The following is a 72089-nucleotide window of genomic DNA, read 5'->3' as shown; positions in this document are numbered from 1 at the left end:
TTTAAGTCATACCACAGATTCTCAATTGGATTGAGGTCTGGGCTTTGACTTGGCCATTCCAAGACATTTAAATGTTTCCCCTTAAACCACTCGAGTGTTGCTTTAGCAGTATGCTTAGGCTCATTGTCCTGCTGGAAGGTGAACCTCCGTCCCAGTCTCAAATCTCTGGAAGACTGAAACAGGTTTCCCTCAAGAATTTCCCTGTATTTAGTGGCATCAATCATTCCTTCAATTCTGACCAGTTTCCCAGTCCCTGCCGATGAAAAACATCCCCACAGCATGATGCTGCCACCACCATGCTTCACTGTGGGGATGGTGTTCTCGGGGTGATGAGAGGTGTTGGATTTGCGCCAGACATAGCATTTTCCTTGATGGCCAAAAAGCTAAATTTTAGTCTCATATGACCAGAGTACCTTCTTCCATATGTTTGGGGAGTCTCCCACATGCCTTTTTGCGAACACCAAACGTGTTTGCTTATTTTCTTCTTTAAGCAATGGCTTTTTTCTGGCCACTCTTCCGTAAAGCCCAGCTCTGTGGCGTGTACGGCTTAAAGTGGTCCTATGGACAGATACTCCAATCTCCGCTGTGGAGCTTTGCAGCTCCTTCAGGGTTATCTTTGGTCTCTTTGTTGCCTCTCTGATTAATGCCCTCCTTGCCTGGTCCATGAGTTTTGGTGGGCGGCCCTCTCTTGGCAGGTTTGTTGGGGTGCCATATTCTTTCAATTTTTTAATAATGGATTTAATTGTGCTCCGTGGGATGTTCAAAGTTTCTGATATTTTTTTATAACCCAACCCTGATCTGTACTTGTCCACAACTTTGTCCCTGACCTGTTTGGAGAACTCCTTGGTCTTCATGGTGCCGCTTGCTTGGTGGTGCCCCTTGCTTAGTGGTGTTGCAGATTCTGGGGCCTTTCAGAACAGGTGTATATATACTGAGATCATGTGACAGATCATGTGACACTTAGATTGCACACAGGTGGACTTTATTTAACTAATTATGTGACTTCTGAAGGTAATTGGTTGCACCAGATCTTATTTAGGAGCTTCTTAGCAAAGAGGGTGAATACATATGCACGCACCACTTTTCCGTTATTAATGTTTGACTTTAGTTTTTAGAATTTTTTTAAACAAGTTATTTTCTTTCATTTCACTTCACCAATTTGTGTATTTCCATTACATTAAATCCATTTAAATCACAGGTTGTAATGCAACAAAATAGGAAAAACGCCAAGGGGGATGAATACTTTTGCAAGGCACTGTATGCAAATTGTTGACATGATAGTGTTTAGTTTCTAGATGATAATGCTAACTAGCTAGGTGGTCAACAGCATTTGCGGCCCAGGACCACCCCCAAAAAATGCATCTAGCTATACATTTGGTACAGTAACATCACACAAACTTATTTCTCAGGGAGATATGGGTGGGGACGGTCGAGAGAAAGAAATGCTGTATGCATTTTCTGTTATTCTTTGTGATTGAATAATTATTTTGTTGGTAATCAACCAAAATAGTTAGCTATGTTTGCCTGTTCTGCATATTGCCTGCCTATATATAGCTTTGATTCCTACCTAGAGTTAACTACCCACCAGAATGACTGAATGAATACCCAGCGTGGTCAGTTAAGTAAACAATGTCACATCTGCATGACATATTGGTGTGCTATGGGCCATCAAGTCACGGAATGGTACATTAGCATGACAAGTTGAACTGGTTACAGCACAACATCAAGGACACTGTTGTGACACTGACTTATTTGGTGGTAATGTCTCCCCCCCCAATAAGATGGTGGTTGAATTCATAAACGGTGCGTACGTTCTCAAAATAATGTACTCATATTCCATCAATATTATGTTATCAAAATCAAAGTTTATTTGGCATATGCACAGAATGCAGTCTGACGTATACAGGAATATGACATTGCATTGTACCGTGTACTGTTGAAGTAACCATTTGTTTAATAGTTTCCCAATGTCAACATATAATGCACAGGATAGGTTAGACCAGTTGGATGGAGGAAGCAACGTCAGCCATAGATGATGACTAACATCCTAACACTTCAGCTACACTACATGCTGCGCCATCAGCAGTGTCCATGTGATGTTCTACCTGCTACACCAGAAACCAACCAAATCAACTTTATTTCTCATTATGTCAATTCATAAGATAGAATGAACTTGCGTGTCAGCCATTGAGAATTGAACCTCTGTGGCAGGGCCGTAAGGATGCATTGCAGTCATACTGGCTCTGATGACCTCCTAGTAGGAGGTGAAAGGTGGGAACCAGGAGTAGCACACAACAGTTTGTGGCCTGGAGGTGTGGGACCTGGTAACAGGGTCATCATTCCAAACTGCTGTGTGTGGTGAGTACTGGCCTCCCATGGTCCACTGCAGCACCATGTAGGCTTTTTCCCTGGGAGCTGGGAGATAGCTGTATATGTCCTGCCTTGTATGTGTGTTTTATTTCAGTTCTACAAGTGTTCAGTTGTCATTGTAATTGTCCCATTTTTTTGTGTGAAAACAGTCACTTTTTTAAATTATGAATTATTTGGATTTTTACATAACTGAGATTTATTTATGTGGTCAGTCTTTTATCATGCAGCAAGCAGTCCAAGTCATCCATGATTATGTTACTCCGGAAGTGTTGATGCTGATGGGAGAAGAAAATATCACATCACTGAAATGTATTGAAATCACTTACTGTATTAGCGCTAGTGTCAATGGTTTTCATAATATTTATTCTAACTCAATGTGATTGTATATTAATGTCTCAAGTTTCATCAGGAAAAGGTAAAATACTCAAATGAGCGTAATGTCTGCCATTCTGTATGAACAAAAGTTCCCTACCAAGCCCTCTGCACAGACGTTCCTGGAGAAACTCTTGCTTGGTTAGTAGTGAGACAGGAGGGGCGAGTCAGTCTGTGGGGGTTGTTGGCACTGTGTGGGAAAACATCAAACAAATAGTTACTTCAATAGTACAAGGTAAAACGCAATGTCATATTCCCATACACACCCCACTGTATCCTGTGCATATGCCAAATAAACTTAGATTTAGATTTGATAACATAATATTAATGGAATTTGAGTAAATTATAGTGAGAACGTACACAGGTTTTATGAATTTAACCATCAATGAATTGATGCTTGGTAACATACTGGCCATGGTCTCACCTGAGAGAGAGCAGGTAGGTAATATATTGGCCATGGTCTCACCTGAGAGAGAGCAGGTAGGTAATATATTGGCCATGGTCTCACCTGAGAGAGAGCAGGTAGGTAATATATTGACCATGGTCTCACCTGAGAGAGAGCAGGTAGGTAATATATTGGCCATGGTCTCACCTGAGAGAGAGAAGGTAGGTAATATATTGGCCATGGTCTCACCTGAGAGAGAGCAGGTAGGTAATATATTGGCCATGGTCTCACCTGAGAGAGAGGATGTAGGTAATATATTGGCCATGGTCTCACCTGAGAGAAGGTAGGTAATATATTGGCCATGGTCTCACCTGAGAGAGAGGATGTAGGTAATATATTGGCCATGGTCTCACCTGAGAGAGAGCAGGTAGGTAATATATTGGCCATGGTCTCACCTGAGAGAGAGCAGGTAGGTAATATATTGGCCATGGTCTCACCTGAGAGAGAGAAGGTAGGTAATATATTGGCCATGGTCTCACCTGAGAGAGAGCAGGTAGGTAATATATTGACCATGGTCTCACCTGAGAGAGAGCAGGTAGGTAATATATTGGCCATGGTCTCACCTGAGAGAGAGCAGGTAGGTAATATATTGGCCATGGTCTCACCTGAGAGAGAGAAGGTAGGTAATATATTGGCCATGGTCTCACCTGAGAGAGCAGGTAGGTAATATATTGGCCATGGTCTCACCTGAGAAAGAGCAGGTAGGTAATATATTGACCATGGTCTCACCTGAGAGAGAGCAGGTAGGTAATATATTGGCCATGGTCTCACCTGAGAGAGAGAAGGTAGGTAATATATTGGCCATGGTCTCACCTGAGAGAGAGCAGGTAGGTAATATATTGACCATGGTCTCACCTGAGAGAGAGCAGGTAGGTAATATATTGGCCATGGTCTCACCTGAGAAAGAGAAGGTAGGTAATATATTGACCATGGTCTCACCTGAGAGAGAGGATGTAGGTAATAATATACTGGCCATGGTCTCACCTGAGAGAAGGTAGGTAATATACTAACTCAATGTAATTGTAAATTAATATAGTCAAAATACTTGTAACGAGCGTAATGTCTGCCATTCTGTATGAACAAAGGTTTCCTACCAAGCCCTCAACGTGATCAAGACAAAGGAGATGATTGTGGACTACAGGGAAAAAAAAGAGGACTGAGCACGCCCCCATTCTCATCGACGGGGCTGTAGTGGAACAGGTTGAGAGCTTCAAGTTCCTTGGTGTCCACATCACCAACAAACTATCATGGTCCAAACACACCAAGACAGTCGGGAAGAGGGCACGACAAAGCCTATTCCCCCTCAGGAGACTGAAAAGATTTGGCATGGGTCCTCAGATCCTCAAAAAGTTCTACAGCTGCACCATCGAGAGCATCCTGAATGGTTGCATCACCGCCTGGTATGGCAACTGCTCGGTCTCCGACCGCAAGGCACTACAGAGGGTAGTTGTTACGGATACAGGTATCCTGTGTGTGTTTTTGTGTTTTTTCTCTCCTTCTGCCCTAATCACAGGTGTCCTTTATGTTCCTGATTGGTGGTCGTTGGGGTGTCCCACCTGTCCGACATCCGTTTGGCTGCTGATTGCTGAGGTGAACCAATCAGTGGACATTCCTCTGTATTGCACCACCTGTTTCTGGTTTTTCACTTACACCTCCCATTGTTTTAAAAGCCAGTCAATTGTGTTTGTAGAGAGATACTATTTTCGTATGTGAGTATGGATACTGTGGTGTCCTGTGTTTTGTGTACTCACTCATTTGCTGGTTACTCTGTTTGGTAACTTTGTTGTGTGTTTCTGGGAAAAGGGGGATTTAAGCAAGTTGCCCTTGGGCATACATTACCCGTAGGAAGAAAATTGTCTAAAAACACTAGTTAGACCTGAGCGGACCACCCACTGTAATTTTTGTATGATTAGCAGTAGCTTAGCGGTTCTTGAGGCAGGCAAGATCAGTTTAGTTTTTTTTTACACTATTGTTTCATTTCTTGGGTCCTGCTCAGCCCTTTTTCCCAAACCTTTACCGTGTGTTCAAAATAAACATTTTATGTTTGACGGTAGCTTATGGTTGTCGGTGTATTTTTTGTTCTCACTGTTTCCATGTCACGATTCTAATTTGCATGAATTATATTACGGGTCTCTTGTCCATCCACCCTAGACGTTTAAAGCCACGGGGTTCGTAACAGTAGTGCGTACGGCCCAGTACATCACTGGGGCCAAGCTTCCTGCCATCCAGGACCTCTATACCAGGCGGTGTCAGAGGAAGGCCCAAAAAATTGTCAAAGACTCCAGCCACCCTAGTCATTGACTGTTCTCTCTGCTACCGCACGGCAAGCGGTACCAGAGCGCCAAGTCTAGGTCCAAAAGACTTCTTAACAGCTTCTACACCCAAGCCATAAGTCTCCTGAACTGCTAATCATGGCTACCTGGACTATTTGCACTATTTATTTGTTTATTATTCATGCATAGTCACTTTAACTCTACCCACATGTACATATTACTTAGACTAACCGGTGCCCCCGCACATTGACTCTGTAACCGGTACCCCCTGTATATAGCCTCCCTACTGTTATTTTATTTTACTGCTGCTCTTTAATTATTTGAATTTTATTTTATTTTATTACTTATCACTTTTTTTCTTTTCTTAAAAAATGCATTGTTGGTTAAGGGCTTGTAAGTAAGCATTTCACTGTAATGTCTACACCTGTTGTATTCAACACGTGGCAAATAAGATTTGATTTGATGCTCCTGGAGATACTCTTGCTTGGTTGGTAGTGGGACGAGTCTGTCTGTGGGGGTAGTTGGAAATGTGGGAAAACATAAAATACATGTTTTATTCAATAGTGCACGGTACAATGCAATGCCATATTCCCGTATACACCCCACTGTGCATATGCCAAATAAACGTTGATTTTGATAACATAATATGGATGGAATAATCAAAGCTGTATATAGGCAGGCAATGTGCTGAACAGGCAAACATAGCTAACTATTTTGGTCAATTACCAGCAAAATAATTATCGAATCACAAAGCATAACAGAAAATGCATACAGCATTTCTTACCTCTCTTTCAGTGTTGGGGTTTGCACAACCACAACTTGTACAGCCTCAGGTTCCCTCAAAATCAGACTGTCTCCACCAGTATCTCCCTGAAAAATACATGTTTGTGTGATGTTACTGTACCGAATGTTATATCTAGATGCATTTTATGGGGTGGTCCTGGGCCGAAAATGCTGTTGACCACCTAGCTAGCTAGCATTATCATCTACAAACTAAACACTATCATGTCAACAATCTACATATCTAGCTTCATCTAGTTAATGTTGGCTAGTTTAAATAAAGGCATTGGGCATCAATCTACTCACAATACCCCATAACGACAAAGCAAAAACTGGTTTTTAATTTTCTTTGCTAATTTGTAAAAAAAAAAAAAAAAAAAACACGGAAATATTACATTTACATAAGTACACAGACCCTTTACTCAGTACTTTGTTGAAGCACCTTTGGCAGCGATTACAGCCTTGAGTCTTCTTGGGTATAATGCTACAAGTTTGGCACACCTGTATTTGGGGAGTTTCTTCCATTCCTCTCTGCAGATCCTCTCAAGCTCTGTCAGGTTGGATGGGGAGCGTTGCTGCACAGCTATTTTCAGCTCTCTCCAGAGATGTTAGATCGGATTAAGTCCAGGCTCTGGCTAGGCCACTCAAGGACATTCAGAGACTTGTCCCAAAGCCACTCCTGCGTTGACCTGTTGGAAGATGAACCTTCATCCCAGTCTGAGGTCCTGAGAGCTCTGGAGCAGGTTTTAATCAAGGATCTCTATGTACTTTGCTCAGTTCATCTTTGCCTCGTTCCTGACTAGTCTCCCAGTCCATGCTGCTGAAGAAAATCCCCACAGCATGATGCTGCCACCACCATGCTTCACCGTAGGGATGGTGCCAGGTTTCCTCCAGACGTGACGCTTGGCATTCAGGCTATGGTCTGAGAGTCTTTAGGTGCCTTTTGGCAAACTCCAAGCGGGCTGTCATGTGCCTTTTACTGAGGAGTGGCTTCCGTCTGGCCACTCTACCATAAAGGCCTGATTGGTGGAGTGCTGCAGAGATGGTTGTCCTTCTGAAAGGTTCTCCCATCTCCGCAGAGGAACTCTAGAGCTCTGTCAGAGTGACCATCGGGTTCTTGGTCACCTCCCTGACCAAGGCCCTTCTCCACCAATTGCTCAGTTTGGCCGGGCGGCCAGCTCTAGGAAGAGTCTTGGTGGTTCCAAACTTCTTCCATTTAATGATGGGGGCCACTGTGTTCTTGGGGACCTTCAATGCTGCAGACATTTTTTGGTACCCTTCCCCAGATCTGTGCCTCGAAACAATCCTGTCTCGGAGCTCTACGGACAATTCCTTTGACCTCATGGCTTGGTTTTTGCTCTGACATGCACTGTCAACTGTGGGACCTTATATAGACAGGTGTGTGCCTTTCCAAATCATGTCCAATCAATTGAATTTACCACAGGTGGACTCCAATCAAGTTTTAGAAACATCTCAAGGATGATCAATGGAAACAGGATGCACCTGAGCTCAATTTCAAGTCTCATGGCGAAGGGTCTGAATACTTATGTAAATAAGGTATTTCTGTTTTTTATTTTTAATAAATGTACAAACATTTCTAAAAGCCTGTTTTCACTTTGTCATTATGGGATATTGTGTGAAGATTGATGAGGTAAAAATTGTATTTAATCCATTTTAGAATAAGGCTGTAACATAACAAAATGTGGAAAAAGGGAAGGGGTCTGAATACTTTCCGAATGCACTGTAAATCAGAGGCTGCTGGGATTGGAAACATGCAGACTGGGGGTTCACTGTAGGGAAGCAGGTAGGGTAGAGGGAACATGGGGCTGAATATGGGACAGTAGGCTTTATTTTTACTATGACAGCCTATGGCTCCAGTTTATCATGAGGCCATGATATGGAGAATAATTTAATCAGGACTAAAGAAGTAAATCTACAGGGAGGTGTCAGGGATATGACAGGTTGACATGCCCTGTCCGCGCTCCGCTAGGGCCCATGATGATCAAATCACCAGACGACAGACATAGAGTCACAGCTGAGAGGGACTCACCGTGCACTGCATCAGATATTCTGGTGACACCAGGCATTGGGATGTAAAATGTTGTTGAATAACGACCTAGATAAAATGTGACAACAATACAAGCAATTGTGTCTTGGTGGAGGGGAAAAGCAGGTGCATGTGTCTGATTTGAGACATGGCAGATATGTCAAAGTCACATCCTTCCAGATGAGGCAGTGTGTCTAAAGGCTAAGTTGTCTTTAAGAGAAAAGATGAACTCTCAAACCACCATGTTGTTCTGTTAGTGGAACTAGAATACAAACACTCTGCGAGTGTGACTACTCTAGTAGTCCGTTTTTTCTATCAGTGTGCACTGTTGTCACAAAGCTGCTTCCCCCACTTGTTCTATTTCGGTCACCATCTGCAAAGGGCAGGAAACAAATGTCACTTAACAGTAGTACTTCTGTGAACTAAACTATTGACTATACCAAGTCAATATATTCTCAGAGTGATTTCTTCTATCTAGTGCATAACTCTCTATCCTTGTATAGCTGGCAGTGGTACCAGGAATTTAGGTAATATTATATAATATTTATGCAATATAGCATACATTGAATTTTGTCTAAAGTATAGAGAAAAGAGGCAGAGGCGTTTTAAGGATTATAGATCCAGCTTGATATTACATTACATCACAATGAGGGAGCCATGTTATTGGCGATGGACTAGTTAAGTGTTCCCCAGATGGTGGCTCGGGACCCAAAGTTCTTTAGATAGATCAGAGCTCAACAAAGTCTGAAAACCACTGTAGCAGTGAGGGCCAATGAATGGGAGTTGAGAGGATAACCAATGGTTAACAGTAAAAGCGTAATTGATTCTAATTTACTTGACAGTGCATGACTGGAAAAGCCGATTCACTGTATTCACAAGCATTTTATTATTCCTATTTTAGTGTACTCACAATGCTCATGAATTACCAGATTAGGTGAAAGGTAATGGATTTTTGGGGATTAGAATGACAGTATTTTATCTTCATGGCTTAGCTAAACCCATAATCACAGGTGAATGGGAAATGAACTGTGACCATAATGATCGGATGATGAATTAGTTGGCGGTCTTTGCATTAGCAAAGGTCAAATTGTCAATTACACTGTGTAGGGTTAAACTAATCCTTAATACTGAACACATGCATAATATATGGGAATGAAAAGGAGATTTATACTGATTCGATTTGAAAGGGTTTGTTATAAAGGAATTCGAATAGGATTTAATGTACAGTTGAAGTCGGAAGTTTACGTACACTTAGGTTGGAGTCATTAAAACTCGTTTTTCAACCACTCCACACATTTCTTGTTAACAAACTATCATTTTGGCAAGTCGGTTAGGACATCTACTTTGTGCATGACACAAGTAATTTTTCCAACAATTGTTTACAGACAGATTATTTCACTTATAATTCACTGTATCACAATTCCAGTGGGTCAGAAGTTTACATACACTAAGTTGACTGTGCCTTTAAACAGCTTTGAAAATTCCAGAAAATTATGTCATGGCTTTAGAAGCTTCTGATAGGCTAATTGACATCATTTGAGTCAATTGGAGGTGTACCTGTGGATGTATTTCAAGGCCTACCTTCAAACTCAGTGCCTCTTTGCTTGACATCATGTGAAAATCAAAAGAAATCAGCCAAGACCTGAGAATAAAAATGGTAGACCTCCACAAGTCTAGTTGATCCTTGGGAGCAATTTCCAAACGCCTGAAGGTACCACGTTCATCTGTACAAACAATAGTACGCAAGTATAAACACCATGGGACCACGCAGCCGTCATACCGCTAAGGAATCTCCTAGAGATTAAGGTACTTTGGTGCGAAAAGTGCAAATCAATCCCATAACAACAGCAAAGGACCTTGTGAAGATGCTGGAGGAAACAGGTACAAAATTATCTATATCCACAGTAAAACGAGTCCTATATCGACATAACCTGAAAGGCCGCTCAGCAAGGAAGAAGCCACTGCTCCAAAACCGCCATAAAAAAGCCAGACTACGGTTTGCAACTGCACATGGGGACAAAGATCGTACTTTTTGGAGAAATGTCCTCTGGTCTGATGAAACAAACATAGAACTGTTTGGCCATGATGACCATCATTATGTTTGGAGGAAAAAGGGGGCAGCTTGCAAGCCGAAGAACACCATCCCAACCGTGAAGCACGGGGGTGGCAGCATCATGCTGTGGGGGTGCTTTGCTGCAGGAGGGACTGGTGCACTTCACAAAATAGATGGCATCATGAGGAAGGAAAATTATGTGGATATATTGAAGCAACATCTCAAGACATCAGTCAGGAAGTTAAAGCTTGGTCGCAAATGGGTCTTCCAAATGGACAACGACCCCAAGCATACTTCCAAAGTTGTGGCAAAATGGCTTAAGGACAACAAAGTCAAGGTATTGGAGTGGCCATCATAAAGCCCTGACCTCAATCCTATAGAAAATGTGTGGGCAGAACTGAAAAAGCAAGTGCGAGCAAGGAGGCCTGCAAACCTGACTCAGTTACACCAGCTCTGTCAGGAGGAATGGGCCAAAATTCACCCAACTTATTGTGGGAAGCTTGTGGAAGGCTACCCGAAACGTTTGACCCAAGTTAAACAGTTTAAAGGCAATGCTACCAAATACTAATTGAGTGTATGTAAACTTCTGACCCACTGAGAATGTGATTAAATAAATAAAAGCTGAAATAAATAATTCTCTCTACTATTATTCTGACATTTCACATTTTAAAATAAAGTGGTGATCCTAACTGACCTAAAACAGGGAATTTGTACTAGGATTAAATGTCAGGAATTGTGAAAAACTGAGTTTAAATGAATTTGGCTAAGGTGAATGTAAACTTTCGTGTTAACCCATTGTTGAGTACATACAAATTATAACGTTTCCTTACTCAAGTCTAAAATGTGATAGGTGTTAAACGTTGGGCTGGTCAGCAGCTGTTTCATTGATGAAAAGCAAGAGAAGAGGTAAAGTTACCAGCAGAGAGCCACGAGGCACCAGCATGCCTATCCAAGGCTTGGAGCATATTGATCAGACTGTGCCCAGGAAGAGAGAGGTGTAAATCTTAGCAGCAGTTTAATGCTCTGAATACGAAATGACCCATTATGTCAGCAGTGACGAGCACAACAACCCACTCCCCCACAACCAGATGTACTTACCAGTATGGTCTTAAGATAATGAGCAGTGCCTGGAATTGGGCATGAGGAGAGTGCAGTCAAAAGTCTGAGCAGATGCTCCTGAACAGATATGATAATAGTAATACTGTAAGTAAGTAAATGTGTCATCTCAGCTGACTTTCAATCACCTTTAGGACAAAGGAATAGCTGAAATGGTGGAAAACAAAAATAATTTCATTTCTCAGGCCAGTCCAGTCAAAACAAAACTTACCTGGCAGCTGTTGTTACAATAACAAATGTGACCCCTTGATCCTTGTTATTTAGTAAAATGTGTTACAGTAGAGACAGTTCTCCCACTGACTACCTAAGAAGCTTCTCTGGTTTGATAAGGAAACAGAAAAGGACCACTGATATTCTAAGGGAACTGCTTTTACCAACTCACCCACTAGAGGGGGATAAGCAATTCCTCATTGTAAACCCATCTGCTCTGAAAGCCAAGCTGAAGATCTTGAAGGATTCTGTTAGGACTGTCTGCCCATAGTTAGATCTGGTATCTGTTTTACTCTGTCATCTCTCTCCCTAACACTTTTAGCTGGATGCCAGTTTTAAAAAGCCATGGCATAATCTTTGCAGTCGCACCAGGGATTTGCTCAGTAGTACGACGGTGCATGGGGAAACGGTCTGAGCCCTTCTAAGTGCCAGACTGGAACAGTGGCAGAAGCTTTGATCTAATCTGGTCTGTGTACCCTCGCGCCAGCCAGCGGTGACTTGGACAGAGCCAAGTGAGAAAGAGAGATCGCTAAACTGAACACGTTCCCACTGGTAGGAGGCTGGGAGCTGGAGCCGTGAAAACTCGAGCTGACGACTAACACATATCAAATCCGTGCGCTGAAAATTGGGGACTTGCAGATTTACAGAGTGGATTACATCTCTAGAGAGCACAGAATTTGACATGGTAGTGCATTCCAAAATCCAACCCCAGATTACAGAGGTCATAGCGTAGAGGACAAATGACCTCTTGTCTGTGTAGATCGGTGAAAATCTCCTTCAGGCGCATCTTCTCCCAACGCCTGCATGTCTCACAGTAATGACTGTTTGCATACTTAGAGGATCATATATATACTGTAATAGAGTATGCTTATGTTATGTTCATGTTCAACATTCAGAGGATAGAATTGTCTGCTGTTTTGGTTTCACAGTGGGGATTTTGTTTGTTTCTACTGACTCAACAGGACACACTCAACAAAACTAAGTTTTCATGACTGCATCATGACGTAAACAGCAACCTGTCTTTTTTACATGGTCCCAAACTGCAGTATTTACCACTCATCTGTTGCAACCAGGCTTAAGCACCAAATAAACAGTGTTCTGAAGAAAATGAAACAGATAATACAGTGTAATGATGTACCTAGTCCTGCATTTTCTATTACAATATCCCTGACTAAAATAAATGTCCACAGTGAGTTTTGATCCCTAACATTGGAATAAAGCCTCCAGCCATTGTACGAGTTTGGGGGTGGATTTAGTTCCATGTAGCACAGCAATTAAATACTCTTTCCTGTGTTTTGGAGACTTTGGGCTGTGACCAAGCTACAGAATGACTGCAATGTTCAACAACTTTAAACAGGTTTCATGACTGTATTGCCCAGCGTTATTGCAAAGGCAGAAGCAGAATCACAGTTGTGTGAGTTCCACTCTTCTTGTCAGCAAGGTCAAATTGGGCTAGATGGTCAAATCAATGTTTCCACTGTGCTGTAATTACCTCCCGATAGCTGTTCTGTGTCTCTGTTTGGAATACACCTTGGTAATAATTGGCATATCGACAAACCTAAGTCATCTGATTAAGTCAATGATGACTCATTGGCTGTTCTGTTTAATTCCACATCCCCATTTTACCACAGCAATCCCCAACGTAGGTGACCTTCAGACATCCGCCTCAGCTGTTTCACTGCCTTGATTAAACATGTGGAAGGTCAAGCTCTTTTAATGACATCCTCCTCAAAGACATTAACCCTAACGTGTTCCATCATACAATGGGCGGATAAGACATGGATAATGTAATTGAGGGAAAGCAATACTGTGTTCTTAACAATTTAAGGGATTATCAATCAGCCTACATGATCAATGACAGAAATATTGCCTATTTGTATGACAGAGGAAACTCAGCAATGATGTCATAAAATGAAAATATGTATGTCAATCAGCACAGCAAATACATAATGTTTTTGATATGGTCAATATCTATCAACTTTCATAATGCCTTTCCATTCTCAGCAGCTATACCATCATTGGTGTTCCAGGCTGCTCCGCTACTAATGACAATCTATAATGGTCCTTTCTCAGCCATGTGCTGCTGATAAGGTCCCTGACCAGCAGTGCGATGCAGAAAGCCCTAAGTTCCTCTGGGAGGCAGCTTTTCAGAGTGGAGACTATATTATCACGTAGTCCAACCAATTACCCCTTGGGGAACGCCACCGACACTTTACTGGTACACTCCATCAACGCTAACACAAGCCCCTCGTCCCATTCCCTCTGTCAGGCAGGGGTTGACGAATGGGGGGAGTGCAGAGGGTCCCCAGCTATCCTACATGTCTTGATAGGGAGATACAATTATGCCATGGGCCATGACACCCACCAAGGAATACTGAGGATTACATTGTATTCACCCCACTGTGATTTACATTTACATTTTTACATTTTAGTCATTTAGCAGACACTCTTATCCAGTGCATACATTTTTCATACTGGCTCCCACGCTTGCTAAATCAGGTCCCCATGACAGGATACCATACACACACGCACACACACACACACACGCACACCACACAGTCAGGCCTGCAGGCGGCAGTGTGACAGATAAGTCACAGAGGATGACTCTGTCTGACAGAGGGACACAGTATCTGACCAGACATTAAATGGACTGGTGAATGTAATGCTCTAGGATCTAACTCCATTCAACTCCATTGTGAAATACATATTTTTTTTATATTTTGTCCTACAGCTATACATATCTGGAAGATCAAAACAAGGCAATTATATGTTTTTGGAAGCTAAACGTATTTTGGCAAAGAGTTTCTGGTCGATTTGATAATTTATTCATTACCTGGAACATGAATGAAGGATTTATGATTTTAATCTAAAAGGGAATCACTTAACAGACTTTGTTACTGTCACTGTGTCACTGTACTTTGGGAAAATTGCATTAAAGTCTATTAGCAATGCAGTGTTATAAACACTGATCTTATCAATTCATTTCAAAGGCTCAACTAAGGGAAAACTGTTATCCAATGTTAAGTTACATTAGGTTTTTTCCATAAACAATGCCTTAGAAATACAGTATGTAGCTGCCGTTAAAAAAAGCCTCCATGGCCAAAACCAGGTCTGCACCTATTCACTGGCTATTCACAGCACATAATACCTGCATTCAGACTTTTTGCAGATTAAGTTGGAATAGCTCTGCAGCACAATTTCAGAGGGAAAAAAAATGTCACGAGAGCGAAATGGTAAATCCTTGTTTTCCATTTGTTTCATTAAACAGTAGGCACCATCTGCTGTATTGGACTGCAGAGTACAACAGTAGTGGGGCCGCAGCTGCCATCCGCAGGCACAGCAACCTGCCCACTGCCTTGTGTTGCACGCCAAACACTCACTCAAAAAATACTACCCTGGGTCTCTCATCATCCACCTGACCCAGCCCACCACTAATGGCCGCTTGCATAGAGACACACCAGCACATGAAGCACATTACTCACAGATGAAGCTAAAATGTCTCTAAACAACAGGCAGTTGGTTTGGTTGGCTAGCCTGGAGAGATTACTAAGCATTATCACAACATTGCACAAATGACACGAAACGGTCCCATGTATCTAATAATCATGTCTTTACCCATCTCTCTCTTCTCTCCTCCTCTCATCCCCACCCTCATCCCCTCTCTCAGGCAGTAGGTGACTGAGATGGGCGTTCGTCTAGGCTGCTTGAGCGACTCCCCATGGTGGTGGCCGCTGCTGCTGCTACTCTGCACTGCCCCCCGGTGCCAAGGCCGGCCGTTCGCAACGCCCTTGCCAGCAGTCAACGTGGCAGTGGTGTTCAGCGGCTCGGCCTACCAGCAGGAGATCAAGGGGCGTCTCAGCAGGGAGAACTTCATGGACCTGCCCTTGGAGGTGAACCCCATCACAGTGCTGGTAAACAACACCAACCCTCGGACCCTGCTCACACGCATCTGTGACACACTGGCGGCCAACCGCGTCCATGGCGTGGTGTTTGAGGACAATATTGGCTCGGAAGCCGTGGCACAGATCCTGGACTTCATTGCACTGCAGACGGCCGTGCCCATCGTGGGCATCAGCGGGGGCTCCGCCATGGTCCTGCCACATAAGGTCAGTGACCAGGGTTAGGCTGGGCTGGGGACACTTGGCTGCTAGTGTCTAGGCTGCCTGAGGAACATGCTTAATTTGCATCTTATTTTGATTTTGATATAACCTGAAAGGCCATATTATTTGTTTCCCCAAACTGCTGTAGAGAATAGCAGCTTAACTGATGTGTGGTTTATGACTACACAGTCACATTACATCAGAGATTTTGGACTTCTCACAGTGCAAATAATAAAACCAAAACAACAATAGCAACAACACAGGACCCCCCAAGGTGAGCAAAGCACTCAGATCTTGAAAGCGCTCCACCACACACACACAGGCCAACAGTCATTCGTCTGGTGATTATCAGAGTCTTAATGAACATTGTCATTAGCAGACACACACATTGCCATTTCCAGGTGACTTACAGCACATGATTATAAACACACTGGATGTTAATGCTGCCCATACAGACACTGACTGTCCCAGGCCAGAATGACTGAAACAACAAGATACAGTGTTGGACAATATCCAATGGCTTAAACCAGGTAGCAGAGGGATGTCCAAATACTGCATATAATACACTCATTAAAGTATGAATAGAGGACATTTTGAAGGTCAAAATCAAAACATGATGGCCTCTGTCACTACATCCTTGTCTATTTTTAAACTTCTGGTCCCACAAAATATAAAGATGTTAAACTAGAGAAATCTATTTGTATTCGCTGGTAACAAATGTACAGTTTACAGTTGGACCCCTCATGTCAATAGAGTTATGCAATGATTTGAAATGTGTTATATTACAGGGCATCATGCACTGGAGTTTGGCACCAGTAAATTGTCAGAAAGATGTTTGTGATACAGATTAGACTGCCGTTAAATTGCTTTTAGAGTAAAGCCTCATAGGTTTAGGAGCAGTGATCCATCTCCCAGAGCATTACACAAAGGGCTCAGCCACAGAGAGGAACTTTAATTAGACTGAAATGGCTGTGTTCTCTAACTATATCACCATCAATCTTCTCATAGGACAAACACAGCTCTGCGTTTTGCAGAGCATCACAATACTACTCACAGAAACAGAGAATGCACATTATGAGCATCACAATACTACTCACAGAGACAGAGAATGCCTGTTATGAGCGTCACAATACTACTTACAGAGACAGAGAATGCACGTTATGAGCATCACAATACTACTCACAGAAACAGAGAATGCACATTATGAGCATCACATCGTTTATTCAGCGGGGGAAAATGGAGGTTGATAAAGCAGGCTGGCTGACCTCGGCCGGTCGGAGCACGAGGAGAAAACTGCTGCATTGTAATGTCTAATCAATGCTAGTCATTTCAGCTCCGGTAGCTGGCTGTTTGAGTATGTGGCACACAGGGAACTGAGTAGCGGAAAATATGAGGTCTGCCCGCCACCCTCAATTCCATCAGTTAATCCACAGCTCAAATAGGATTTTCTCTCCCTCATGTTTGTGAGATTTTCATAATAAATGTGAGAAACGTGTTCCTCCACAACAGGAGACGGCCAGGGCCATGGGCTCTCAGTACCTCGATTATGCATTCACATTCATACAAATCCTCATGGGGGTTGCGGTTCAATAGAAAGCTGGTTAAAATGGATGCATTCCAACTCAATTGAATTTAAATCAATTTTTCTAAACAAAAAATAGATGAATTGATTCAAACTTTACTTTGTGCGTGGCCGAGATGATTGAGAGGGAAGGTTTATTTGTTAGAAGTAACCCGGGGTCCATCAACAAAACAGTAATCAATATAGGGCCCAACAGACTGGCAATAGACCGGTGTATTAGACACTGTGCTTTGTTACATCCAGCACCCACGTCTCCCAACAGCTGCCGTTGTAATTTACATTTCCTTATTCCAGTCCACACATTACTGGACTGCTCCCTTGTCAAATAGCCACATGAATTCAAGGAAACATGGCAATCAGGGCATGAGCATAGCTTCTTCTGGGCAATAAAAGGGGTGTCACTGGCTAGCTAATAGCTCCAGCAGGTCATTTACACTTTAATTAAGCCAAGTTGGGGAACACAACAGCTAATCATTCATAATAAAATCCAACATAAATAAAATAGTAAAAAATGCAATTACCTAAAGGTTGGCAGCTGTTTAATTGAGAGTGTGTGGTAATTATTATGTGTACTATGTACAATACTGTGTAGGCTAGGTCGTACTGACACATGGCTCATAATCAGTTATACCAACGTTAAATCATGCAATAACAATGTAATAACAATAGTACGATACAAAACTCAAGGCTTATATCCAGAGCAGAGAACACCTAATGTTGAATCCAGAGTTGATGACAGAGAGAGAGAAACTGAAGTGGCACAGGCCTCATTAGAGGCTGGCATAGAGCCTTGCCCATGGCATGGTGGCACTCACAGGCTCAGACTGATTAGAAGAGCTCTATCTTCATAAAAACCAAGGCCACCAACAGCCCCTGCCAGAGCAGGTAGAGACAGTATGGTGGGACGTGATGTCCATCAGCACATCTGTTTTGTGTCCCTGAGCCTGAACATGAATGGTACCTTTCTACAGGAAACAGAGGTAGATTGCAGCTAGCGCAGCCTTGTGTGGTGATGTCATCCTTCCTGTGGCTTAAGTCAACTAAACTGTCTTCACCGGAACAATTAGTTTTACATAGAATTAACTAACTGTTGGTGGGACCATGGACTCAAATCCAGGCTTGGGCTGGTCTATATATTACTTACACGAAGTGTGCCTGTACCAAACAGAGTGATTTAAATGTTCAAAGATACAATCCTTTGGAAAAGTTAAAATTGGGGATGAATTAATTGACAGAATATGGAAATAAACGCTCACAAAATGTGTTTGTGTGCTTACGCACTTGAAATGTATATTCATTACTTAATTTAAAATGTAATGGAACTTAAATGTCACCACTTCAGATGTAGCCATTTATATGAACCTTTAAGATACCTTTAAATGAGCTTTTCAACGAGGCTGAGAGATTGCTCACCGTTGATTGATTAGTGGGACGCCGTCCAAGCTGGTCAACAAGCCAACTCAATCATTTAAAATGTAGTCTCTGAGAAAGCATGGAGTTTGATCTCGCTCGAAGAGGATGGCGAGAAATTAACAGAGAACAGATTCCTATCCTGAGGAGATTTGGCTCAATTAGCATGTTGATTAGTTAAATTAGAATAACCCATTAGAAACCTATTATTCCTATTTTTTTCTTGAAATTAGAAAAAGTTAAAACAATCATTGGATAATCAATAGCCTAGCAGACACAAATCATCTAATCCCTGGAATGTGTGTGGGTGAGGACCAACAGGGTTTTACAAGAAGTATAGGGCAGATTCAGAAAAACCCAACTCAAGGAGAATGTGCTTGTCTGTTGTCTGTCTGTTGTCTGTCTGCAGTCGTCAAACAGAGAGAGAGCTTGGTTAACAGAGGATTCTAATGTAGCTGTGAGGCATGCAGCCATATATCACCTTCTGGTGGAAATTAAATAAATTCTGCTTCACTAGTGCCAATCAATCATGGCTAACACGCATGCCTGGATTGTTAAAATGCAAGGGGGGCTTTGGTGCATTCATTCCCACTGGGGATTTACAACCAGGGGTGACTGGTGACTGGTGGCTGCTATGTACGACATGACAGGGTAGAGATAAAATAAAATAAAATAAAATTGTATTGGTCACATATGCCAAATACAACAGGTGTAGACCTTACCATGAAATGCTTACTTATAAGCCCTTAACCAACAATGCAGTTCAAGAAATAGAGTTAAGAAAATATTTACTAAATAAACTAAAGTAAAAAATAAAATAAAAAGTAACACAATAAAATAACAATACTGAGGCTATATGCAGGGGGTACCGGTACCGAGTCAATGTGCAGGGGTACAGGTTAGTCGACGTAGTTTGTACATATAGGTAGGGGTAAAGTGACTATGCATAGATAACAGTCTATGACTTGGGTGACTGGAGTCTTTGACAATTTTTTGGGCCTTCCTCTGACACCGCCTAGTATATACAGTGGGGAAAAAAAGTATTTAGTCAGCCACCAATTGTGCAAGTTCTCCCACTTAAAAAGATGAGAGAGGCCTGTAATTTTCATCATAGGTACACGTCAACTATGACAGACAAATTGAGAAAAAAAAATCCTGAAAATCACATTGTAGGATTTTTAATGAATTTATTTGCAAATTATGGTGGAAAATAAGTATTTGGTCACCTACAAACAAGCAAGATTTCTGGCTCTCACAGACCTGTAACTTCTTCTTTAAGAGGCTCCTCTGTCCTCCACTCGTTACCTGTATTAATGGCACCTGTTTGAACTTGTTATCAGTATAAAAGACACCTGTCCACAACCTCAAACAGTCACACTCCAAACTCCACTATGGCCAAGACCAAAGAGCTGTCAAAGGACACCAGAAACAAAATTGTAGACCTGCACCAGGCTGGGAAGACTGAATCTGCAATAGGTAAGCAGCTTGGTTTGAAGAAATCAACTGTGGGAGCAATTATTAGGAAATGGAAGACATACAAGACCACTGATAATCTCCCTCGATCTGGGGCTCCACGCAAGATCTCACCCCGTGGGGTCAAAATGATCACAAGAACGGTGAGCAAAAATCCCAGAACCACACGGGGGGACCTAGTGAATGACCTGCAGAGAGCTGGGACCAAAGTAACAAAGCCTACCATCAGTAACACACTACGCCGCCAGGGACTCAAATCCTGCAGTGCCAGACGTGTCCCCCTGCTTAAGCCAGTACATGTCCAGGCCCGTCTGAAGTTTGCTAAAGTGCATTTGGATGATCCAGAAGAGGATTGGGAGAATGTCATAATGTCAGATGAAACCAAAATATAACTTTTTGGTAAAAACTCAACTCGTCGTGTTTGGAGGACAAAGAATGCTGAGTTGCATCCAAAGAACACCATACCTACTGTGAAGCATGGGGGTGGAAACATCATGCTTTGGGGCTGTTTTTCTGCAAAGGGACCAGGACGACTGATCCGTGTAAAGGAAAGAATGAATGGGGCCATGTATCGTGAGATTTTGAGTGAAAACCTCCTTCCATCAGCAAGGGCATTGAAGATTAAATGTGGCTGGGTCTTTCAGCATGACAATGATCCCAAACACACCGCCCGGGCAACGAAGGAGTGGCTTCGTAAGAAGCATTTCAAGGTCCTGGAGTGGCCTAGCCAGTCTCCAGATCTCAACCCCATAGAAAATCTTTGGAGGGAGTTGAAAGTCCGTGTTGCCCAGCGACAGCCCCAAAACATCACTGCTCTAGAGGAGATCTGCATGGAGGAATGGGCCAAAATACCAGCAACAGTGTGTGAAAACCTTGTGAAGACTTACAGAAAACGTTTGACCTGTGTCATTGCCAACAATGGGTATATAACAAAGTATTGAGAAACTTTTGTTATTGACCAAATACTTATTTTCCACCATAATTTGTAAATAAATTTATAAAAAATCCTACAATGTGATTTTCTGGAATTTCTTTTCTCATTTTGTCTGTCATAGTTGACGTGTACCTATGATGAAAATTACAGGCCTCTCTCATCTTTTTAAGTGGGAAAACTTGCACAATTGGTGGCTGACTAAATACTTTTTTCCCCCACTGTAGGTCCTGGATGGCAGGAAGCTTGGCCCCAGTGATGTATTGGGCCGTACGCACTTCCCTCTGTAGCGCCTTACGGTCGGATGCCGAGCAGTTGCCATACCAGGCGGTGATGCAACTGGTCAGGATGCTCTCTACGGTGCAGCTGTATAACTTTTTGTGGATCTGTGGACCCATGCCAAATCTTTTCAGTCTCCTGAGGGGGAAAAGGTGTTGTTGTGCCCTCTTCACAACTGTCTTGGTGTGTTTGGACCATGATAGTTTGTTGGTGATGTGGACACCAAAGAACTTGAAACTCTCAACCCGCTCCACTACAGCCCCATCGATGTGAATGGGGGCGTGTTTGGCCCTCCTTTTTCTGTAGTCCACGATCATCTCCTTTGTCTTGCTCACGTTGAGGGAGAGGTTGTTGTCCTGGCACCACTCTGCCAGGTCTCTGACCTCCTCCCTATAGGCTGTCTCATCGTTGTGGGTGATCAGGACTACCAATGTCGTGTCGTCAGCAAACTTAATGATGGTGTTGGAGTCGTGCTTGGCCACGCAGTCGTGGGTGAACAGGGAGAACAGGAGGGGACTAAGCATGCACCCCTGAGGGGCCCCCGTGTTTAGGATCAGCATGGCAGATGTGTTGTTGCCTACCCTTACCACATGGGGGCGGCCCGTCAGGAAGTCCAGGATCCAGTTGCAGAGGGAGGTGTTCAGTCCCAGGATCCTTACCTTAGTGATGAGCTTTGTGGGCAGTATGGTGTGGACCGCTGAGCTGTAGTCAATGAACAGCATTCTCACATAGGTGTTCCTTTTGTCCAGGTGGGAAAGGACAGTGTGGAGTGCGATTGAGATTGTGTCATCTGTGGATCTGTTGGGGTGGTATGCGAATTGGAGTGGGTCTAGGGTTTCCAGGATGATGGTGTTAATGTGAGCCATGACCAGCCTTTCAAAGCACTTCATGGATACCGACGTGAGTGCTGCGGGGCAGGTTACCTTCGCTTTCTTGGGCACAGGGACTATGGTGGTCTGCTTGAAACATGTAGGTATTACAAACCCGGTCAGGGAGAGGTTGAAAATGTCAGTGAAGACACTTGCCAGTTGGTCCTGGTAATCCATCTGGCCCCGCAGCCTTGTGAATGTTGACCTGTTTAAAGGTTTTGCTCACATCGGCTACAGAGAGCGTGATCACACAGTCGTCTGGAACAGCTGGTGCTCTCATGCATGCTTCAGTGTTGGCTACCTCGAAGCGAGCATAAAAGGCGTTTAGCTCATCAGGTAGGCTCGCGTCACTGGGCAACTTCCCGTTGTAGTCCGTAATAGTTTGCAAGCCCTGCCACATCGGATGAGCGTCAGAACCTGTGTAGTAGGATTCAATCTTAGTCCTGTATTGACGCTTTGCCTGTTTGATGGTTCATCTGAGGGCATAGCGGGATTTCTTATAAGCGTCCGGATTAGTGTCCCGCTCCTTGAAAGCGGCAGCTCTAGCCTTTAGCTCAGTGCGGATGTTGCCTGTAATCCATGGCTTCTGGTTGGGATATATATGTACAGTCACTGTGGGGACGACGTCGTCGATGCACTTATTGATGAAGCCGGTGACTGAGGTGGTATATGGTCAGATTTGCCAAATGGAGGGCGAGAGAGAGCTTTGTATGCGTCTCTGTGTGTGGAGTAATGGTGTTCTGGAGTTTTTTTTCCTCTGGTTGCACATGTGACATGCTGGTAGAAATGCCTGCATTAAAAGTCCCTGGCCACTAGGAGCGCCGCTTCTGGATGAGCATTTTCTTGTTTGCTTATGGCCTTATACAGCTTGTGGAGTGCGGTCTTAGTGCCAGCATCGGTTTGTGGTGGTAGATAGACGGCTACGAAAAATATAGATGAAAACTCTCTTGGTAGATAGTGTGGTCTACAGCTTATCATGAGGTACTCTACCTCAGGCGAGCAATACTCGAGACCTCTTTAATATTAGACATTGCGCACCAGCTGTTATTGACAAATATACACACACCACCACCCCTCGTCAGACGTAGCTGTTCTGTCCTGCCGATGCACGGGAAAAGCCAGCCAACTGTATATTATCCGTGTCGTTGTTCAGCCACGACTCGGTGAAACATAAGATATTACAGTTTTTAATGTCCCGTTGGTAGGATAATCTTGAGCGGAGATCATCCAGTTTATTTTCCAGTGATTGCACGTTGGCCAATAGAACGGATGGTAGAGGCGGGTTACCCACTCGACAATGAATTCTCACAAGTCACCCCGATCTCCACCCCCTGTATTTCTGTCTTTTCTTCACGCGAATGACAAGGATTTGGGCCTGGTCTCGGAGAAGCAGTATATCCTTTGCGTCGGACTCATTAAAGAAAAAATATTTGTCCAGTTCGAGGTGAGTAATCGCTGTTCTGATATCCAGAAGCTATTTTCGGTCATAAGAGAGAGTAGCAGCAACATTATGTACAAAATAAGTTACAAACAATGCGAAATAGCATTGTTACAAAATAGCATAGTTAGTTAGGAGCCCTTAAAACGGCATCCATCTCCTCCGTCGCCATTCTAATCACAGTCTTTAGCCTTATCCTCTTCTTCCTTCTCAGGATGAAATATGTAGGACCTTCATTTGACCAGTTTCTCACAGCAGGAAAATAATCCTGCAGCAACAGGAAATTATTATTATTGTGTGGATTATAAATAATGGACATTTTTGTAGGGGTTGATACATTTTTTGTTAGGGCAAATCAAAACTGACATTTTTAAGTGGAAATTAGAAACTATAGAAGCCTTTTAAAACATTGAATACACTACAAGTTTGCCTTTCCAGCTGTACAGGATATTTCCTGCAACAACAGGGTGATCAAATTAAGATCCTACATATGTAGGACAAACACAGAATCACATAAATACTGGGGAAATGTACATACAAACCAGTGGAGGCTGCTGAGGGGAGGACGGCTCATAATAATGGCTGGAATGGAGCAAATGGAATGGAAAACATGTGTTTGATGTATTTGATACCATTCCACCTATTCCACCTATTACGCTCCAGCCATTACCACGAGCCCGTCCTCCCCAACCTCTTGTGATTCAAACAACATATACAGTACCCAAATCCTAATTTGATTTGATCTGATCTGTACTATATTACATGTGATCTTTGACAATGCCATGTTCTAACATGATTCACAAGGGGAATAGCAGGGGACAGTCATGTATCAAATGTTTAACCACAACACACTTGCAGCAAAGCCCAATAGACAGAGACATGACGTATCAGACAACATCATACTGTAGTAGTCCCAGGTAGACAAGACAGCATTCAGACTGTCTGTCCAGCCGTCTCGCTTCACACACCTATCACTGGGGACCGAATCCTAACTTGAGATTTATGTCTGTAACCCACATTTTTTTATTACATCTTAAATCTCCCATTGACATTAATGCATAATTTATGCATAAGTTTACATGTATCTTAAGTTAGGATTGGGTCCAGAGTCTCTTTGCTTCAGTGGTCCGGAGAGGTGTTGGGAAACAGAGCGAGCAGCAGTAGCAGACCTCGTTTCTCAAAGCAGGAAGGGGAGCCTGAGGCCCATCCCTAAAGTAGAGCAACCTTTTTCTCTCTTCCTTTCTTCACATGCTAAACCTACTTGTGTCCCTCTCTACCTTGTTGCTATGCATCCTGGGGCCAGTGACACAGATACAGTATGAACTGTCTAGACAGGGCTAAATAGGCAGGGATGGTATTCAGAGGATCTGTATGGGAGTCTGCAATCTGAGTAAGGATGCATGAATACATAAGAAAATCACTTAATATATTTTTTGTCCTGGTTTTCTTCAAGTCAAAGGCATATAATAAACATTGTTTATGGCGCATAATAATTTACTAGATAATTTAGCATGAGAATTACAGAATACAAGACAATTCAGACAGTGACAAATTTGTGCTCACTTTAGTGTTACAATGTAATATAAATGCATTCAAAATGGATGCAATAAAACTCAAACGTACAAAATTATTGTAATGCAGTGCTATCTGTTACTGCCTTTGGATCTCCTCTATTATTGTGAGGAAGGACAAATGACTACGGCGGTGTACGTCTGTTCCTCGGCCCTGCGCAGGTTCTCTGTGACGTCAGCACATGGGACGAGCACATGACGACAGTGCCAGGGCACATCACGCTGGCAGTTGCAGGCGGACATATGCCGCAGCAAAGATCCATGTCCAGAAGTCACTCACCATTGGAGAGAGAGAGAAAGAGAGCGAGAGAGAGAGAGAGAGAGAGAGAGAGAGAGCAGGCTGCCATGTGCTCCTCTTGCACAAAGGGAGGAAGAAGAGAGAAAGAGAGAGGCAACAAGAGAGAGAACGAGGCAGAGCACGTCTGCCTCTTTCTCTCCACCGGCCCTTCTGGAATGGCTACTGTAGAGGGCATTGTATTCTGAAAAGAAAATCTGTTGTATTGGGGTTCTTGACCACTGACCTGTGGTCCTATAAAAGCATCTGTGCAGTGATATATATGGCTTTTATCTCTCATCTGACCCCAATTCAACCCATTTGTAAAGCATTCAGCTGCTAATCTGTTACCCACAAAGCCACAAAGCACTCAAGCAAAGAGCCAGTTGGTTAATATAAAACATACAATTAGGGAGAAGAGATGAGATATGTGTTTTTGTTAAAGTATATAAAGACATATCACTCTATCTTGTTGTTTGTAAACAGATTACAGAAGACATATCACTCTTGTTAAACAGACCACTGACCAGACTCGAGAGCTTGGGACTAAGGTTCTATCTGCAATTTTGTAGATCTTTTTTTTTTATAGACATAGCCTTGTTCTGTTCAATGTTCTCTACCTATATAGTACTCTAAATAACCCAATTCATGTTGTTAAGTTTAAAAGAATACAAGATAAAAAATTGCTGACACCATTCAAACCAATGAGGGTCCGGAACTTTAAAGCCAATTATCTCAGAATCATCTTTTTGCAGATAGAACCTTATAGTCCTAAACTCTCGCAGTGCCAGTGGAGGCTAAGCTGTTAACTAGTTTACTTTAAATCTTCTTTATGAAACACTTACAGTACAGAGGCACAATGGGACGTCAGTCTATAGTCACAACCTTTTCATGGAAACAACAACACCATATACTAATCACCATCAACATTAAGAAACAAACATCTGGCAAAATCTGCCCTACACCTATACGAGATTTAGTTTCATATTCAGCACGTAGTATTGGTAACGGACACCTGTTTCCAACCAGATTCCCTTAAATCCCCTCAAGCGATTTGATTCAGACATCAGATCATCAGATATGGAGTTGTGTCCTGATGCATAATGGTTAAGAGCTTTAGCATGCTGGGTTGGGCTGTAGCTGAGCCTGTGGCAGTCCGCTGTCCAGTACAGTAGCTAACTGTCTCGACAATAATTGAGTGGACGCTACCACACTTAGTTGGGGGCTTTTCTCTAGATAGACCCTTATGTTTCTTTTGGCTGAGAGTCACAGTGTGATCGTGTACACATACTAGACACAGTCAAACACAGGCACACACACAGGCACATACACACACAAACACACACACGCACACACATGCTAAGGAGCAAATTGATTTTACACTCTGCCAGATTAATACTCGTGGCATACAAGTGGTGAAAAAAGGCTGCATGCACAGAAAGAAGGCAATAACTTTGACAGATTTGCTGCGGGACACTGAGAGGAGTTAGAAAATGCTATCTTCACAACCTGCTCAGTTACCAACCTGCATAACACCCTTGCTCTTGCTAAGCCGATGTTGCAAGATGTTTTATTGTCCCTTCTACTGTATCACATCTACCTCCAAGGTAATATAGAAGGAGGTCTTTTGTATATGGAAAAGGGTAGAACACAAATAGCTAAATGTTCAATGTTACTAATTGAAATAGAAACAGAGAGGATGTGATATTCAGAGCGATGAGAACGGTCAGCGGAGACACTCAGAGGAATAGACCAATATGATGTCTGACATCAGGAGACACACAGATGGTTCTAACCTACTTTAGACTTCTCTGAAGGACAACAAGGAGACAGAATGAAACAGCAGAACGAGAACAGAGTAGTCCTGGTCTCTGGATACCTGGCTTTCTGTAACCCCAAACCTCAACAAGATTGATGACCATGACAGAGACAGAGCACAGTCCCCTAGAGAGGGAAAGGGACAGGTTGAGTGAAGCAGTGACTTCTGGGTACTGCTCTGATAGCATCAAGGAAAAAAGGCATACAGTGCCTTCAGAAAGTATTCACACCCCGTGACTTTTTTCCAGATTTTGTTGTGTTACAAAGTGGGATTAAAACAGATTTGTCAACAATCTACACAAAATACTCTGTAATGTCAAAGTGGAAGAAAAATTCTAACATTTGTAAAACAAAAAACAAAGAACCTTGAATATATCTTGATTCGATAGGTATGTTAGAATCACCTTTGGCAGCGATTATGTCAGAGTGTTGAGTGTGGATGTAGTGCAGGAATCAAGCGCAGGGACAAGGAGGTTCTTCACCGGACTTTAGTATATATATGTATCCCAACACGGGAAATGAGTCGCCAACCCAACCGGGCGGCACGAACAATTACGCACAACACACAGTGCGGAAAAACAAGAAAAGGCGCACGCAGTGCGAACTCTCGAAAATACTAAATAAACGAGAGAGAGAACTACTCGGAGGCAAACTGACAATAACAATCACGCATAACACCTGCCCCAAACAAACCAACTAAATAAGGAGAATAATCAAGACACAAATAAGGGACAGGTGTTATGCACAGACAAAACCAAAAGAACAAAAAACATCGAACGGTGGCAGCTAGTACTCCGGAGACGACGACCGCCGAAGTCCGCCCGAACAAGGAAGAGGAGCAGCCTCGGCCGAAACCGTGACAGTACCCCCCCCTTGACGCGCGGCTCCAGCCGTGCGCCGACCCGGAGCTCGAGGACGACCCGGACGACGCGGAGCAGGGCGCGCAGGATGACCCCGATGGAAATCGGTCAGTAGGGACTGGTCTAGCACGTCCCTCCTTGGCACCCAGCACCGCTCCTCCGGACCGTACCCCTCCCACTCCACGAGATATTGAAGACCCCCCATCCGGCGTCTAGAATCCAGAATGGACCTCACGGTGTACGCCGGAGCCCCCTCGATGTCCAACGGGGGCGGAGGAGTCTCCTCAATCTCAAAGTCCTGGAGTGGACCAGCTACCACCGGCCTGAGGAGAGACACATGGAACGAGGGGTTAATATTTTTGTAGTCAACAGGTAGTTCTAACCTATAACTCACCTCGTTCAATCTCCTCAGGACTTTAAACGGCCCCACAAACCGCCGACCCAGCTTCCGGCAGGGCAGGCGGAGGGGCAGGTTTCTGGTTGAGAGCCAGACTCGATCTCCAGGTGCGTACACTGGCCCCTCACTGCGGTGTAGGTCGGCGCTCGTCTTCTGTCGACGTATGGCACGCTGCAGATGGACGTGTGCAGCGTCCCACGTCTCCTCCGAGCGCCTTACCCACTCATCCACAGCGGGGGCCTCGATCTGGCTCTCATGCCATGGTGCCAGCACCGGCTGGTACCCCAACACACACTGAAACGGGGTTAGTTGGGTGGAGGAGTGGCGAAGAGAGTTCTGTGCCATCTCCGCCCAGGGCACATATCTCGCCCACTCCTCCGGCCGGCCCTGACAGTATGACCTCAGAAACCTACCCACATCCTGGTTGACACGTTCAACCTGCCCATTACTTTCCGGGTGGTAACCCGAGGTAAGGCTTACCGACACCCCCAACCGTTCCATAAATGCCCTCCACACTCTCGAGGTGAACTGGGGGCCTCGGTCAGACACTATATCCTCGGGTACCCCGTAATGCCGGAAGACATGGGTGAACAGAGCCTCCGCGGTCTGCAGGGCAGTGGGTAGACCCGGCATGGGAAGGAGACGACAGGCCTTCGAGAACCTATCCACAACGACCAGGATGGTAGTGTTTCCCTGTGAGGGGGGAAGGTCGGTAACAAAATCCACCGAGAGGTGGGACCAGGGTCGTTGTGGAATAGGCAGGGGTTGTAACTTACCCCTGGGCAAATGTCTGGGCGCCTTACACTGGGCACACACCGAACAGGAGGAAACATAAATCCTCACATCCCTAGCTAACGTTGGCCACCAGTACTTCGTGCTAAGGCAGTGCACTGTCCGGCCGATACCCGGATGACCAGAGGAGGGAGACGTGTGAGCCCAACAAATGAGGCGATCGCGTATCTCGAGCGGAACGTACGTCCGACCCACAGGACACTGAGGAGGACTCGGGTCGGTGCGTAACGCCCGCTCGATCTCACCATCAACCTCCCACACCACCGGAGCAACCAGACAAGACTCCGGTAGTATGGGCGTGGACTCAACTGACCTCTCCTCCGCGTCATACCGCCGGGACAGAGCATCTGCCTTCCCGTTCTGGGACCCAGGGATGTATGTGATCTTAAACACAAACCGGGCCAGGAACATAGTCCAACGAGCCTGGCGAGGATTCAGTCTCCTAGCTGCCCGGATGTACTCCAGGTTACGATGGTCAGTTTGAATGAGGAAAGGGTGTTGAGCCCCCTCGAGCCAATGCCGCCACACCTTTAGGGCCTGTACCACGGCTAACAGCTCCCTGTCCCCTACGTCATAATTCCGCTCCGCCGGACTGAGCTTCTTAGAGTAGAACGCACAGGGACGGAGTTTAGGTGGAGTACCAGAACGCTGGGAAAGAACGGCCCCTATTCCGGCCTCTGACGCGTCCACCTCTACTTGGAACGGTAAAGAGGGATCCGGATGCGCCAACACCGGCGCCGAGGTAAACAGGTCCTTCAGTCTCCCAAATGCCCTGTCCGCCTCAGCTGACCACCGCAAGCGCACCGGACCCCCCTTTAACAGAGACGTTATGGGAGCTGCCACCTGTCCAAAACCCCGGATAAACCTCCGGTAGTAATTCGCAAAACCCAAGAACCGTTGCACCTCCTTCACAGTGGTTGGGGTTTGCCAATTACGCACAGCTGACACCCGGTCTACCTCCATCTTCACCCCTGACGCAGATAACTGGTAACCCAGAAAGGAGACCGACTTCTGAAAAAACAGACATTTCTCTGCCTTGACATATAGGTCATGCTCCAACAGCCTCCGCAATACTCGGCGCACCAGGGCTACATGCTCAGCACGGGTAGGACTATACACCAGAATGTCGTCGATGTACACAACCACTCCCTGTCCCTGCATGTCCCGGAAAATCTCATCAACGAAGGATTGGAAGACTGAGGGAGCATTCATCAACCCATATGGCATGACTAGATACTCGTAGTGCCCGGAAGTCGTGCTAAACGCTGTCTTCCATTCATCGCCCTTACGGATGCGCACCAAGTTATATGCGCTCCTAAGATCCAATTTTGTAAAGAACCGCGCGCCGTGCAGTGACTCCGTCATAGTCGCAATCAGAGGAAGTGGATAGCTGTACTTCACTGTGATCTGATTGAGACCGCGGTAATCAATACACGGCCGCAGACCTCCATCCTTCTTCTTCACAAAAAAGAAACTTGAGGAAACGGGTGAAACGGAGGACCGTATGTACCCCTGTCTAAGAGACTCAGAGATGTACGTCTCCATCGATTTTTTCTCCTCTTGAGACAAGGGATACACATGGCTCCGCGGGAGAGCTGCGCCTGACTGGAGATCTATCGCACAATCCCCCCGTCTATGAGGCGGCAGCTGCGCAGCCCTAGTCTTACTGAACGCCAGTGCCAAATCCTCATACTCGGGGGGAATCTGCAGTGCTGGCATTAGATTCGGACTCTCCACCGAGGTCGCCCCTATGGAAACACCCAGACACCGCCCCTCACATTGAGCAGACCACCCTTTAAGAGCTTTCTCTCGCCACCCAATAATAGGGTCATGAGTCATCAACCAGGGAAGACCCAGCACCACCGGATACGCAGGAGAGTCAATCAGATAAAGCTGAATTCTCTCCTCATGACCCTCCTGCGCCATCATCTGAAGTGGTGCTGTGACCTCCCTAATCAACCCAGACCCTAACGGACGGCTATCTAGGGCATGGACGGGGAAAGGCTTATCAACAGGAAGGAGGGGAATCCCTAACTCTAAACAGAACTGGCGATCTATAAAATTCCCAGCTGCGCCTGAATCTACCAGCGCCTTATGCTGGGAACGAGGTGCAACCTGTGGGAAACAAACAGGCAAGGTTAGGTGCACGACAGAAAGCTCTGGGTAAGCAGGGCGCCTACTCACCTGGGGGGACCCCCCAATGCTAGACCTGCCATCTCCTCCCCTGGAGGACCCGCCCCAGCACCTAGCCGCAGTGTGCCCTCCACGACCACAGTTGGTGCAAGGGCCGGGCCCCCTCGGGCTCCTCCTCCTGCGTTCCCTAGCGCCAGCACCTCCGAGCTCCATAGGGCTAGGCTCAGAGGTGCTGGAGAGTGGAATGGGCAGACCCCCCCCTCCGGGACGCCCACGGGTGGCGAGCAGGGTATCCAGCCGGATGGCCATGTCGACCAGCTGGTCGAACGTCAACGACGTGTCCCTGCACGCCAACTCTCGCTGGACGTCCTCCCGGAGGCTGCAGCGGAAATGGTCGATATGGGCCCGCTCATTCCACCCTGCGTCAGCCGCTAGGGTCCGGAACTCCAAGGCAAAGTCCTGTGCGCTCCTCATCCCCTGTCGGAGGTAGAACAGACGCTCCCCCGCCGCCTTCCCCTCTGGTGGATGGTCGAATACAGCACGGAAGCGGCGGGAGAACTCCGCATAGTTCGTGGTTGCGGCGTCCATTCTCCTCCACTCGGCGTTGGCCCACTCCAACGCCTTGCCGGTGAGACAGGAGATGAGGGCTGAGACGCTCTCGTGTCCCGAGGGCGCCGGGTGGACGGTGGCGAGGTAGAGCTCCACCTGCAGCAGGAACCCTTGACACCCGGCGGTGGAGCCGTCGTACGCCCTCGGGAGCGAGAGCCGAATCCCACTGGGTTCCGGAGATGTACCCTGAGGGCTGACCGCTGGAGCTGGGTCGGTGGTTGGAGGTGTGGGCACCCCGCTGGTCTCCCATCGGTGTAGGGTGGTCATCACCCTATCCAGGGCGTGACACACCTGGTTCATACGGTCCTCCTGACCACGAAGCCGTTCGTCCAGATCGGCGGTCGGCGCGGTCGCTCCTGCTGATTCCATGATGATGCGTGATTCTGTCAGAGTGTTGAGTGTGGATGTAGTGCAGGAATCAAGCGCAGGGACAAGGAGGTTCTTCACCGGACTTTAGTATATATATGTATCCCAACACGGGAAATGAGTCGCCAACCCAACCGGGCGGCACGAACAATTACGCACAACACACAGTGCGGAAAAACAAGAAAAGGCGCACGCAGTGCGAACTCTCGAAAATACTAAATAAACGAGAGAGAGAACTACTCGGAGGCAAACTGACAATAACAATCACGCATAACACCTGCCCCAAACAAACCAACTAAATAAGGAGAATAATCAAGACACAAATAAGGGACAGGTGTTATGCACAGACAAAACCAAAAGAACAAAAAACATCGAACGGTGGCAGCTAGTACTCCGGAGACGACGACCGCCGAAGTCCGCCCGAACAAGGAAGAGGAGCAGCCTCGGCCGAAACCGTGACAGATTACAGCTGTGAGTCTTTCTGGGTAAGTCTCTAAGATCTTTCCACACCTGGATTGTGCAACATTTGACATTATTATTTTCAAAATTCATTTTCATTGCTAGACAACCATTTTCAGGTCTTGCCATAGATCTTCAAGTAGATTTAAGTCAAAACTGTAACTCGGCCACTCAGGAACATTCACTGCCTTCTTGGTAAGCAACTCCAGTGTAGATTTGGCCTTGTGTTTTAGGTTATTGTCCTGCTGAAAGGTGAATTCATCTCCCAGTGTCTGGTGGAAAGCAAACTGAACCAGGTTTTCCTCTAGGATTTTGCCTGTGCTTAGCTCCATTCCGTTTCTTTTTTATCCTGACAAACTCTCAAGTCCTTAACTATTACAAGCATACCCATTACATGATGCAGCCACCACTATGCTTGAAAATATGGAGAGTGGTACTCAGTAATGTGTTGTATTCGATTTACCCCAAACATAACACTTTGTATTCAGGACAAACGTTTTTGAAGTATTATTTTAGTGCCTTGTTGCAAACAGGATGCATGTTTTGGAATAGTTTAATTCTGTACAGGCTTCCTTCTTTTTACTTTGTCAATTAGGTTAGTATTGTGGAGAAACTAAAATTACTAAAACTTAAAGTTTTCTCCTATCACAGCCATTAAACTCTATAACTGTTTTTCTTTTCTTCTTTCTGTTCTTTCCAAAACACTTGAGCGTGCTGTCTCTGATCAACTTTCTCATTGTCTCTCTCAGAACGATCTTCTTGACCCTAACCAGTCAGGCTTCAAGACAGGTCACTCAACCGAGACTGCTCTTCTCTGTGTCAGGAAGACTCTCTGCACTGTCAAAACTGACTCTCTCTCCTCTGTTCTCATCCTCCTAGATCTATCCGCTGCCATCGACACCGTGAACCATCAGATCTTCCTCTCCACCCTCTCAGGGTTGGGCGTCTCAGGCTCTGCACACTCTTGGATTGCATCCTACCTGGCAGGTCGCTCCTACCAGGTGACGTGGAGAGGATCTGTGTCTGCACCACTTACTCTCACTACTGGTGTCCCCCTGGGCTCGGTTCTAGGCCCTCTCCTCTTCTCTCTATACACCAAGTCACTCGGCTCCGTCATATCCTCACATGGTCTCTCCTATCATTGCTATGCGGATGACACTCAACTACTTTTCTCCTTCCCCCCTTCTGACACCCAGGTGTCGACACGCATCTCTGCGTGCCTGGCAGATATCTCAACTTGGACGTCGGCCCACCACCTCAAGCTTAACCTCGACAAGACGGAGCTGCTCTTCCTTCTGGGGAAGGCCTGCCCGCTCAAAGACCTCTCCATCACGGTTGACAACTCTAGTGTCGCCCTCCCAGTGCAAAGAACCTTGGCGTGACCCTGGACAACACCCTACCGTTCTCTGCAAACATCAAAGCAGTGACTCGCTCCAACATCCGTAGAATATGACCCTACCTCACGCAGGAAGCGCCACAGGTCCTAATCCAGGCACTTGTCCTCTCCCGTCTGGACTACTTCAACTCGCTGTTGGCTGGGCTCCCCGCTTGTGCCATCAAACCCCTGCAACTTATCCAGAACGCTGCAGCCCACCTGGTTTTCAACCTTCCCAAGTTCTCTCATGTCACCCCGCTCCTCAACACACTCCACTGGCTTCCAGTCGAAGCTCTCATCCACTACACGACCATGGTGCTTACCAACGGAACAGCAAGGGGAACTGCAACGCCCTACCTTCAGGCTATGCTCAAACCTTACACCCTAACCCTACACCCTTCCTCTGAGTTAGGAAGGATGCCTGTATCTTTGTAGTGACTGGGTGTATTGATACACCATCCAAAGTGTAATTAATAACTTCACTCAAAGGGATATTCAATGTCTGCTTATTTTTATTTTTACCCATCTACCAATAGGTGCCCTTCTTTGCGAGGCATTGGAAAACCTTCCTGGTCTTTGTGGTTGAATCTGTGTTTGAAATTCACTGCTCGACTGAGAGACCTTACAGATAATTGTATGTGTGAGGTACAGAGATGAGGTAGTCATTCAAAAATCATACACTATTATTGCACACAGAGTGAATCCATGCAATTTATTATGTGACTTGTTAAGCCCGTTTCTACTCCTGAACCTATTGAGGCTTGCCAAACAAAGGGGTTGAATACTTATTGGCTCAAGACATTTCAACTTTTATTTTTTTTATTAATTTGTAAACATTTCGAAAAACATAATTCCACTTTGACATTATGGGGTATTGTGTGTAGGCCAGTGACAAAAAAATATTTCAGGCTGTAACACAACAAAATGTGTAAAACATCAAAGGGTGTGAATACTTTCTGAAGGCACTGTATGTGTGAATGGCATATAAATGGCATAATATCAAGGAACTGAGCCTCACCACAATCATTCTGACTTAGGAGGGACAAAAGTAAAACATTTATCATCAAATCTACTTTATAGATTTATTTGGGGTGATAAAGAAAATGATACGCTTTTTATTGATTCTAAAGTTGCCGTTTATGCAATGTCATTTAAAAAGTGAAAGTCTTAATTATCAACCCAGATATGCAGCCAGTGAAACAGTAAAATATCTGTAATTTCTGTACATTTTTATTACACTTTGTTCCTCACTACAATTCACTGGGGGTGCATATGATTTACGATGCTATTTGTTTTACAAAGCAATTATGGTGCAATGATTTCTATGAGCAGCGTGCATAATTCAAAACCAATAAACAATCATTAACTTCTCTTAGAGTCAAGACATATCAATGGCATCCAACCTGAAAATTTACTGTATGGTCATAAGCAGTCTTAAAAACGATGATGGATTCTGTTATGTTCTAGTAAGAAACACAAAAATAAAACCCTGCCCTATGTAAGCCCATAGCCTTCCCAGGTTGCAGAACATGTTGATGCCAAGACCATTACGTATATAAATATTTCAACAAGATTGATGGAAAAAACTTATATTATTCTGTTCCCTGAACATACTAAAAGAAGACAAACACACTTACAAACACACACAGGCAAGAACCAGCTCTGATCTTCCTTAAAATACCTGGATCACTTTAGTTAACACAACACAGCATTTTCATACTCCTCTCTCCAAGGTCAAAGAGGAGAGACATCTTGAGAACGGGGAGAGATGAAAAGAGAAAACAGAGGCTGGGCTCAGTCATAGTGCCATCCTTCTGCATTTGCAAGACAAAAGTATGGATGAGGGCCAGCGTTGCTGTGGCAATTGGGAGACACATGGGTTAAAGTGATGAATGGTGCCTGGGCTCCAGGTAGAGCAACACTAAACACAATAACTTACTGTACAGTACTGCCTCTCAGCCCAGAGACTACACACCACTTCTGGGTGGTCTACTGTAATTATTTTATTACATATAACTGGCTGAATGACATAAACCGCAATCATATATTTGCCACTAAGTAGGCTATTAAGAAAGTCATTGCATTAGATCATTAGAAGGTTTTAATTTTGCTTGTTAGATAAATTGAGCAAATTGATTGAGCTGAAATGAACTATCCATTAAGGGCTGTTATCTGTGCTCACTCTGCTGTTTGTGTCTCTCTGCAGGGCGACGGCTCCACGTTCCTCCAGCTGGGATCCTCCATCGAGCAGCAGATCAACGGCATGTTCAAGGTGATGGAGGAGTACAACTGGGACAGTTTCGTGGTCATCACCAGCCTGTACCCGGGCTATGAGGTCTACGTGGACTATGTCAAGACCTTCACCGACACCAGCTACTTCATGTGGGAACTGCAGGACGTGCTGACCTTCGACATGTCTGCTGACGGCATGAACGACATCCGGGCACGGCGCCTGCTGCAGCAGATCGACGCCCAGGTGCTGCTGGTATACTGCTCCCATGAGGAGGCCCAGTACCTGTTCAGTATGGCCGGAGAGGCCGGCCTGCTGGGGCCTGGCTACATCTGGATCCTCCCCAGCCTTGCCGTAGGGAACCCAGACATGCCCCCACCAAACAGCTTCCCTGTGGGCCTCATCAGCATCATCACCGACCGCTGGCGGATGAGCCTGAGGAAGAGGGTGCGGGACGGGGTGGCCATCGTGGTCAAAGGGGTGCAGAGCTTCCGCAAACAGAGGGGCTTCATCCCCGAGGGCCACAACGACTGCCACAGCCCTGTTAGGGCATCTTCTAATGATACACTATTCAGGTGAATGGAGGTGGGGGGATGGAAGGGGGGCATACTGACATACTGTAGGTTCGAGATTGTTCATTGCAATAAGAAAAGCCAACCAAAATGGAGAGATTAAGTGATAACTGTAGCAGATAGAGAAGGACTGACTTGAAACAGAGAGAGAGAGTTGGCAACATCAGTCAACAGTTGCTCAACAGTCATTTAGCTGTGGCTTTCCATCTGCTTAATGTTGTGGTGGCGGGTAACATGGTAGTCTCCATGTCACTCCCTTAACCCCTGCCTGCCAACTCATCCATCCTACCTCTGTCCCATCACCTCACTGTTGGAAGCACTGGCATCACAGAGAGATGGTGTGGCCTGTCATACTAGCCCAGCCCAAAAGAGCAATCTGGTGCCATCTGTGCCAGGGAACATGGAGCAAATCCTATTTGGTTCGAGAACATTTTTAATCAGCCAAAGGGAGGCTCGGCTTCTGTAGGGAAAACGTCAGCGTCAGCATTTGAGACTGGACTGGGAGGATAGGGGAGTTTCCAGGCAGGGTACAGGGGGGTATTCTTTATTAATTTTTGCAGACCAGGATCGTAATATGAAATCTGACACAGTTCAGTGGTATTAAAACATCACTTTCTCCTCAGAAGTAATTTTATATTTTCTGAAAGTGGCTAGCCTGAGGGAAAGATAACTTCTCTTTTTGTAAATCGAAATCCTTCATGAAAAAGGAGAAACGTCTGGGCAGCTGTATTTCAGCCTTTGATTTGAGTCATACTGCTGTTCCAACCCCTACTATTTCCACTTTAAAGACAAAAAAGTCCTGAGTTGAATAGCAATGACCAAAGTTGGTAATATGAGGGTCCGGCAGGCCTGCTACAGCACTCTCCGTCTGCTCACCACTCTTTTATTTCCCTCCCTGGCACAACGTTGTTCTTTCTCACAGACCCTATTCAAAGGGAGCCACTTCAAACGGTGCAGTGTCTCGCTCTCTCCTCGGCGGTCAATAGATTCAACACCTCATTTAATTAGGTCTTTTTTTAATGAGCTTTTGATTATAAATCACTCCACCTGTTAATAAGATTATCACAGATTACCAGATTAAACAAGCCTTTCACATGGACTAGACAGAGGGCCCGTTCATTACCCAGCATGCTTTCATCACCTCTGCTGGACTGAGAGAGAGAGCAGCCTCGCAGGGCGTGATGACAGGGAGTTCACAGCATGTCGATAGCTATGTGCAAAACAAGCAGCATGTGGTGCTTTAGAAATAGGATGAAACCATTGGAAGATTGGATTAATGGGCATTAACGACTATTAGTATAGTGTTGTAATGAGTATTTAACCCTCTAATTGATTTCCCTTGTTTCCAGGCACATGTTAAATGTAACATGGGAACACAACGACTTCTCGTTCAACCCTGAAGGGTACCTGATCAACCCAGCCATGGTCATCATCACCTTAGACCGGGAGAGACAGTGGGATAAGGTGAGACATTACACTTCATTATATTCCTCCCAATCAGTAAAACTAGGGTTGGTCTTTGTGTTATCTGACTACAAGGTAATAAGGCTATATAACCTGCTCATTACGAAAGGAAAAACTCCAGAAAGTGTTATTAACAACACATTAATTACTTCCTCATTCCCCCTGTATTTTCATGAACTATCCCTGACAGGTCTTGACTTGGGCATATTGTGCGCTGTTACATTTCCATTGCATCACCTGTTACAAAATGCATGCTGTCCACCTAATAGGCTAGCATTGGGCTCTAACTGCCTCCTACCCATCACAGTGTCCTAATCGGCCACTATACCTCTACATACCACAGGCCTAGTGTGATTACACGTCTGACTGGTCTCTCTATAAACACCAGCTATTCAAATCAGCCAGCCTAGCGTTCCACTACCTCAGAGCCACCAGCTCTTAGCGAACAGAACGTCGTCTCACACTTCATAGCCTCTATTCTGTAATACCCTTCTTCACCCCCCATGACGAGTCAATGTGAGAAATTCTGCAGCCTCAATTACCAGCAGGCTTTATTGAAGGTAGATATTGTCAGGGGGTTCCCAGTAGGGAGTAGACACTGAAGGGAGGTGGAGGATGGTTTTCTTCCTTAAATGCAGTCAGTGGTTGAATGGAGGTTGATGTGTGTCAGAACATGTTGGGCCAAACCTCATCTCTGGGTAAACACCGCCGGGCCTTCTCCAGCTTATTACGTGCTATCGATGTTCTCTCAAGGTTGGTTCCTATTAATTTCAGATATGTTATTGAAATTGAGGCCTATGCCTCTGTAATTGAAGGGTCTGAGTGCACTGTACTGTAGGCTATCAGATGTGTGGTGGGTCAGAGAGAGAGAGGGTAGAACTCTATTGACAGCTTGAGCCAATGGAAAGGTTGCAATTAAAAATACAACAGAAGATGAATGAGCAGTGTAGTGAATCCACTTTGAGGTTGAGATGTCAACAAGCTTACTGCTGGACGTGATCAATAAGACTCATCTTTAGACTCCGTTACTGGAAATATCTGAGCTACTCAAAAAAGTTACCTGAAGTGATTCTTCAAAAGAATAACAAGAAAACATGCTCATTCATTGCAGATCAATGAGGCAAACGTACACTGAGTGTACAAAACATTACAAACTCTTTCCATGACATAGACTGACCAGGTGAATCCAGGTGAAAGCTATTATCCCTTTTCACTTCAATCAGTGTAGATGAAGGGGAGTAGAGAGGTTAAATAATTATTTTTTAGCCTTGAGACAATTGAGACATGGATTGTGTATGTGTGCCATTTAGAGGGTGAATGGGCAAGACAAAATATTTAAGTGCCTTTGAACGGGGTATGGTAGTCAGTGCCAGGCGTACTGGTTTGAGTGTGTCAAGAACTGCAATGCTGCTGGGTTTTTCATGCTCAACAGTTTCCCATGTGTATCAAGAATGATCATCCACCCAAAGGACATCCAGCTAACTTGACACAACTTTGAGAAGCATTGGAGTCAACATGGGCCAGAATCCCTATGGAACGCTTTGGAAACCTTGTAGAGTCCAGCACTCCTTCACTCTCCCCTTTGCTCAATTCATTTTTTAATTTTCCTTTGTGTTCCACCTTAAACTGCACCTTGCTTTTACTCCTTATTCTGGTAAAGAGAAGGAGAAGAAGAGGAGGAGAAGAAGAGGAGGAGGAGAAGAGGAGGAGAAGAAGAGGAGAAGTCTTTCTCTCTCCTTAGTTTTAGCCAGTCTGAGCCTTACAGTATGTTTTTGGATTTGACAACAGCTAATGGGGATCCTAAGAAAATACAACAAATACCAAATCATTAGGAACATTGCTCACTCCAAGTATTATCCAAGCTCAGGCTATAGGCATTTGAGATCTTGGCTCCCTCTCTCATCTCCAATATGTTACAAAGGCAAACTGACAAGTCTGTTCTTTGACACAAACAAAGAGGTTTGGCTCTGTAAAGCCAGTAAAAAGAGTGAGGGGACACTCTTACTCTCTTTTTTCCTCTTAAAGCTGGTAAACTACATGTCTTTTCACCAAGAGCTTAGAATCAATCTCTCCTTCTGATTGCTTTTGTTATTTCTACTAGAAGTCCCAGCCACTCATCGCATTGTCTTCAGTCATCTCGGAAACAACCCCCCACAGCTCAGCTCTCACCCATGATATTTCCTGGCACACTAAAGACTGATTGCACACTCATCTGCTCATTTATTAGCCAGGTAAATCACCACAGTGCTCTTTCCAAATGTAGTTGGGCTGACAGTACTATGCTCTATCCTCCACCCTCGAGCCTCTTCCCTCTCCAAAAAAGTCAGCTTGGGAGAAGAGGAGAGAGAGAGAGAGAGAGAGAGAGAGAGAGAGAGAGAGAGAGAGAGAGAGAGAGAGAGAGAGAGAGAGAGAGAGAGAGAGAGAGAGAGAGAGAGAGAGAGAGAGAGAGAGAGAGAGAGAGAGAGAGAGAGAGAGAGAGAGAGAGAGAGAGAGAGAGAGAGAGAGAGAGAGAGAGAGAGAGAGAGAGAGAGAGAGAGAGAGAGAGAACATTGAGGAAGAGACAGGAAGTGATATAGAGATGAGTGAGAATGAAGCCCTGGAGGCTGGAGCCTGCTCCCGTCACAGCTCCTATCCTGCTGGTTGGTATACGGTGTTGGGGAAGCGACTGCTTCCTAGACGTACATCTCCTCCAGTCCTACTGAAATTATAGCGTGGTACACAGGAAGTTGATTTCCAAACACTTCTGGGGTCAAAATATTTGTTCGATAGGCTCCTCATGATATATGGTCTCGAAGTGACATAGTCAATTAAACTTTTTCTGTTTCCAGTCTACAGGGGAATAAAGTACTAGTTCACTCACAACTCATAGAACACAATCGGAAACTTTCTTCAAAACAGAGCTTCAGGATATTACATTGTTTATAACTAAAATAAGTTGCTTAAAAACCTAGGAGGTCAAAGAGACCAGGTTGAGATTACCTTCTAACAGTCATTTCTAGATAACAAGCATTGGGTGTTTAGCGGGCTGCTTCAGTGTGGAGTTGTGTGTGATAACGTGGCCCCGTGGGCAGTGTGGGGAGGAGCTTCATTTCGCTAGCAGCATGGCGGTGGACTCTAATGAGCCACAGGGCTGAGATGCGTTTCATCCCAGTGCATTTTGATGAGATTTACCATCGCGATCCATTGACAAGCCCATAAACTGGGAGAAAGGAAAACAAGGGGATTAATCAATAGTCTGACAGGAGAGACAGGAATAACTAAACATACCAGTAAAACAGAGGATATTCTAATAGTTGTATTTTGTTGTCCTTTGTGACATCTGACAATAATGACTGCAATAATCAGATAACATCATGGCTTCCATTATTAGTAGGAGAGATTATTATGAAGCAAAGGCATTTGTCAGTGGTACGGGTTGACCTCCTGTTTCTCCTAAAGGGTTGTAATAAAACGTTTAGGACAGCCAATCATTTTCCAAAGTAAGCAGAATTATGCAGTCTTTGACTCTACTGTAAAATCAAATAAGAGGTGATGCAAATTAAATGACAATTTCTCATGTGTGAGGTCAGTTGCTTGTGATCATCGTGATATAAGAATATGTGATTTAGATTTTGCTCAGATACAGTGGGGAAAAAAAGTATTTAGTCAGCCACCAATTGTGCAAGTTCTCCCACTTAAAAAGATGAGAGAGGCCTGTAATTTTCATCATAGGTACACGTCAACTATGACAGACAAATTGAGAAAAAAAAATCCAGAAAATCACATTGTAGGATTTTTTATTAATTTATTTCTAATTTATGGTGGAAAATAAGTATTTGGTCACCTACAAACAAGCAAGATTTCTGGCTCTCACAGACCTGTAACTTCTTCTTTAAGAGGCTCCTCTGTCCTCCACTCATTACCTGTATTAATGGCACCTGTTTGAACTTGTTATCAGTATAAAAGACACCTGTCCACAACCTCAAACAGTCACACTCCAAACTCCACTATGGCCAAGACCAAAGAGCTGTCAAAGGACACCAGAAACAAAATTGTAGACCTGCACCAGGCTGGGAAGACTGAATCTGCAATAGGTAAGCAGCTTGGTTTGAAGAAATCAACTGTGGGAGCAATTATTAGGAAATGGAAGACATACAAGACCACTGATAATCTCCCTCGATCTGGGGCTCCACGCAAGATCTCACCCCGTGGGGTCAAAATGATCACAAGAACGGTGAGCAAAAATCCCAGAACCACACGGGGGGACCTAGTGAATGACCTGCAGAGAGCTGGGACCAAAGTAACAAAGCCTACCATCAGTAACACACTACGCCGCCAGGGACTCAAATCCTGCAGTGCAAGACGTGTCCCCCTGCTTAAGCCAGTACATGTCCAGGCCCGTCTGAAGTTTGCTAGAGTGCATTTGGATGATCCAGAAGAGGACTGGGAGAATGTCATATGGTCAGATGAAACCAAAATAGAACTTTTTGGTAAAAACTCAACTCATCATGTTTGGAGGACAAAGAATGCTGAGTTGCATCCAAAGAACATCATACCTACTGTGAAGCATGGGGGTGGAAACATCATGCTTTGGGGCTGTTTTTCTGCAAAGGGACCAGGACGACTGATCCGTGTAAAGGAAAGAATGAATGGGGCCATGTTTCGTGAGATTTTGAGTGAAAACCTCCTTCCATCAGCAAGGGCATTGAAGATGAAACGTGGCTGGGTCTTTCAGCATGACAATGATCCCAAACACACCGCCCGGGCAACGAAGGAGTGGCTTCGTAAGAAGCATTTCAAGGTCCTGGAGTGGCCTAGCCAGTCTCCAGATCTCAACCCCATAGAAAATCTTTGGAGGGAGTTGAAAGTCCATGTTGCCCAGCGACAGCCCCAAAACATCACTGCTCTAGAGGAGATCTGCATGGAGGAATGGGCCAAAATACCAGTAACAGTGTGTGAAAACCTTGTGAAGACTTACAGAAAACGTTTGACCTGTGTCATTGCCAACAAAGGGTATATAACAAAGTATTGAGAAACTTTTGTTATTGACCAAATACTTATTTTCCACCATAATTTGCAAATAAATTCATAAAAAATCCTACAATGTGATTTTCTGGATTTTTTTTTCTCATTTTGCCTGTCATAGTTGACGTGAACCTATGATGAAAATTACAGGCCTCTCTCATCTTTTTAAGTGGGAGAACTTGCACAATTGGTGGCTGACTAAATACTTTTTTTCCCCACTGTATGTAAAATATTATTATTGTTATTGTAAAGTTTTACATTTCAGTGCTCATTTTGTGTCTTAGATGCCTCAGTGTTGGCCAAGCATTATTTTAGTGACCCCCTGATATGAATTAAAGATGGCAGTGCAATCCATACATTCTAAAAGGGTATTGACCAGTCTTCTGCCTTTGTAGAGGTAGCTGATTGAACACAAACTTGTTGTTAAATGTTCTCAATATGAGCAATGAAATGGTTTTACCCTGCAGCCTTTTGTTGCTGATGCTTGTGACAATCCGCCAATATATTGACAGAAACATAAAAGTTGGTCAATATGGTCTATGTGCAAACACAGTAACAATGAATACAATTATCAACACAGTTCACAATCCATTTTAATGTGGCACCGTAATAATTAGGAGGCATAAAAAGCAATCAAAACAAAAACATTCTGGAGAGAAAACTTATTTGTAGCTTTTGTCTCTTTGTTTAACCTTAAACAATTCTCAATTATGGAACTTCACTGATTAAAGGCACAATATGTTTGCCATTAAGAACGATTAAATCACCATCACTATGTAAATGTTTACAACCTCATCCTCAACACATAAAACCATAGAGAACAATAATATAAGTGTTACTGCGTTGGGCTCTGTGAAAGCCACAGTTTAATTACTGGGTGTGATCACTTGTTTTCTGAGTCACTGCAATGAAGCAGAGAAGTGCTGTTCAGCATACTGAACTACTTCATCACCACTGAGATGGAGAACTGTGTTTGGTAATGGAGGAAACAGCAGATAAAGAGTTTGGTCCTCTGTGACCCGCTGATCCTCACAGCTTGAGAACAGATGTTCAGAGTGAGACTAGACAAACTTCTCTAACTTAGTACAAGGAGACATCACAGGTGGTGCAACTCCTCAGTGTGTGCCTCAGGATTGTTGAGGTCTATTTAAAATGGGAACAGATCTTGTCTTTCTGCATCCTGATATATATTTGATTGACTGCATGTTTTCCTAGTGGAAAAAGAGAATCCATCATTTAGCATTCACAACAGAAAAATGTATTTTGTTTTTTTCATCTTCTCTGTAATAAAATATAATAAAATACACAGGAAAATTGATAACAAAACATTCAGACCTGGAAATAACATTTCCTCAACTTAATCTCTTGGCATTTCCCACACAGCTGCATTGAAATCAGACACAAATCTCTGAGGAGTAGTTTGAGATGTGATTGTATTGCAGGTATAAATACCGATAAGATAAAGTATGACTCATGCCTGTTCTTTTCCCTTCTCTCTCTTGTCTTCCAGGTGGGGAACTATGAGATGGGGATCCTGCAGATGAGATACCCGGTGTGGCCTCGCTACGGCACCTATCTGGAGCCTGTATCAGATAACAGACACTTGACTGTGGCCACCCTGGAGGAACGTCCCTTTGTCATAGTGGAGGCTGTCGACCCCATGACTGGGACCTGTGTCAGCAACACTGTGCCCTGCCGCCGCCAGTCCAACAAGACAGAGACGTGAGTGGTACAAAATTCCTTGAAACCTTTTGGTCTTCTCTGACATTAATGACAACACACTTTTTCTGATTAGAAGAATGAAACAGAGCATAAAATTGTAGTGTACTACTATGGTCATGTACATCCATTATCCTGTTTCACTAACCATTACTTATTGTCAGTGGCGATGTTAGCATGTAAATCTTTGTGGGGCAAAAAACAAACATTTTTAGATGCATGCCAGCAAAGCCACTACACAACACAACACTAAACAATAGATTAATTGCATTGACAAATGGTGCCCACAAACTGTTTGGGCCTACATAAAGCTGTCCCAACAGCAGAGCTTTCTTTTCAGCACCATGGAGTGAATCCTTACCACTGCTTCACCTGGCTATCAGCGGAGCCTTGTCTGGCAGCAAAACAGTTCATTCAGCCTCATTTACTGCCTTTTTAAAAAGCATAGCTGATATGGCTGACTTGCTTAAACAAATGTGGTTCTTCTGACATTTGAGTTGTACAAACTATGGCATAAGAGGACGACGAGCGGATAAGAGGCAATCCGTAATTTCGATTAAGACATTAATGAGCGAGCTAGGACGGACATTGTCAATATAACTATTTGTTCAGCACTTTTGAAATGTACAGTGACAGAATTCAGAACATGGGCCGTTCTTACAGTATTCTCCATGTAAACCAAGTCCGAACTGTAGGATAAATAAAGGGGGCATATAAGCAGACAATGAAAGCTCTTACAATATTAGATGATTACATTTCTCTAAAACAGGCTATAGGCTACATGTGCACCACCAAGTCAGAACAGTAGGCTAAGTTATGAGGGGGAAAGGGACCAAATAATTAGGGTGAGGCACATGGGCTACTAACAGCTTTCTACATAACATGCACTTAGTATTACTTTCTTAGCTACAGTATCCATATCTCCCTGGCATATTACATCATTTATGCAGCAGCATACAATAAATTTTTTGACTCACCTTGTTGTGCTGCGCTTACTTGAACAGAAAGGTGGCGCGGCGGTCCTTGTGGGAACATTTTGTCATCAAACTTTGTCATCGAAGTCTGACATTCTCTGGATTTATGGTGCTTTCAAGACAACTAGGAACTCCGAAAAAAACAAGGTCGAATCATGACGTCAGTGATCTTCAGGTCGGAGCTCTAGAAAGAGGCCCGAGTTCCCGACTTGGAATTCCGAGTTGGATGACCATTCAAAATGTATTTTCCCAGTCGGAGCTTGTTTTCTTCACAGTTCTTGAAATCACTGAAGTCTGAGATTTCCCTGTTCCGAGTTTCCAGTTGTATTGAACGCGGCAGAAGTCATGCTGGTTTGACAGCATGGCCAATATATTCAACCTTTTCTGGCCCATGGCATGTGAATGTTTAACCTTTTAAGCTTAGAAAAGAGACCCTTAAACTCAGACTTGGACCATACACCCACTCCACTGAATAGCAGGCTAGTGATTGCTTTACAATGCTTGCAGTTAGCCACTGATTTCTTCCAAACCACTCATTGTTGAATTTGCGATTTCCAACTTGTTGTGTAATGTTTATGTCCAATGAGCACCAATACGATGAGCACCAATACGTTTTATCTATAATTTCTCTTCATATGACAAGGATTGAAAAGGATTTGCCAGTAGATTGTCGACGTGATTCATGATGATGACTGCTTGTCTAGCTTGCTAGCTAAGATTTCAAAAGTATGATGTTGACATGATCAGTCCAATCAAAGCTACAGTAGATATAATGTGATTTGACTTAATTTTATCTGTGGCGATTGACCTTGAGCCTTCTTGGATGGGCACTTCTAATGTAACTCTATGGCAGCACCCAAGGGGCTTGAATTTTCTAGCTCTCCCCGTAGACGTAGTGTCCCCATGAGTGACAGAACACTGAGCCAATCACGGCGCAACTAGAGAACATTATCAACCCCTACGCTCCATATTTTCCGCTGGCTGCCCCACCCCCACAGAAAGCACTGAGCTAGGCTGAAACACCTGCATTTTGGAGCTGCCTTACTAAAGAATGCAAAAAAGAGACCACGTTTGTATGCCGCTTTATTAACTCAATGATTTATATGTTTACATTGTTTGCAAACTGATATGTGACACGTATTAATGCCAAAATATATGTTTTTTAGCTAAACAGGTGGGCCTAAAAACAGGTGGGCCCCCCTTCCCTGAATGACGGGTCACCACTGCTTGTTGTATGTAAACTGAGCTAACACCTACCACATACACCATATTAATGACACCATACTAACCCATTGGTGTTACAATCCCACATACGGTCCCACATGTAGAACATGCTGTGGTTGATTAATTTGGACTGTAACTTGGAGAGTGCCATTAGGTGTGAAGAGGATGAACAGTCTCTTCCCCTACCATTAGCCCAGCCGTGAGTCCTTATCACACAATGGGGTGAGATCCTCATTAAAGCAGACAGCCAGACTGCGACATTACAATAATCGCAGTGTGACCCAATAAGGGAAATATATGTGCTGCTTGCTGGGATATCAATTAGATGGGCCGATTAGGCCTCCTCATCAATCCTGGACACCTAGAGACTGATAGTGATGTTCATTAGTGAATGGATATGGGGAAAGGAAACATTATCCATTACTGACAATGGTGTTAATGAGAAGAGGGGATGAGCTCAATTCAGTGAAAATCTGCTTGGGAAGCAGACCGGGTCTTTTTTTTTAGCTTGCACTGACCAAAACACCCCATTATTATAATCTGCATAATTCTAGTGTGTTTTGTCTTGACTTATATAGCAGTTTGCCATGTTGAACAAGGAAACATTTTCCTTGAGTTCATATAGGAGAAATTGGATAAACCAAGTAACTAACTAAATGATGCAGTTAGTGGGTTGAGATAGAGACCCAGTGATTGATAATGGTAAAACACCAACAGCCATGCCACTAAAGACCAGCCCTGGGGGCTGATGCTGATAATGGACCCCTATGCTGTGGTGGCCGGCAGGACAGAGAGCTAGAGGACCTGGCAGACTCATTTATTAAGGGCCATCGGTGGCCTCTCTCAGAAACCTCTTCCATGCCCCAAGACTCCCGCCGAGGCCCATAACACCCATAACTCACACCTACACGACTCGTCCGAGCTGGGCGCCAGCGCTACAAGCCATCCGTCAGGTGGGAGTATTTCTGGGCCCTCTGTTCCCTCAGCAGACGAGAGAAATGAGAGCGGACCATCTGTGCGGCTTCACGTGGAGACACACTTATTCCTCCTTCGAGAGACTAAACAAACAGTCACTCTGTTCGCACTGCTCCACTGTGGTCAGACTGATATAAATCCTCCTTATGTGTCAGGTTGTCCAGAGAGACAGGTCCTATTCTTCTGTAAAGCTCTTTGTAACGTTTTTCACTTCACTAGCTTGGTACAGACCCATACATTGACCACACATGTCAGCGCATTATCCTCTTGCCATTGCTGGTGATCCCTAGGTGAACAGTAGCGTTGACGTTAGACGACGATGTCATCATATAACAATTTTGCCTGATGAGAGTGAGATGATAATAAGTTGATTTGATTAAAGCTGAGACTGGGTTCAACAGTGGGTGAGCCCCCACCCCCCGAACCACACATTGGCAGGAACAATGCACAGCACCGTGGTCCAATTCACTTTGTTTCAAAGGTGAACGTTTCAAGGGCTTGCTGCTGGATATAGGGACCCAAAACAACTGTGCCTTTGGATTTCCTTCAGACAACAAGCAGATACCCATTTACACAAATAATTGGTTTAGTGGCAACAACAACATATTTGTATCAAACACACAAACACTTAAACACACATGCGCACACACCACAAACACACACACACTCAGGCACACACATATTCTCTTATATTCCCAAACCTGTTTGGATGCTATCAACAGCCCACTTAACCTCCCAGCGGTGAACCCTGGCAGCTGGTGAGACAGGGGACTTTGGGACCTGTCTGTTTACTCTGCGATGTCTCACACCACCCGCTCGTTTCCTCCAAACACTTCATTTGTTTCATTTTGTTGCGGCTGCAGCTCTGCGCCTCCATCGGCTGTCTGTGCGTCTCATTGCCTCTCGTCCTCCTCCTCTCCCCTGTGTCTGAGGGCTGAGGGCACACTCCATTAGACTAAAGGTCTGAGGGAGGTTAAGGGTGATGTGTCATTAGTGCTCTCTGCATCTCGTCATGGTTCACTTGGTCCCCCACACTGCCACTGCCTGGCCTCGTGGTCCCTATGCACCACTGTCAGTGACTGTCTGTTTTCTCCTTCGCTCTATTCTGGAGGTTTCTAACATCTTCCAACTGCTAAAAAATCAATGTGGTCCCTTGAAAAAAGTCAAATATTTCAACATTGTGCGCCCACAAGAGACATGGTGTAATTTGAACCCTGTTGACAAGGTCAAACATGGCCTGAAGTCTCCAACATTCTGTTGATGAAGTGATTGATTAACACACACTCGACACTGTTAATGACGTCGCTATGTTTTCTACCCACATATTCCAACGACGCTCCCATTGTCCCGTTAGTGTGAAACTGGAGGACATTTTCCTAATCACGTTCTTGGTAATCCTGCTGATAATTTAGAGGAATGGATTATACCCGCGACAGCTTCCTCCACTTGATATGCACAGCCAGTGCTGTCCATTTAGTTCCCCTGGATTCTCTCTCTCTCTCTTTCTTTGTAGATCATTACAGCGGTTGTGTATACAGGTAGAGCTACTTTGTCAGGGTCATTCCAGTCGCTCCACATGTAGTGGGCCCCATGCTGGTGTACACTTCATTACCATGGTTTAGCATAAGGATGTGAATGTTGCATTAAGGTTTAGGTCAAATCGTTTCGCCCAGGGGAGGGAACGGGAGGGAAAGGGAGAGATAGAGATAAAGAGACAGAGCAATGCCTGAAGAGGAAGTATTGCTTTAAGCCCCAAAGACATTGTGGTAATGGGGCAAGGTCTACAGGATTGAGTATGTAGGCTGCTTATCTGCCATGGACGAGTCCGCCATTAGCCAGGCAGCAAATAATCCAGCATTGTGTTTCACTCCTGCCTTTGTTTGTTTGTGATTAATTTGTGTCGGATTTGTTTTGGTCAGCCCCGGCTGTCCATCCATCTGTCGCAGCCATGACATAATGCGCAGGCCTGTGGAGCCGCCCAGTCCCTCCAGTTCTCCCTGCAACCCCACTCCTGACGTCAGCTCCTGGGCACACGTCAAGGGGGCCTTTTTATACCATTCCGTTTCTCTCTATCACTCTCCCTCCTCCACCTTCTTCTGGTATGTTTCTTCCTCCCACATTTCCTTAAGGAAATCATGCTAATGAGATTTTTGCCATATAAGCTTAAGCCTCTTGCTCTGTTGATCCAGGAGCATGAAGTTAACGATGGGCTTTTATGAAACGAGAATAGATGTGTTTACAACAATGTTATTACTGTTTGTAACCTGATGGGTGGAATTGGTGCATCAACTATCTTGATTGAAAATGGCCACATTAGCTGAGTTCCTAATTCATTCCCATGCATTATCGAATCATTATGACATGCCATTGGTTACTCATCTCTTCCATTCACATCCAATCCATCTACAGGAGCTCTGTAGCCGTTATTCAATAAGAGCATGAATCAGGTGAAGACTTGTGAATATCCCAAAAAATGCTCAGCCAATAACATTTCCCCACCGATTAATAACCCTCGATGAGCGACAAATGGCCTCCTTTAAAAAAAAAAGTTCCCAGAATATTTGTTAGGTTGCAGCAAATGTCCTCATAACACAAAAACTGTCCAGTCGTGCTGATGATTATACGTTTGTATAAAATATTCACCTGATGTTGCAAGAACTTTCCCAGAACACATTTAGTCTGTTCTTTAAAGGTTCCCAGAATGTTGCATTAGGTTGTGGGAACAGTCTGATGGTAACATTGTGGGGATATGACAAGATATAGGTTCCCAAAACACTAAAACTGTCCAGTTGTGCTGACATTCAGATAATGTTTGTATCAGGGTACACAAAACATTCCTATGATGTTGCAAGGATGTCAACAGAACAGCCTTTCTGAGTTATTTAAAGGCTTCCAGAACATTTAATTAGGTTGTAGGAACAGTGTGGATACATTTACAAGAAGCAAAATATGTTCAGTTGTGATGACATTCTTACAATGTTTAAGTTAGGTTTCACAGGACATTCCCTTAATGTTCCAAGAATATTCTTGTGCTATATTCTCTCCCTCTCTCCCTCCCATCCCGGAGGACCTGAGCCCTAGGACCATGCCTCAGGACTACCTGGCCTGATGACTCCTTGCTGTCCCCAGTCCACCTGGTCGTGCTGCTGCTCCAGTTTCCACTCTTCTGCCTGTGGCTATGGAACCCTGACCTGTTCACCGGATGTGCTACCTTGTCCCAGACCTGCTGTTTTCAACTCTCTCTACTGCACCTGCTATTTCAACCTTTAAATGCCCGGCTATGAAAAGCCAAGTGACATTTACTCCTGATGTACTGACCTGTTGCAACCTCTACAACCACTGTGATTATTATTTGACCCTGCTGGTCATCTATGAACGTTTTAACATCTTGGAGAAAAATCTGGCCTTAATGGCAATGTACTGTTATAATCTCCACCCGGCACAGCCAGAAGGGGACTGACCACCCCTCAGAGCCTGGTTCCTCTCTAGGTTTCTTCCTAGGTTTCTGCCTTTCTAGGGAGTTTTTCCTAGCCACCGTGCTTCTACATCTGCATTGCTTGCTGTTTGGGGTTTTAGGCTGGGTTTCTGTATAGCACTTTGTGACATCTGCTGATGTAAAAAGGGCTTTATAAATAAAATGTGATTGATTGATTCACGAAGGTTGCACAGAACATTCCCACAATGTTGCATAATGTTCCACAATTTCCAAATAAGTCTGTTTTTATGATGTTAATAGCATATTTTTTTTTTTGGGGGGGGGGGGGGTTTAATATAATATTCCATTGATGTTCACGCAATATACATAGATTTAATGGCAATTCACATTTTAGGACTGTATTGTAGGCCCACTGCAAGGTAATACAGACACACATGGCATTTTAATTGAATTAGTTGGACATTTGTTTATCATACAAAGACAACCATATTTTGTACACTTCATATGTTGACAAAATGCACATTATTTCATTTGAACAGCATTTAATCATACAAATACAACCATATTTTACGAGCACTATGAAGAAGATGGGAACATTTTAATAACTCAGAAATTGTGTTCTGTGTCCTGATTGACCATATTAGACTGAAAAAACCCCACAATACCACAGTTATCTCCTGGTGGCACAGAGGGTTAATGATCTGACTGCAAGATTGCGGGTTCAATCCCACATATTCTTTATGCATGTAAAAAAAAAAAAAAATGAAATTGAGGCTCAGATATAATCTACTAAAATATATTGTCTTTATTTCTTCCAGATTTAGAAATCCAACAGAAATGCAGAATTTAGACTAACTGTAAAAAATTAAACATTGTGTAAAAATTGACTGAAAAGTAAACGTGATCCTAGATCAGCAGTTATAGTCTTGGATACCTTGTAAATATGGGCCCCCAAGTACGCAGCATATAAAGAGGATGGGTGAAGTGATGGTGAATAACCCAGTTACCAGTATTTCCCTGGTTTAGTTATGTCTAAGAAGACTAAAAAAGTATGAAATTCCTGATTGACCATACTGCCATGGCTATATACTGAAAAAATATGTAAGAGAGTAAGAGAGCTTCCCTGGTGTTGCAGAGGATAAAAGACATGGCTTGAGAACCAAACATTGCAGGTTCAGAACCCACATGTGCAGATTGTCAACATATGAAGTGTAAAAAGTATGGTTGTGTTTGTATGATTAAATGCTGTTCAAATGTCCTATGATCAAATCAAAATTGTATTTGTCACATGCATCGAATACAACAGTGTAGACTTTACTGTGAAATGCTTACTTAGTGAAATGCTTACTTACGAGCCCTTTCCCAACAATGCAGAGTTAAAAAATAAGAATTAGCAACATAAAAAAAGGATATAGTAACACAATAAAATAACAATAATAAGGCTATATACAAGGAGTACTGAAACCAAGTCAATATGCAGGTAGTTGAGGTAATATGTATATGTAGGTAGGCGTAAAAGTGACTAGGCAGGACAGATAATAAACAGACTAGTGTGTATGTGTGGCATCAATGTATATTGTGTGAACCTCAATGGAATATTATGTTAAACCTAAAATAAATATACTATGAATGTCATATAAACTGACTTATTTGGAAATTGTGCAATATTGTGGGAATGTTTTGTGCAACCTATGTGAATATCACAATAATATTATTGCAACATCCCAGACAACTCCCATAACTTAATTAAATGTTCTGGAAACCTTTAAAGAACTTAGACCAGGTGTTCTGTCAACATTCTTACAACATTATAGGAATGTGCTATGCAACCTAACTTAACTATTGTATGAATGTTATCACAACTGAGCATACTTTGTATTTTTTTTATCCTAAAAGATACATTGTAGAATTATCCACACAACTGGACAGTTTTTGTGTTTTGGGAACATATCTTTTGTTATGTCCCCACAACGTTCTCACCAGATTGTTCCCACAACCTAAAAAACATTCTGGGAACCTTTAAAGAACAGATTAAATGTGTTCTAAGAACGTTCTTGCAACATCAGGCGAATGTTTTATACAAACATTCTATAATCATCAGCACGACTGGACAGTTTTTGTCTTATGAGAACATTTGCAACCTAATGAATGTTCTGATAACTTTCACAGAACCATTTTTGGTTTGCTGGGTTAGCTCTTCTAGTGTTAACCCAGGTCACAGTAGAAGTGGTAAAATTGCTACTGTTGAAGGCTTTGGACATCTTTACTTTTCTAGTGTATTATTTTGTCCTCTGTCTCCCCAGTATTGTAGGCCATACTGAGCCCTACACCAAACTGTGCTGTAAGGGTTTCTGCATAGACATCCTGAAGAAGCTGTCCCGCACCACCAAGTTCTCATACGACCTCTACCTGGTCACCAATGGGAAGCACGGCAAGCTGGTCAGAGGCAGTTGGAACGGCATGATCGGAGAGGTAAGGAGATGATGGTTATTCTAACAAGCATTATAATTAGCCACCTGCTAAAAAGTTAGCATATCAAATAAATTAGATTTAGCTAATAAAATTGAATGATAATGCAAAACTTTTATTTCAGTTTATATAGACATACCCAAAAGTAATTATTTGTCATGAGATTGCCATAAACAATAACTAGTAATGCTGCATAGTTCTAGAAAGGTCTGGAACTCACCTTTCTGGTAAAAATGTGTTAAAAGTTGCTGAAGTGTACTCATTTTTGAGGACAAGCTCAAGTATATAGTACAAATATTATTAAAATATTAAAAACCATATGATTTTTTTTATCCTATTCAGCTTAAGTGGGGGAATAGGGCTTGAAATGATTGAAATGCTTTCTAAATATAGTAACAATCAAATTATAAATGACTTACTATAAGATTTCACCTTTCTTATAACTGTAAAATAAATATGATCAATTTGGCCCCATTTCATATAACTAATGACAGAGGATTTTCTGCCTCCTCTGAACGATGCAGAGACACCATTCGAAAGTGGTCGTGTTTCAGTTCTTGACATTGGTGATTTAGGTTTATGTTGGCACTGAGTTCAGATAAACATTAAAAATAAAAAGCCATGAATAACGATTAATTAATTGCCCTTAATAAAAACAAATAGGTATCATGGTCCAAATCCAAATAAAGGGAAACGAGCTGGAAGTTCGCAGATTTTTGCATCCCTATTAGAGTGAGTTTAAAAAACAAAGTAAATGCCCTTGTAAATAATCTCCACCATTAGTTATAATTTTCAGGGAAGCTATTGTGCTCTATTGGGCATTGACTACAGTAGCACCAGTAATGTCTGACATGACGCCAGGCAGAATGCCTGGACTGTAAATCCACTGGCGAGTCAATCAGCATGTTAAACATTAGAGTTGTGTAGGGGAAAACGTCAGTAGAGGTTATTAAGAGCATAAATCATACTGCTTATTAGGTAGTTCTTTATGAGTTTTAGTTTAGAAAATGATCTCTCTGCAGAAGTGACAGTTACAGGGATGGTAAAAACAGCTTGATTGCCATAGCAACATCAGGGAAACTGGGCAGAAGGGAGTTGTGCCACTTTTGTAACATCTTTAATTGAGCCTCTCATTCTCCTTAATTGCCGGCCTCAAGATTTTACGGAAAGAGATTAACTGTATAGGAAGCTCTAGGGACAGGTCGTCTGGATACTGGACAGCCAATAAATTGGCAGATGCAAAAAGATTATCATCTTTAGCAGACAACAGTTCTTGAGGGCTTGAACAAATAAAGCTTTGCAATTTCGTTCATACTGGTGAACTGGCATTTGAGTTGTGTGGCTGCAATATCAACAGTCCCTTATCTCTGGTATATCTTGGCCTGCATCATTCAAGGCTAAGTTTAAATTGTGTGCAGCACAATGGACATATAATGCACAATGTCTCAGGAAAGACTGTCTGGGTTGGCAACCTGGATCTACAGTACAGGCTGTGGTGAAAACATTTGCTCACAAAAAAGGAGGACTTCAGGACAGCAGGGGAGTCTTTCAAAGTTGGATTTACCTTGAATATTGCAGCCCATTTGTGTAGGCTATTAGCCAGACAGCCAGACCCAGACCTATTAGCCAGACAGCCAGACCCAGACCTATTAGCCAGACAGCCAGACCCAGACCTATTAGCCAGACAGCCAGACCCAGACCTATTAGCCAGACAGCCAGACAGCCAGACCTATTAGCCAGACAGCCAGACCTATTAGCCAGACAGCCAGACAGCCAGACCTATTAGCCAGACAGCCAGACAGCCAGACCTATTAGCCAGACAGCCAGACAGCCAGACCCGCTGAGTTCAACAATAAAGAGTGGCTAAATGTATCCTCAAGCCTACTACTTTTTTTTTCATTGTTAGGCTATTTGATGTGTAATTCTTATAAAAAGTTTTATAAATAGCAGCTAAATACGGTATATAGTTAAAGATAGTACATTGCATATTGAAACAATCCCTAGTAAGCTAGTGTTTTGAGGGTGGACTGATTGTATTATTTTGCATTTGTGATGAGTGTGATGGAAAGGAGTCAGGCGCAGGAGGGTAATCACCGAATACAGAGTTTATTCCTTCGTAGACACACAAATGCGCTCAAATAGCAATCAACGAAACAGGCACAGGGGAAACTATCATCCCTGGCAAATACACTGTAACGGTAGAATCCAATAATACATAGGCACAGGGGGAAATCTACCCTGGCAACACAATGTTACGAGTAGCTCCACCGAGCTACACTACTCTCACAAATAACAATCACCCACAAGGACAAGGGGGCAGAGGGAACACTTATACACGGACTAATGAGGGGATTAGGACCAGGTGTGTGTGATTGACAAGACAAGACAAATGTGATGATGATGGGGCGGCAGTGGTTAGTAAGCCGGTGACGACGAACGAGGAGGGGAGGCAGCCTCGGCCGAAGTCGTGACAGCATTATTAGACTGGTTTTACGCACAACTTTCTATCCAATCTGGGAGAGAGTGTGAGGACGGCTCATGTCATGCAGGTTAAGGTAGCCTATAGAGGACAGTTGTATATTATAAAAAAATCTATTGGTAGCTGATTAGTATGCTGAAGATCATTTATTTTACAATCTGCAATGGTTGAATTTCCTACTGTAATTACATTATTGCCACGAGCCAGCAGTCTAAAAATGGCAGCATTGCGACTCCGTGTTTAGTTTCGTGAAATGTTAAGGTTAACATGAGAAAATGACGACCAAATAGGCCTACCAATAAACATTTAACCATTAGCTAAAGCAAAGCTAAACCCTGGCACCACAGAAAGCCTATCATCGATTCAATAGGCATGCAGCCGCATAGACCTTGTGGTCATGGCCGTCGTAGCCATGACCACCGCATTTGTTCACTGATATCCGCTTTTTTTTTAAATCTTTTTTTTTTATTTTAATTTTTTACTTTTTCAGTCACATTCCTGAAGGCCAAGAAACAAACACTTAGCTTCCTAGTACATATAGAAATAAAAAAAGGACAAATAATTAATTTTTGGAGGGTTACTGTCAAAATGATGACATCGATGACAGGCGCATGGGCACCCAGAGATCGTGGGGCCCCCAGAGCTCGCCTTGCAGGGGTGTCTGGTATGCCAGTGTTCACAATGCCCACTTCCTGCTGGTAATGCTTTGTCAGCCGGAGCCAGGGGCTTATGTAACAGGTATTAGGTCTATGGTATATGCAGCAATATCTAGTAATGGATTAGGGATTAGGATAGATATCGCATGATGGATGACATTGCAGAGATTAATGGGTGGGTAGATGCCATTGGCTGTTATCTGCATCTGTCTGTCTGGATGGGTTGTGTAGTATATCAGGGATAATACTGTACACACTGGATGTCACCTACAGGGATTTAAACCTTGTATATCAATGTTGCTAGATAAAATGAATCAAACGGGTCAACGAGCATCCCTAATCCCAGTGTTCGATTTATTACACATCATGGAACATATAGACTGTATACTTTCTATGTCTTCCCTTCTCCCTAGGTGGTATACAAGCGGGCGGACATGGCCATTGGCTCGCTGACCATAAACGAAGAGCGCTCAGAAATTATTGACTTCTCCGTGCCGTTCGTGGAGACGGGGATCAGTGTGATGGTCGCCAGGAGCAACGGGACCGTCTCACCCTCTGCCTTTCTTGGTGAGCATGTTAAACCTGCTCATCTAAACAAACAAAACTTTTCTCCACAGAGATAACACCACTTGGCTTAAAAAAGTTTATTTTACCATCTGAAAACAGAAATGGCAAATGGTACTCTCTCTGGACAGAGTTTAGAACTCACAACTGAATTTATCGTACAACAAGCTGCCTCACACTTCAGAAACAGGAGATAGGCTCCTGCTCCTATGTGTGGTTCCGGTTCGCACAAGCCAAGAATCGTTCAAGGCTACGTTACTTACTTTAATACTTTAAAAAGAACATCCCTTTCAGAAGCTGCTGACAGTGTGTTACTATGGTAATACGATACCACATTGTCCTTGCCATTATCTAGCAAGCAGCTGTCAGAGCACATGGTTTCAATGATTGCTAGAAAGATGTTCTGATTCTTCTATAGGTGTTCTGATTCCTCTCTCCCCCTCCTCTGTAGAGCCCTACAGTCCGGCGGTGTGGGTGATGATGTTCTGATTCTTCTATAGGTGTTCTGATTCCTCTCTCCCCCTCCTCTGTAGAGCCCTACAGTCCGGCGGTGTGGGTGATGATGTTTGTGATGTGCCTAACGGTGGTAGCAGTCACAGTGTTTATCTTTGAGTACTGCAGCCCTGTGGGGTACAACCGCAGTCTGGTGAGCGCCAAGGGTGAGTGTCAGCTCCGACCACCTTTCCCTCTACCTCTACCCTCCCGTATCAGCAAAGGTAGAAAGTCACGGAAAAGTAGGTTGAAAGATCTCTATATCATATCACAGAAAATATTAAAATACATTGAAATGGAATGCAAACGCATGTTAGATACGCCCTCTCAGAATCCCATCTGTCTTTACCACAACCACCATCCTGTCTTCTCCAGATCCCGGAGGCCCCACCTTCACTATTGGGAAGTCAGTGTGGCTGCTGTGGGGCATCGTCTTCAACAACTCTGTCCCCATTGAGAACCCCAAGGGCACCACCAGCAAGGTCATGGTCCTGGTATGGGCCTTCTTCGCTGTCATCTTCCTGGCCTCCTACACTGCCAACCTGGCAGCCTTCATGATCCAGGAGCAATACACTGACACAGTCTCTGGACTGAGTGACAAAAAGGTAGGAGGATTCATCAGTCATTGGTGATTCTGTCTGTGTTCAGTCTTTGAAAGGGGGAGATAATTATGGACATACTGTAGTGTTTGATGTTAGGCTTAGGCAAAATATAGAGTGGCCTATTTTTGATGAGCAAACAGTGCCTGGCTGCGAACGGTTTGAGAGAATACAAATAACCACGGGCAGAGCCTCAATGTCACGACTGTGATTTTTCCACTCATAAAAAAAACATAATAGGATTCCCGGTGTCTGTGGTGAAATTAAATTTGATCCCTGAAGTCTTTAGGTGTGATGTCTGTGAAAATCCCCTGGATTGTACTACACCAGTGGATTTGCTGAGCCGCCAGTGATTATATATTCTAGTATTAACTTATGCATCTTTGTGTGGCCTGTGGAGGTGCTCTACACCAGTATTGACAAGGAAATCCTTGGACTTCACCCACCCATGTCACATGATCAGGGACACAAGTGGTATGCGTCTGCTCAGGCGACTGGCTGGCTTCCCCACAAAGCGCTGTGTCTCACTCAAGATCCTGGCCAACAGCCTCCTAAACAGGAAAATACAGGTTGGAAGGAGGGGCCACAGTTCAGTGGAGGACGCTCTCGCTTCCTTGGACCTGTATAAACTCGTGGAGGGGGAGTGGGAACAGGATATGCAAGAGAGAATGAGGGACCGAGACACAGGCACTCTCCCAGACCCCGCCACCTCAAACCACTACATGCAGGACCAGTACTGGCCAGAGGACTTGACCAATGACAGCCATTGAGAGAAGCCTGTGTAGGAGGGTTGATGGGGTAGAAGTAGGCCAGGGGTTTTAAGTAAAATGGTCCCAAGTTGGCAAGGGTGATACTAAATTCATCTGATCAGCTAATATTGCACACATACATGCTGGGAGCCACAGTTTCCACAGGGGATAAGGTCATGGCAACACGTCAAGTCGCTCAATGTCAAGAATGGCATCAGGAAAGGGAGTGAACTGTGAAAGGAAGGGGTAAATGCAATGACGAGGGATTTATTTTAAGGTATTGCAGCCGTATGTCTTTGTGTGTATGTAGAGCATGTCAAGTTTGACATGGTTAACTTACTACTTGGATAGTTAGAACAATGGCTGGAAATCTATGGGTATCTGCTAGCTTACTAGCACATACCCATAGTGTCACGTTCGTCTGAAGGATTGGACCAATGCGCAGCGTTGCGAGTGAACATGATGACTTTATTAATCAAAGCAACCACAAAAAAAACAACAAAAAGACGATACGTGAAGTTCTATACTGAATACGACAAACAGCAACAAAGAAACAATAACCCACAACACAAAGGAGAAAACATACAGAATATATATGGCTCCCAATCAGAGATAACGAGCCGACAGCTGACACTCGTTACCTCCGATTGGGAGTCATCGACCAATCACCACATGACACAAACAAAATGAAACTCACCCATCCCCAACACCACCAAATGAAATACACCCAAACACATGAAAATGAACAACCCTGGCTCAATATAAACGTCCATAGAGCCAGAGTGTCACAGTACCCCCCCCTAAAGGTGCGAACTCCGGGCGCACCAACATCAGGACTAGGGGAGGGTCTGGGTGGGCGTCTGTCCATGGTGGCGGCTCTGGCCCCGGTCGTGATCCCCACCCCACCACAGTCACAACCTGCTTCGGTAGCCTCCTCCTAATGACCACCCTCCACCTAACCCCACCTGGACTAAGGGGCAACCCCGGACTAAGGGGCAGCATCGGCCTAAGGGGCAGCACCGGGATAAGGGGCAGCACCGGGATAAGGGGCAGCACCGGGCTAAGGGGCAGCACCGGACTAAGGGGCAGCACCGGACTACGGGGCAGTACCGGACTAAAGGGCAGTACAGGACTAAGGGGCAGCACCGGGCTAAGGGGCAGTACCGGACTCAGGGGCAGCACCGGACTAAGGGGCAGCACCGGGCTAAAGGGCAGCACCGGACTAAGGGGCAGCACCGGGCTAAGGGGCAGTACCTGACTAGATGGCGGATCCTGGCTGGCTGGCTCTGGCGGATCCTGGCGGGACGGCTCTGGCGGATCCTGGCGAGACGGCTCTGGCGGATCCTGGCGGGACGGCTCTGGCGGATCCAGGCTGGACGGCTCTGGCGGATCCTGGCGGGACGGCTCTGGCGGATCCTGGCGGGACGGCTCTGGCGGATCCTGGCTGGACGGCTCTGGCGGATCCTGGCTGGACGGCTCTGGCGGATCCTGGCTGGACGGCTCTGGCGGATCCTGGCTGGACGGCTCTGGCGGATCCTGGCTGGACGGCTCTGGCGGATCCTGGCTGGACGGCTCTGGCAGATCCTGGCTGGACGGCTCTGGCGGATCCTGGCTGGACGGCTCTGGCGGATCCTGGCTGGACGGCTCTGGCGGATCCTGGCTAGACGGTTCTGGCGGATCCTGGCTGGACAGCTCTGGCGGATCCTGGCTGGACGGCTCTGGCGGATCCTGGCTGGACGGCTCTGGCGGATCCTGGCTGGCTGACGGATCTGGCGGATCCTGGCGGGCTGACGGATCTGGCTGCTCATGGCTGGCTGACGGATCTGGCTGCTCATGGCTGGCTGACGGATCTGGCTGCTCATGGCTGGCTGACGGATCTGGCTGCTCATGGCTGGCTGACGGGTCTGGCTGCTCATGGCTGGCTGACGGGTCTGGCTGCTCATGGCTGGCTGACGGATCTGGCTGCTCATGGCTGGCTGACGGATCTGGCTGCTCATGGCTGGCTGACGGGTCTGGCTGCTCATGGCTGGCTGACGGATCTGGCTGCTCATGGCTGGCTGACGGATCTGGCTGCTCATGGCTGGCTGACGGATCTGGCTGCTCATGGCTGGCTGACGGATCTGGCTGCTCATGGCTGGCTGACGGGTCTGGCTGCTCATGGCTGGCTGACGGATCTGGCTGCTCATGGCTGGCTGACGGGTCTGGCTGCTCATGGCTGGCTGACGGATCTGGCTGCTCATGGCTGGCTGACGGGTCTGGCTGCTCATGGCTGGCTGACGGGTCTGGCTGCTCATGGCTGGTTGACAGATCTGGCTGCTCATGGCTGGCTGATGGTGCTGGCTGGGAGGCTGGCGGTGGAGGCGGACCCCAGCCTCGGATTGCAGTCATCACCTCCAGCAGGGCGGCTCCCATCTGCAGGAGCTGCTCTTTCTGGTTCCGAACCTGAGCTTCCAGTCTGATATGGGCTGCGTCGGCTCCTGCTGATTCCATAGCAGGTGTATGATTCTGTCTGGCGGAAGGCTCTAGCGGCTCCTGTCTGGCGGAAGGCACTAGCGGCTCCGATCTGGCGGACGGCTCTGAAGGCTCATGGCAGACGGGCGGCTTTGCAGGCTCAGTACAGACGGGCGGCTTATGCAGCGCTTGACAGACGGGCAGTTCAGACGCCATAGGGCCGACAGGCAGTTCAGGCGCCGTTGGGCAGACGGCCAGTTCAGGCGCCGTTGGGCAGACGGCAGACTCTGGCCGACTGGTGACGCACCCCGTAGGATTCGTGCGTGGAGCAGGAACAGGCCGGGCTGGGCTGGCGACGCGCACCTTATCCCTGGTGCGAGTGGCCGGAACAGGCCGGGCCGGGCTGGCGACGCACATCGTGGACCTGGTGCGTGGAGTAGGAACAGACCGGTCCGTACCGGGAACACCCACCACTGGCCTTAACTGGGGATCAAGAACGGACCGGACCAGACTGGGAACACACTTCAGTCTCTCATGCCGTGCCACAACAACTTCCCTCCCTCTACTCGCCAATGGCTCCCGTAATCCGATAGCCTTCTCTCCAGCTCTACCTGTGGCAGCCTCCTGCTGCCCAGGCGCCCAAGCCATGTGCCCCCCCAAAAAAATTTTTGGGGGAGTAACCACGGGCTTCCAGCCTCGACTCCGCGCTTCCTCTTCATACCACCTCCTCTCGGCTGCAGCTGCCTCCAGCTCTTCACGAGGGCGGTGATATTCCTCCTCATACCACCTCCTCTCGGCTGCAGCTGCCTCCAGCTCTTCACGAGGGCGGTGATATTCCTCCGGTTGTGCCCAAGGACCCTTTCCAGCCCGAATCTCCTCCCATGTCCAAAAGTCCTTAGGAGGCTTCCATAAATCCTGCGTAGGTAGGTCCTGTTGCCGCTTGTTACGCCGCTTGGTCCTCTTGTGGTGGGTTATTCTGTCACGTTCGTCTGAAGGATTGGACCAATGCGCAGCGTTGCGAGTGAACATGATGACTTTATTAATCAAAGCAACCACAAAAAAAACAACAAAAAGACTATACGTGAAGTTCTATACTGAATACGACAAACAGCAACAAAGAAACAATAACCCACAACACAAAGGAGAAAACATACAGAATATATATGGCTCCCAATCAGAGATAACGAGCCGACAGCTGACACTCGTTACCTCCGATTGGGAGTCATCGACCAATCACCACATGACACAAACAAAATGAAACTCACCCATCCCCAACACCACCAAATGAAATACACCCAAACACATGAAAATGAACAACCCTGGCTCAATATAAACGTCCATAGAGCCAGAGTGTCACACATAGACTTCCAGCCGTTGCGCTAACACTAGTTAGCATTGGTTTGCAAAACTACCTATAACTTCCTTCATACTGGACAGAGACATACAATTTTTATCTACGAGTTCATCGGACTCTGGGGAAGTAGATAAAATCCAGAAGTATCCCTTTAACTCACGATTTGTTAAAACTTGCTTGCATGAAATTACACCAGTATCTCCAGATAAGTCGGCAGGTAGCTTAGTGGTTAAGAGCGTTGTGCCAGTAACCGAAAGGTCGCTGGTTCTAATCCCCAAGCCGACTAGGTGAAAAATCTGTCGATGTGCCCTTGAGCAAGGCACTTAACCCTGATTGCTCCTGTAAGTCGCTCTGGATAAGAGCGTCTGCTAAATGACTAAAATGTAAATGTAAAATCCATGTTAAACCTTCAGTGCTAGAAATGATTTGTAGACTCTCTGCTTTGAGGCCACACCCGTCGCTATGGGCGGGCCATAGGGGGCCGGGCACGCCCCCAAAAATGCTTGTGCCCCCCACTTGAGGGAATTTATTATTAAATATACGTACTGTAGGCTAATAATAATTGTGCCCTGCCCTCCCATGCGTTTCATATGCCCCCCTTAAGACTGAGGTCTGGCGACGGGTCTGTTTGAGGCACTGAGGGATTAGAGAGGCATTTGAGGGAAAAGACCAAGCTGTCCACTGCTCATTAGAATTCCGGGAACTAATTTAATATTCTTCCCACATTATCCATCAGCTCTACTTTGTGAAAGAAAGACGAGAATCCATAAAGTGTCTTTTGACAGTGAGTCTACAGATTAAAACCAGGGCAGAATCCACAGAAGATCAGAGAGAATATCCAGACTGGACACTGCAGGTGGAACATTTAAATTGAGCTGTATGAACTCTAAAAAGTGACCTTCTCTGAAAGTGTTTCAAACAAGAGGCATGTTTGGAATACAAACTGGTTTAAGGACAGTAGCTGATGTTAATGTAGTGACGGATGATTGTTTCTCCTCTTGGGACTGTTAACTTCAGAGAGCCATGCATGGACACTATGGCCAAGACCTTTCCATTTCCTCATAGTGACATCATTTACAGATGGGCACCTCCCTCTTTAGACCATATCTGTGCTAGTCTCTCCTTTCTGTACAAGCTGTCAGATGTTAACAGATGTAAATGTAAATGTAAAATGTAAATGTAAGAATCCTATACACTTTACTTTGTCCAGCTAGACTCAAGCTCTATGGGTCAACCATCATCCATGCTTTTAGTCAGGGTTTTCACTGCTTCCCAACAGGCATTTACAACACAGAGCACTGTATGACATTCTGTGCCTTGGGGCACTATCACACTACTACAGTATTCCCTCATTCACATTGCAGCAGCATAACCTTGGTCTGTTGGGTGAGATGAGGAACACAGGCTGAGTATCCTAATGCAGCCAGTGTACAAGATACAGAACAAATCGGAACGAGGACAACACTCTGTCATCTCTCCAGCTCCTCCACCAGACAGCAGAGACGTGGGATGCATAAGACTGGCACCAAGGGTCTCATTAATTCATGTGAAATGGCTCAGAGGACATTTCTTTCATTCTGACAAGCCAAGGTTACTAGGAATTGTCGCTCACTGATGTATTTGCATTAATGAACAAGTACAATTTATTTCCAGTATATTGCACAGTCAGGGTATTCAAATGAATATGGTGCATTCTGCGTCAAAGGGGCCTGGCAAAATAAGGAGAAATTATGAATTTTTATTACAGTCAAGGGGGAAGAAGTATTTTTCTAATTCTCTGGAAAGCATGGCCTGGACTTAATTTATGTTCATTGTGCCCTCTAATCATCGAATTAGATGTGGAAATTAACAGGGAGAAGAATTATGGTGAGGGTAACCTTAGCTGACCAGATAATTGAGTGAACAGCACTTGAGGGTACAGGCAGATATCAAATAGACGGCGGTCTAGTGGAGTCAAGGACAAGGTGATCAGTGTCATTGTGTTTGTTTCTTTGAGGTTTATATTCACGCCTCTGGGTTTGCTTGGCACATCATACACTCTTAGAAAAAAAGTGCTATCTAGAACCTAAAAGGGTTCTTCGGCTGTCCCCATAGGATAACCCTTTGAAGAACCCTTTTTGGTTCCAGGTAGAACCCACTTGGTTCCAGGTAGAACCATTTTGAGTTCCATGTAGAACCCTTTCCACAGAGGGTTCTACACGGAACCCAAAATAGTAATTCTACCTGTAACCAAAAATGGTTCTCCTATGGGGACAGCCGAAGAACCCTTTTGGAACCCTTTTTTCTAAGAGTGTATAGAAAGGGTTGAGACATCAGATCTTAGGAGAGGGTGGAAGAAAAATATATAAAATATTATTACTTAATATGCAAGTATGTCAATGTATTTGATATTTTTAAAAATGAATGACAGAATGAATAGTGCCTGTATTCTTCCTAGACATGTTGTGTATCCTATTCAACTTTTTTCTTGTTCATGCATTTATAATTCAACCTTTTACATTTCCAAAACAGTTCCAGAAGCCACAGGAGCAGTATCCACCGTTTCGTTTTGGTACGGTCCCAAACGGAAGCACAGAGAGGAACATCCGGAGCAACTACCCTGAGATGCATGCCCACATGGTCAAATACAACCAGAAGGGTGTGGAGGATGCCCTCAACAGCCTCAAATCAGGGTAACACTCTGTAAATAATAATTATACAGTCAGTGGCAGAAAACAGACATCAGTGTAATAAATTGTAAAATGTCTAAGCAAATATTTTGTGTTTGATTAAATTATAATTCATTAGATAAGTTATTACATGGTAATTAAATAGTAATTAAAAATACATTTGGCTGTCATTGCATTTTCCCACAAGATAAATCCCTATTCTTATCTATAGGAAACTGGATGCCTTCATCTACGACGCTGCTGTGCTGAACTACATGGCGGGTAAAGACGAGGGCTGTAAGCTGGTGACCATCGGCAGTGGGAAGGTCTTTGCCACCACTGGCTATGGCATCGCCTTGCAGAAGGAGTCCCGATGGAAACGTCCCATAGACCTGGCCCTGCTCCAGTTCCTAGCTGATGGTAAATTACAATTAACCCTGTGTGGAGTGGGAGGGGCGGCTAACTGCAAATCTTAGCTGTACTTATCCCTTTAGGTCCCAAATACTCCCAAATTGTCCCATTTGCTAAACTGATTAACTGGCCATTAATGGTAAAAAATGCGTCCCTCACACAAGCAAGCTAGGATAGGCCCGCAGAGCCTCGAGATTAGAAAAAACTAAACTTCAATGAAAATACTGGCGTACATTGCACCATGGATCGCTCAGAGGTACTGTAACATAGAGTTTTGACTGTGATCCAGGGAACAACAAGTGTAAAATGCTGTGTCAGGGTGTGTCGAGGGGAGTGATGAGGGTGTGAGATTGGCATTGACACACAATGACAGCAACCAGCGCAAGAGTATTTTAATGAACACCTTTGAGCCTCCCTGTGTTCTGTTCTTCCCCGCTCGCTGCAGGTGACACACAGAAGCTGCAAACAGTGTGGCTCACAGGGATCTGTCGTAATGAGAAGAAGGAGGTGATGAGCAGTAAGTTGGATATAGACAACATGGCAGGCGTCTTCTACATGCTGCTGGTGGCCATGGGGCTCAGTCTCCTGGTGTTCAGCTGGGAACATCTGCTCTACTGGAAGCTGAGACACTCAGTACGCAAGTCTGAACGCCTCGACTTCCTGCTCGCCATCAGCAGGGTAAGTGTGGCTGACCCTTCTTCCGAGGGACAGGGGTGGAAAGGGTACATAGGCCTAATGTATAGGGATTTACAGTACACACTGAGGCATGTCTTAGATTGCGAAGGCATTGGGTTCTGCAGAGAGAATGTGGTCCAATCACCATGGGAAAGTTGATCTGTTAATCTAAGCTACAAAACAGTCTAAGAAACCATAAAATGTGTTGTTTCTCTTTTCACAATCACAGCAGAAATAATGTTCTACTTGCTGACCATAAAGTTCTCAGTCATCCTTTGATTTTTGCCTCACAGTAATGCTTGGGAAATATTGTCAAAGCTGTACATGATCAGGATATTTCAAGGGCATTAAAAAAAAAAATTATACTAAAATAAAAATGAGTAAAAAGCCATAAAAGGACTTGGAGACTGTGCAATATTGTTACGGTCGTGATCCGTCTGAAATTGAATTTAAATAGGCCCATTAACAAGCCATCTCAGTGTTGACAGTGGTGAGGTGAGATTAAGCATTCTAGACTGAGACCCAATTTGAAAGTAAAATAAAGCGGGCTGAATAAAAATTGGGAAACTAATTTAGCAAGTGCATGGTCAGCTGCTGCTTATTCATTTACTGTCTTGCGCTGTTTTTTGTGTTTAACACCGACCTGAATGCATACAAGCTTTCAAAACACAACAAACTGTCGATAAATTATTTTGGACAATCCTGAATCTAATTTTGCTTTCACACTTCTCTATGTAATTGTCTTCACTTCATTGGTCAGACAGGTTAATAGAAATTGTATTTGCTCAAAGTGAATATCATCAACACAAGCAATAATGTTTTCAAAAGTCATGATTAGAAACAGTGGCCAAAGATAATTAACACCTGTGGGATTTCATCTTGTCAAACTACATGTAGGGTGAGAAATGTTGATCTGTTCCAAAACCTGACAAGGCTGATGGATGCTAATCTCCTCCTCCTTCCCTATGTCTCTGCAGGGAATCTACAGCTGCTTTAACGGTGTGGAGGACTCTGACCGCAACGGGAACCTGCAGAACCCTGATGTCACCACCAACTACACCCAGGCCAACATGCTGAAGATGCTGCAGACAGCCAAGGACATCGTGTCCTCGACCAGAGTGGAGAACTCCCTGGACAATGCCACCAAGACCATAGAGAACTGGAGCCGCCGTGGAGCCGACAATGTGCGGGTTGGCCTGCCGCCCCGGGTAGCAACCACTATAGACATGGGCCACAGCCACCTGCCCTACATCTCCAGCATCACGGACAACCACTCGCCCTACACCCAGAGGGCACTCGCGCCCACCTTCCCCATCCACTACTCAGACAGCGCCACCCAGCCCCTGCTGGACAAATCCAGGGTGGTGACGCGGCCTACCCCACTCCGCTACACCCTGCCGGCCCGCGGAAGCCACCACTTCTACGAGAGGACCCTACCCATCTCCAGCCTCAGCAGCCCCCACATCGCCATGAGGGACCCTGCTCCCCCCAGCACCTCTACCCACAACCCACACCCCCACCCCCACCACAGCAGCAGGCTGTATGTGGAGAGCCAGCCCCGGCACCCCACCTCCCCGTTTGTCCCCTACAGAGAGTTCCAGGTGCCTGACATCTACGTGGAACACCACAAGGGGCCCCTGGGAAGGAAGTTCAGCTACCCCCCTGACCACATTGGCAGCAAGAAGAGGTCCCACAGCTATGTGTTTTCTGAGGCCCAAGACACCAGGGGGAGGAACGACTACGATGAGCCCACCTCCTGTCTGGCTGAGCTGAGGGCCAACCACCTCCTGAACAACCACGCCCCTTCTGCACCAAACATGGCCTGCATGGGGGGCCACTACCCCAGCGGCAGCGCCAGCTGCAACTCCTGCATGAAGCCCTACCTGGAGCCTGAAATGGAGGATGTGCCCCTGCTGGGGAAGGACAAGGTCAATCGCCGGGCGTCTTTTCTCAAGGCCACCTGGAGCAGTGACAGGATCCGCCAGCTGGACGAGAAGCCCTCCACCTCCACTATGCCCGATCTGTTCCCCCGCGTAGTTGTGGCCAACCCCAAGCCCCACAAGCTGTACGGTAGCCAGGGGAACAACCTGTGCTACCCCCTGGCCGCTGAGCCTGCCTACCTAGACCCGGCCCATATGCGGTCCTACCCCTACAAGCAGCAGAAGCTCAAGTGCTCCCAGTCCACCCGGCTGCCATCCTACAGGGAGGCCATCCTACAGAACGCAGCCGCTCTGCGGCGCTCCTCCTCCACTGTGGTGCACAGACACTACTCCACCTACCTGAATTCGTACACAGACCTGCCTGTATACGTGGGGCCGCTGCCCCAGGGCCCCGGGCAGTTCTACGACAAGGACATGTGCCACCTGTTCCCCTGTTCAAGCCACTGCCCCGACAACAATGCCCTGGTGCCCCGTATGGGGGACCGGCAGGTGGTGTACCAGAACAATATGTTTGGGGGCTATGAGGGCGCGGTGGGGCGGTCACGGGAGGAGCTCCCCCTGCCTGCATCTGGGAGCAGGGATCGGAGGCAGGTCCTGGTGGCCAGAAGAGTCAAGAGTCCCTATGTGCCAAAGCCCTGGGGCAGGGTATCCAGTCTGGAGTCTGAGGTCTGAGCTCCAAGCCCCTCCCCCTCCATACCTGGATGGACTATCCCTCCCTCTGGGGAGGGGAAAGCCTACCTGGGGGCGGCCCCCTCAGCCTTTGGTTTAGGCAAAAACAAATGAAGTAGCTACCAATATGGATGACTTGAGAGTGTTTACTCAGTCCAATAATATCCTTGGCTGCCGTCCGGGATAGAGAGGACACTGACAGGCCGTTACTGCTGGGACTTTGTTAAGTAAACATTAAGCGATAAGAAAAGAGAAGACAACGTTGAATAGTATTTAATACCTTCAAATTTAACCTGTTGATTGTTATTTCAAATATTTTTAAATGCTGTCTTAGTGTGAGAGAGAGAGAGAGAGACCTGGATGACAATACACTGTAGCCGCTCACTCAGTTTAGACACATTTTACTTTTCTTTTCAACCATTTCGGTATCCTTCCATTTAAATTTAGACACATATAATAAAGATAATACTTTTGTGATCAAACCACAGAAATGTCTTCCACGACTTTTGTAAGTCCATGAGCTCTAGGGAAAGCTGTCTGTTCGAGGCTTTTTGGCTCTGGTGGTCACTGATGTAATTTGACTTGGATTTTAAAAGGGAAACATTTAAATTATCATCTGTATTTCCATTGTTACACTACTCTTTAATAAACGACAAGGCCACCTCAAGGGCCTTTTGGAATTGTCTATATTTTCCATTTCTCACAGTGTATCTGAGTAAAACTCCACATATGGTTTGTAATCCCAGCAGTATGGAATAGCAGGTCAGGTCCTAGGACTCTAGATGTTTGTGTCTGCTTCAGTTCATTAAGTGGGCCACCTCTGTTGACTCATCCAGAAAGGTCACTGGATATCAGATCCACTAGACAGCGCTGTGTTCAGTCCACATGCTGACAATAGGGCAGACAAGTCAACTACAGCTCCTTAAAGACAAGAACACATTTGTATTTTACTAACCCCACATAATCTGTTCAGAAACTGTGATATGGCATCAATCTATCAAATCACTGTATGAGTATTCTGCTAAACATCGTAAATTCATTTTAAAAAGATGAAGGGGAATAGAAACATGTTCAGTTAGGTCACAAATCCAAACAGAGGCTTTGAATGATCTATATGACCAGGATGGCCATGCTATTGTCTGAGCAGTGTTACCTGTGACAGTAGTAAAATATTCCCTCAAGGCTCATCTTGGGATTCCACTCACTGACATTAGCCTATCAGTGATTCTGCCAACACACGCACGCGCACACACACACACACACACACACACACACACATCAACACCTTACTTTACTTACTTACCAATGACTAGGGGGAGCTTTGGCACACCACAGCCTCCCTCAGAACAGCCTCAATTCGTCGGGGCATGGACTCTACAAGGTGTCTAAAGAGTTCCACAGGGATGCTGGCCCATGTTGACTCTAAAGCATCCCACAGTTGTGTCAAGTTGGCTGGATGTCTTTTGGGTGGTGGACCATTCTTGATACACAAGGGAAACTGTTGAGCATGAAAAACCTAGCAGTGTTGCAGTTCTTGACACAAACCGGTGTGCCTGGCACCTACTACCATACCCTGTTCAAAGGCACTTAAATCCTATGTCTTGCCCATTCACCCTCTGAATGGCACATATATACAATCCATGTCTCAATTGTCTCAAGGCTTAAAAATCCTTCTTTAACCTGTCTCCTCCCCTTCATCTACACTTATTGAAGTGGATTTAACAAGTGACATCAATAAGGGATCATAGCTTCCACTTGGATTCACCTGGTCAGTCTACGTCATGGAAAGAGCAGGTGTTCTTAATGTTCTGTACACTCAGTGTATATAACATTTTTGCTTGTGTATTCTACTATTCTAACCCTTAACATTAAGTTGAGACCCCGACTGAGTCCCCCCCAAATAAATATATATATATATATACTACCGTTCAAA

General features: G+C 44.9%; 1 protein-coding gene across 1 annotated transcript; it reads left to right on the top strand.

Moving 5' to 3' along the window:
* Positions 1-15349: 15349 nt before the first annotated feature.
* LOC311104417 (glutamate receptor ionotropic, NMDA 2C-like) lies at positions 15350-70159 on the top strand (the record flags this gene model as incomplete). The annotated part of the gene is made up of 12 exons (XM_084146247.1): positions 15350-15772; positions 36609-37207; positions 38554-38668; positions 45183-45394; positions 54304-54472; positions 58018-58171; positions 58702-58827; positions 59036-59265; positions 66325-66485; positions 66694-66881; positions 67318-67550; positions 68525-70159. The coding sequence occupies 12 exons, from the start codon at positions 15350-15352 to the stop codon at positions 70157-70159; spliced, it is 4245 nt and encodes a 1414-aa protein (XP_084002373.1).
* Positions 70160-72089: the final 1930 nt, after the last annotated feature.

The sequence above is a fragment of the Coregonus lavaretus genome (assembly GCF_964263955.1).
Source record: "Coregonus lavaretus genome assembly, chromosome: 28".
Taxonomy (NCBI): domain Eukaryota; kingdom Metazoa; phylum Chordata; class Actinopteri; order Salmoniformes; family Salmonidae; genus Coregonus; species Coregonus lavaretus.
The sequence above is the reverse complement of the archived record's forward strand: the minus strand, read 5'-3'. Positions and strand labels throughout refer to the sequence as shown.